Genomic DNA, 63,567 nt, shown 5'->3' with positions numbered 1-63,567 from the left:
TGAATATATCTGTGAAGTCCATTCAGTCCATGTGTCTTTCAAAGCCATTGTTTCCTTATGGATTTTCAGCTTAGATTGTCTTTCCATTGTTGTAAGTGGAGTGTTAATGCTCTCTATTATTACTATTATCAATGAGTTTCTTTATGTTTCTTATTAATTGAGTTATATATTTCAGTGCTTACATTTTTGGGGTATAAATTTTTAAAGCTTCAGATCTTCTTGTTGAATAGACCCCTTTATGATGATATACTGCCTTCCTGATCTCTTGTAACAAACTTTGGTTTGAAAACTAATTAGTGTGATATGATTGTGGTACTACAACTTTCTTTTGACGTCCATTAGTATGATAAATTGTTCACCCTCCACTCACTTCCGATCTACAGGTGTTTTAGGTTGAAAATGAGTCAATCGTGTGCAGTGTATAGAAGGATCTTGTATTTGTTTTTATCCATTCTGGTATCCTATATCTTTTGATTGGAGTATTTTGCCCATTTACATTCACAGTAATTATTGATAGATATAAACTTAGTGCCATAGTGTTACCTCCAAAGTCATTGTTTCTGGAGATTTTCTCTGTTTATTTCTAGTCTTTGTTACTTTTAGTCTTCCTTTCCCACTCAAAGGGTCCCCTTTAATTTCTCGCAGAGCTGATTTAGAGGCCATGAACTCCTTTGGTTTTTGTTTATCTGGGAAATTCTATCACTCCTTGTATCTGAATGACTGCCTTACTGGAGAAAATATTCTTAGCTGCATAATTTTCAATTGCGCATGCTGAGGATACGATGCCACTCCCTCCTTGCATGAAGGTTTCTGTAGAGACATCTGCCATAGTTTTTTTTTTTAATCTTCCCTTGTTAGTTAGCAACTTCTTTTGTGTTGATGCTTTTATGGTTTTTCTTTATCTGGATGTTTTGCCATTTTCCTATGATATGTCTCAGTGTTGGCCTGCTTTTTATTTTAGTTTTTATTTTAATGGGTGTTCTCTTTGCCTCCTAGATGTGGATGTCTGTTTCCTTCCCCAGCTTGTGGAAATTTTCACTATAATTCACTCAGCTAAAATGTATCCGCCTTTTTCTCCCTCTTATTCTTTTGGGACTCCTTTCAAAAGAATGTTATTACAGTTTATGGAGTTGCTGATTTCCCTAAGTGTATGATTGTGATGCAATATTTTAATTTCCCTCTTCTTTCCAACTTCATTTACCCCATACTTTTATATTCTATCCCTTCCTCATTCATCTGCTTCTTTCAGCCTTGAGGTCATTATATCCAATCAGTTTCACATGTCGATTACAACATTTAAAATTTCATCCTGACTAGTTTTTAGGTCTTTTCTGTTTGCAATAAGGGTATCCCTCATGTCTCATATATTTTCGTCAAGCACAGCTAGTATCCTTATGATACTTTTTGAAAATCCAGTTTCATTATGAGAGTTTTTAGAAATTCTGTTGGAGGCACATTAGTTTATGTGTTTTAATTACATCCCTCACAATGACCTTTTGTCATTTTTTCTTTTAGGATGAATTCCTCCATCATGTTGTTGTCTATGTCTCTCCCTTCTTAAATGTTTTAGAAAATCCTGTTATCTTTTCTGCTTCTAGGGTAGTATCTTTATTGAGGAGTGTTCACATACTGTCCAGGGCCTGACACCTCATGAAGCATTTGTTTTATGTTCGGTGGCACTGTGCTGTCGTGTTTTGGCTGCTCTGTCCCTCAGGAGAGTCCTCTGCAGATTTTCTCCTTGCCTCCAGTGGGGAGTGTTGGACCCTGTGCCCAGTGTTGTGAGTTTTCACCAGGTGAGTTTGGTCTGCTTGTTAAAAGAGGCTAATTCCTATCTCCCCTAGAGGTGAGGATATGCCTCACTATATGATCAGCTGACTTGGTGCGTGTGGGGGTTTACGGTGGTCTTTGGAGGAAGGGGTTCAGTGGTGGTCTGGTTGCCAGGCACTCTTTCCTAGTAGCAAGCACTTGATGGGGGCTGGAGTAGGTGGAGCTTGGTTTTAGTGGCTCAGCTTCCACTGGGGATGCTGTGCTGCCGAGTGAAATCTGTCCATCCTGATTGGTGGGAGGAAATACTGGCATCAGCTCCCTCTCCAGTCCCTGGAGTAGGAGTTCCCAGCCTCCCCTGTTCAGGAGGCCCTCACACAGAGAGAACACTTGTGGGTCCCAGGCTTCCGTCAGAATTGCTTTCACCCTGTGTGCGTCCAAGCCATTGGCCCATCTGGTGGCACAGGGCTCTTATGTTTTATCTCAGGAGCTCTAGCTGGGTTTGAAAACTCCAAATTGTGTGAACTCAATTCCCTGTGTGACAGGGACCCCACTGATCCTCTTGGAGAGGGTCTTGATGTGCTGTGCCTGGAGCTGGTTTACCCCGGATGGGCAGTTGCATGAACACTAGGGGCTTGGAGTACATGATGAAGAACAACCAGAAGGCAGCGTCCAATAGCTGCTCTCAGAAGAGGCTCCTGTGCTAATGATCAGGGAATTTTAATGGTGCCTGTCAGCTCTCCTGTCCTATGAGAGCCAATGCCCCGTCTCCTAAATGCACTCCACGAAGGGAATTGTCTCTCCCCATGTGACCCAGGGGATACTCAGACCACAGTTCCCCTTATGGGCCTCTGCCCTCCTCCACAGGAGCACTGCTGTGCCCACCAGACTCCACCCTAATGATGGGATCGACTTTTAAATCTTCAGTCTTTGAGCTCCACGTTTACAGGAGATTTACTTGTCATGATTAACTTCATGGGTTATCTTGACTGCGTCATGTGTTCCCAGATTCACTACCGTTTCTGTGGATGTCTGTGATGTGTTCCAGAAGAGACTGTCATTTCCATCCATGGTCTCTTTCTACCTGGGCACTACCCATTCCATTAAGGTTGTGAATAGAATCTGATGCAGATGGAGGACAAATTCCCTCATTTTTACTTCCCATGTGCTTGTTTGAACTGGAATATTGGTCTCCTCTGGCCCTTGTTCTGAGAGTTACATCATCAGCTCTCCACATTCTGAGACTAGACACTAGTTCAGAATCAGACAAGAATTACATCACTGGTTTTCCTGGATCTTCAGCTTGTAACAGTAGATCATGGGACTTCTCAAAATATTTAGTTATGGAAACCAATGACCTTTGGGTGTGTTCCTCAGGGGAATCTTGACTAATACATGGAGATTGTTTGTCTCTCCTTTGGAGTAATTGAATAAAGCTGTAGCTCATTTAAAGTCCTGAGTAGCAAAGGGCTATGAAGAAAGTGTCACGTTGGTTGACTGGGACAAGGGCTGGGTGAGGATAAGGAGGAGCTGTGGGATCCTGTGGTCCTGGCTGCACAGGGAGCGCATCTGGGAATCCTGTAAAGGTGCAGCTGTTGTGCCTCAGGAAATCTGTAATTCACTCATGTTGAGGGACTGGAGTAAGCAAGTGCAAACAACTGTGTCTTTGTGCATGTTAGTCTAGTTTCCCTATGACAACCCAGTTGCTAATTCAGAGACTTCATAGGTAAACACAGAATCATATAACCAGGGAGGCTCCCTGGGGAAACTGCTGTGTGGACAGGAAGCCCCAGACCCTGACAGGAAACCTGCCTGTAACCTCCATCTGCACCTGCTCCTGGCAACACAAAGGAGAATTGTGCATATTGTGCGCCCCCTGGTGGTGCTGATCCCCTCCAGCAGGGAGGTTTGTGTCTGGGCTCCCAGTGAGGTCCCCTCACTGTGTCTTTCGCACAGTAATATGTGGCCGTGTCCTCGGTCTTGAGGTTGTTCATCTGCAGATACAGCGTGTTCTTGGCGTTGTCTCTGGAGATGGTGAATCGGCCCTTCACGGAGTCTGCATAGTTTATGCTACCTCCACTACTAATTGCTGAGACCCACTGCAGCCCCTTTCCTGGAGCCTGGCGAACCCAGCTCATGCTTGCACTACTGAAGGTGAATCCAGAGGCCACACAGGTGAGTCTCAGGGACCCCCCAGGCTGCACCAGGTCTCCCCCAGACTCCACCAGCTGCACGTCACACTGGACACCTGCAGACACAAGACATGTTGGTCAGGAAACTGTCACACATTCACTGTTTCACTCATATCCATTCACAGACTCAGTGTCCCTAGTTCACCATGAATTACCTTTTAAAAGAGCAACCAGGAAAACCCAGCCAAGCACAAACTCCATGGTGAAGAGTGTGTATTCTGTGCTGATCACAGAATGGGAGCACCTGGGTCTCCTGAGGCTGGGTCTCGTCTCCCAGCTGCAGGGTCGGGGCTGGGCTGGTTTTATCAGCACAGAGAGGGCTTCATTTGCATGTCCTCTGACATATATATCAAGCTCCAGACTTAGATTTGATTGTGTAAAAGTGAATGACAGGGTTAGGTACGCACTTCTACATTAGTTTGTGTGGATGGCGGTGTGACAATATGAAGAATTCTTTTTTTTTCAGTTTTGGATTTTTACCTTTATTAATGGAGGCTTCGGCATAATCTTTAAGAAATATTTACCTCAACAGCATGATCACGCATTATTTTCTCTTATAATATTTTAATTTTTTAATTTTTAATTAGTATTTATTTTTAGTTGTAAAAATTAACATCCAAATTAGTTAGCATATAGTGCAACAATGATTTCAGGAGTAGATTCCTTAGTGCCCCTTACCAGTTTAGCCCATCCCCCCTCCCACAACCTCTCCAGTAGCCCTCTGTTTGTTCTCCATATTTATGAGTCTCTTATGCTCTGTCCCCTCCATGTTTTCATATTATTTTGGTTTCCCTTCCCTTATGTTCATCTGTTTTGTCTCTTAAAGTCCTCATGTGAGTGAAGTCATATGATTTTTGTCTTTCTCTGACTGACTCATTTCACTTAGCACAATACCGCCCAGTTCATTCCACATAGTTGCAAATGGCAAGATTTCACTCTTTTTGATTGCCGAGTAATACTCCATTGTATATATTTACCACTTCTTCTTTATCCATTCATCCATCGATGGACATTTGGCTCTTTCCATACTTTGGCTATTGTTGATAGTGCTGCTATAAACATGGGGGTGCATGTGTCCCTTTGAAAAGGAACACCTGTGTCCTGTGGATAAATGCCTAATAGTGCAATTGCTGGGTCGTAGGGGATTTCTATTTTCAGTTTTTTGAGGAATCTCCATACAGTTTTCCAGAGTGGCTGCACCAACTTGCATTGCCCCCCAAAATGCAATAGAGATCCTCTCTCTGCATCCTCGCCAACATCTGTTGTTGCCTGAGTTGTTAATGTTAGCCATTCTGACAGGTGTCAGGTGATATCTCATTAGGGTTTTGATTGGCATTTCCGTGATGATGAGTGATGTGGAGCATTTTTTCATGTGTCGGTTGGCCATCTGGATGTCTTCTTTGGAGAAGTGTCTATTCATGTCTTTTGCCCATTTCATCACTGGATTGTGTTTTGGGTGTTGAGTTCGATAAATTCTTTATAGATTTTGGATACCAGCTCTTTATGTGAGATGTTATTTGCAAATATATTCTCCCATTCTGTCAGTTGAATTTTAGCTTTGCTGATTGTTGCCTTCACTATGCAGAAACTTTTGATTTTGATGAGGTCCCAGTACTTCATTTTTGCTTTTGTTTCCCTTGCCTCTGGGGATGTGTTGAGTAGTAAGTTGGTGCGGCCAAGACCAAAGATGTTTTTGCCTGCTTTCTCCTCGAGGATTTTGATGGCTTCCTGACTTACATTAGGTCTTTCATCCATTTTGAGGTTATTTTTGTGTATGGTGTAAGAAAGTGGTCCTGGTTCATTCTTCTTCATGTCTCTGTCCAGTTTTCCCAGCACCACTTGCTGAAGACACTGTCTTTATTCCATTGGATAGTCTTTTCTGCTTTGTGAAAGATTAGTTGGCCATACATTTGTGGGTCCATTTCTGGAGTTTGTATTCTGTTCCATTGATCTGAGTGTCTGTTCTTGTTTTTTCTTTATTTTTTTGGCATTTATTTATTACTTTTCAGAGACAGAGACAGAGCATGAGCGGGGGAGTGTCAGAGAGAGAGGAAGACACAAAATTCCAAGCAGGCTTCAGGCTCTGAGCTGTCAGCACACAGCCTGATGTGGGACTCTAACTCACGAACTGCCAGATCATGACCTGAGTCAAAGTTGGATGCTTAACAGACTGATCCACTCAGATGCCCCTGAGTGTCTGTTCTTGTGCCAGTACCATACTGTCTTGATGATTACAGCTTTGAAGTACAGCTTGAAGTCTGGGATTGTGATGCCTCCTTCATTGGTTTTCTTTTTCAAGATTTCTTTGGCTATTCGGCGGCTTTTCTGGTTCCATACAAATTTTAGGATTATTTTTTCTAGCTCTGTGAAGAATGCTGGTGTCACTTTGGTCGGGATTGCATTGAATATGTAGATTACTTTGGGTACTATCGGCATTTTAAGAATATTTGTTCTTCCTATTCAGGAGCATGGAATGTTTTTCCATATTTTGTCTTCTTCAATTTCTTTCATAAGCTTTCTATAGTTTTCAGTGTAAAGATTTTTCACCTCTTTGGTTAGATTTATTCCTGGGTATTTTGTGGTTTTTGGTGCTACTGTAAATGGGATAGATTCCTTGATTTCTCTTTCTGTTGCTTCATTGTTGGTGTATAGGATTGCAACCGATTTCTCTGCGTTGATTTTATATCCTGCCACTTTGCTGAATTAATGAATCAATTCTAGCAGTTTTTTGGTGGGGTCTTTTGGGTTTTCCATATAGAGTATCATGTCATCTGTGAAGAGTGAAAGTTTGACCTCCGCCTGGCTGATTTGGATTCCTTTTATTTCTTTGTGTTGTCTGATTGCAGAGGCTAAGACTTCCAATACTATGTTGAATAACAGTGGCAAGAGTGGCGTCTCCTGGCCAATTTGGATGCCTTTTATTTCTTTGTGTTGTCTGAGTGCAGAGGCTAACACTTCCAATACTATGTTGAATAACAGTGGTGAGAGTGGACATCCCTGTCTTGTTCCTGGCCTTAGGGAGAAAGCTCTCAGTTTTTCCCCATTGAGGATGATATTACCATTGGGTTGTTCATAGATGGCTTTTATGATCTCAAGGTATGGTCCTTCTATCCCTACTTTCTTGAGGGTTTTTATCAAGAAAGGATGTTGTATTTTGTCAAATGCTTTCTCTGCATCTATGGAGAGGATCATATGGTTCCTGTCCTTTCTTTTATCGATGTGATGAATCACGTTAATTGTTTTACAGATATTGAGCCATCCCTGCATCCCAGGTATAAATCCCACTTGGTCGTGGTGAAGAATTTTTTAATGTATTATTGTTTCTGGTTGGATAATATCTTGTTGAGGATTTTTGCATCCATGTTCATCAGGGAAATTGGTGTATAGTTCTCTTTTTAAGTGTTGTCTCTGTCTGTTTTTGGAATCAAGGTAATGCTGGCTTCATAGAAAGAGTTTGGTAGTTTTCCTTCCGTTTCTATTTTTTTTTGGAACAGTTTCAAGAGAATAGGTGTTAACTCTTCCTGAAATGTTCGGTAGAATTCCCCTGGAAAACCATCTGGTCCTGGACTGTTTTCTTTTGGCAGATTTTTGGTTACTAATTCGATTTCCTTACTGGTTATGGGTCGGTTCAAAATTTCTATTTATTCCCTGTTTCAGTTTTGGTAGTGTATATGTTTCTAGGAATTTGTCCATTTCTTCCAGATTGCCCATTTTATTGGCATATAATTGTTCATAACATTCTCTTATTACTGTTTTTATTTCTGTTGTGTTGGTTGTGATCTCTCCTCTGTCATTCTTGATTTTATTTAGTTGGGTCCTTTCCTTTTTCTTTTTGATCAAACTGGATAGTGGTTTATCAATTTTGTTAATTCTTTCAAAGCACCAGCTTTTAGTTTCATTGATTTGTTCTGTGTTTTGGTTTCGATAGCACAAATTTCTGCTCTAATCTTTAGTATTTCCTGCCTTCTGCTGGTTTTGGGTTTTATTTGCTGTTCCTTTTCCAGCTCTTTAGTCATAAGGTTAGGTTGTGTGTCTGAGATCTTTCTTCCTTCTTTAGGAAGTCCTGGATTGCTATATACTTTCCTCTTAGGACCGCCTTTGCTGCATCCTAGAGGTTTGCGTTGTGGTGTTATCATTTTCACTGACTTCCATATACTTTTTAGTTTCTTCTTTAACTGCTTCTTTAGCCCATTCATTCTTTAGTAGGTTCTTCAGTCTCTCATTATTTGTTACCTTTCCAAATTTTTCTTCTGGTTGATTTTCAGTTCATGGCATTGTGGTCTGAAAATATGCATGGTATGATCTCGATCTTTTTGTACTTACTTAGGGCTGATTTGTGTCCCAGTATATGGTCTATTCAGGAGAAAGTTCCATGTGCACTGGAGAAGAGTGCATATTCTGTTGCTTTAGGATGAAATGTTCTGAATATATTTGTTAAGTCCTTCTGGTCCAGTGTGTCATTGAAAGCCATTGTTTTCTTGTTGATTTTTTGATCAGGTGATCTGTTCACTGTTGTGAGTGGGGTGTTGAAGTCTCCTACTATTATGGTATTCTTATCGATGAGTTTCTTTATGTTTGTGATTAATTGATTTCTATATTTGGGTGCTCTCACAATTGGCACATACATGTTTACAATCCTTAGGTCTTCTTGGTGGATAGACCCTTTGATTATGAAGGATATAATGCCATTCTGCATCCCTTGATGCAGTCTTAATTTTAAAGTCTAGATTGTCTGATATCAATGTGGCTACTCCAGCTTTCTTTTGTTGAACATTAGCATGATAGATGGTTCTCCATCCCCTTATTTTCAATCTGGTGGCATCTTTAGGTCTAAAGTGGGTCTCTTGTAAAACACGTATAGATGGATCTTGTTTTCTTCTCCATTCTGTTACCCTATGTCTTTTGATTGGGGCATTGAGTCCATTGACGTTTAGAGTGAGTACTGAAAGATATGAGTTTATTGCTATTATGATGCTTGTAGAGTTGGAGTTTATGGTGGTGTTCTTTGGTCTTTCTAATCTTTGTTGATTTTGGTATTTATTTATTTATACAGATATATTTTCATCTTTTCTCCCCTCAAGATTCCCGCTTAAAATTTCTTGCAGGGCTGGTTTAGTGGTCACAAACTCATTCAATTTTTGTTTGTATGGGAATCTTTTTATCTCGCCCTCTATTTTGAATGACATCCTTGCTGGATACAGAATTCTTGGCTGCATATTTCTCTGATTTAGCACACTGAATACATCCCGCCACTCCTTTCTGGCCTGCCAAGTTTCTGTGGATAGGTCTGCTAAACCTGATCTGTCTTCCCTTGTAAGTTATGGACTTTGTTTCCCTGTTGGTTTTATGATTCTCTCCTTCCCTGAGTACTTTGTCAATTTGACTATGATGTGCCTTGTTGATGGTCTGTTTTGGTTGAACTAATGGGAGTCCTCCGTGCTTCCTGGATTTTGATGTCTGTGTCTTTGCCCAGGTGAGGAAAGATTTCTGCTATGATTTGCTCACATAACCCTTCCACCCCTATTTCTCTCTTCCACATCTGGGTCTCCTATGATTCTCATGTTTTTCCTTTTTAATGAGTCACTGAATTCTGTAATTCTTAAATCTTGCTCTTTTGCCTTAATCTGCATCTTTTTTTCTGCTTCATTATTCTCTATAAGGTTGTCCTCTATAACGCTGATTCTCTGTTCTGCCTCATCCATCTGTGCCACCGCTGCATCCATCCGTGATTGAAGCTCAGTTATAGCATTTTAAATTTCATTCTGGCTATTTTTTACTTCTTTTATCTCTGCAGAAGGGGCTTCTAATCTATTTTTGACTGCAGCTAGTATTCTTATTATTGTGATTCTAAATCCGGGTTCAGAAATCTTGCTTGTATCTGTGTTGGTTAAATCCCTGGCTCTCGTTTCTTTGTGGTATTTCTTTGGGGTGAATTCCTTCATTTTGTCATTTTGAAGGGAGAAAAGGAATTAATGAGGTTGCAAAATTGAAATTAAAAGTTAAAATTACAGAAATATTAAAATGAAAAATTAATCACACACGCACACAAATGGAATGGAATATGCTAGATCCTAGGTGTGTTTTGTTCTGGGTGTTGAAAGTGGTTTGACAGATTAGAGAAAAAAATGGGAGGGGGAGAAACAAAAGTAAATCATTTGAGAATTTGAAAAAATGAATACACTGAAGTAGACTAAAATGAGAGGATGGGAATAAAATAGAGTTTGAAAAAATATACAGAAAAGTAAAGAATATAGTAGAAAAATGAAAAATATTTTTAATAAAAATTAAAAATAAATGGGTTTTTTTCTTTTTCTCTATTCTAGAAAAAAGAGAGGAAACAAAAAAGAGAAAAAAGATACAAAAAGGAAAAAAAGGAAATCATTTGAAAATTCAAAAAGTGAATACACCGTAGTACTAAAATAAAATGAAGGAAGTAAAATAGAATTTGAAAAAATTTACATAACAGCAATCAATATAGTAAAAAAAAATAAAGAAAAATATTTTTAATACAAATTGAAAGTAAAATGAAGTTTTTCTCATTCTGCATTCCAGAAAAACTACAGAAACGAAGGAGCGAAAAAAAAAGAAAGAAAAAATAAAAAGGAAATTGGAAATTTGAAAACGGGAATACACTGAGGTAGAGTAAAATAAAATGATGGATGTAAAATAGAATTTGAAAAGAAAATACAGAAATGTAAAAAATATAGTAATAAAAATTAAAGAAAAATATTTTAATAATAATTGATAATAAAAATAATTTTTTCTGTTTCTGCATTGAAGAAAAAGAAAAGAAGTGTAAAAGAGAAAAAGAAAAAAAAGAAAGAAAATTGACCAGATGAACTGGCTAACAGATTGAAGTAGGATTGAAATTACTTCGTTATCCCCTAGATGTCAGTCTATGTAGCTCTTTATAGTCCATAAACTAATGGGCAGTGAGACTTGTGTTCCTGAAGAGCCCTGTTGGCCCAGTTGGGCGGGGCTCAGTGTAATGGCTCCACTCTCCACTAGATGGCGCTTTTAGGCTACTGGGGTGGATTGTTGCGGTGCTTGTAGGTGCGAATGCACATGCGCGGAGAGGTGAAAATGGCACCACCCAGCTACCCAGTCTGTTCTCCTGGATCAACAACTGTGCACCCATCCTCTGTCTTCAGCCCTTGTCTACTCCCTGCTCCTTCACTCTCCGTGACCAGGCCCCAGGCCGCACCTCTCTCCCAAGTTTTGTCACAGACGTGGCTGTTTTCCCCAGTCCCTTACGTCCAAAGGACCATACTTTGACCTGTTCTGCCCCTCTGTGGGAGGGTCTCACCAAGCAATGGCCGAATGAGCAATGGCCGAATATTGGCTGCAGCTAGGAATGCTTGCTGGACCCTGCTTTTGTCGGTGCCCGAGACTGTGGCCAGGTGCCAGCCAGCCCAAGAAAAAGTTCGCGAGAGAGTGTAGCAGCAGCGTTTCATGGATTATGGAAAATCACAATACACGTCTGGCACCAGGCTTCACCCTAAACGACCTTGTTCCAACACCAGCGAATGTGGCCGTTTTCCAGGGTCTCTGGGACCAGATGGCTTTGGCAGTGTCCTCCAAATGTCCTTCCAGCAGTGCAACTGCCTCTCCCCGTGTGGCCTGAGTACATCCTGGACCCTACTCTGTTCCTGGGATTCTCCCTTCCCATCATAGCACCTCCAGATATCGAGCTGTGGAGTTGCAGCCTTTGCACTCCCCTTGTTTACAGTCTTAGTGGAATTTACATACTCTCCTTTCTCCTTTCTCCCTTTTTAGTTTAGTCCCTGTGGCTGTTTCCAATTTTCCACTTTCTCTCCAGCTGCTTTTGGGGAGGGGTGCTTTTCCTTTATTCTCCCCCACTCCCCAGTCTCCGTCGTCTCTCCACCTGCAAAAGCACCTCCCTTCCTGCAGGTTCTTGCTCCCCAAGGTCCCCTCTCCACGCCAGGTACTTGTTGAATTCTGTGGTTCAGGTTGTGCAGATTGTTGTGCTAATCCACAATCAGTTTTCTAGGTGTGTGGGATGGTTTAGTGTTGGTCTGAATGTATTTCATGGACACAAGACACACAAAAATCTTCCACGTGTTCTGCCATCTTGTCTCCTCCCCCATTGACTGCCTAATTTTCAATTGAACATTTGAGGATATTACGCCACTCCCTTCTTTCCTGCAGGTTTCTGTGGACACTTCTGCCATAATCTTTTTTTTATCTTCCCGTATTCGTTAGCAAACTCTTCTGTCTTCATGCTTATAGGGTTTTTTTTAATCTGTGTATTTTGTGAATTTTACTATGTTATGTCTCAGAGTTGGCCTGCTTTTTTTTTTTCTAATTTTAATGGGAGTTCTCTGTGACACATAGATGTGGACGTCTGTTTCCTTCACCATTTAGTGGAGATTTTCCACTCTAATGCACTCAGACAAAACTTCTCCCCTTTTTTCTCCCTCTCTTCTTCTTCTGGGACTCCTTTGAAAAATTTTATTACACTTTATGGAGTTGCTGTGTTCCCTAAGTATACGTTTGTGATGCAATATTTTAATTTTCCTCTTCTTTCCTGCTTCATTTCTCACAAAATTTTATCTTCCATGTCACTTACTCATTCATCCGCTTCTTTCTGCCTTGAGTTCATTATATCCAATCAGCTTCACATCTTGGTTAAAGCATTTTAAAAATTTCAGCCTGACTGGGTTTTAGGTCTTTTCCATCTGTAGTCAGGGTATTTTCATGTCTTCTAGGCTTTCTCAAGCATAGCTAGTATCCTTATGATAGTTTTTAAAGGTTCAGTTTCCTTATGATAGGTATTAAATTCTGTTTGAGGCGTATTATTTATATGTGTTTTAATTATATCCCTGGCAATGTCCTTTTATGGTTTTTTCTTAGGAATGATTTCCTCCATCACTCTGTATGTCCATGTCTCCTCTTTCTTAAGTGTTTTAGGAAAATCCTGTTATGTTTTCTGCTTCTAGAGTAGTGTCTTTTTTTTTTTAGAAATGTTTACATACTGTTGACAACCTGACATTCTGGAAGCATTTCTTGCATGTGCTGTGTGCACTGTGCTGTCATGTATTGGCTGCTCTGTCCCTCAGGTCAGTCCTCTGCAGAGTTCTCGTTGCCTCCAGGGGAGAGTTTTTCAACTTTGTCCATAGTGTTGTGAGTTTTAACTAGGTGAGTTGGTCTCCTTATTAAAAGAGGCTAATTCCTATCTCCCCTAGAGGTGAAGCTATGCCTCACATATGGTCAGTAGACTTGGTGCTTGTGGGTGTATATGGTGGTCTTTGGAGGGAGGGGTGCAATGGTGGTCTGGGTTCTAGGCACTCTTTCCCTAGTAAAGGAGCACCTGAGGAAGGCAAGGGGGGTATGGCTTGGTGTCAGAGGCTCAGTATCTACTGGGGGGTGTTGTGCTGCTCACTGAATTCTGTCCATGATAATTGGTGGGAGGAAATATTGGCATCAACTCCTTCTCTAGTCCCTGCAGTTGGAGTTTCCAGCCACCCCTGTTCAGGAAGCCCTCACATAGAACAATCTGTACTCATGGGTCCCAGGCTTCCTTCAGAACCCGGCTTTCACCCTGCCTTTGTGCAATCCATTGGCACACCCGGCAGCTCAGGGCTCTTATGTTTTATCTCAGGAGCTCTAGCTGGGTGTGAGTACACCAAATTGTATGAACTCAATGCGACAGGGACCCCACTGATCCTCTGGGACAGTGTCTTGCTGTGATGTGGTTGGAGCTGGTTATCCCAGAAGGGCAGTTGCGTGAACACTAGGAGCTTGGAATTAATGGTGAGGAAGAACAAGAAGGGAGCGTTCAGTTAGCTGCTGTCAGCAGAGGCTCCTATGCTAATGACCAGGGCAGTGCAATGGTGCCTGTCAGCTCTCCTGCCCCATGAGGGGCAATGCCCTGTCTCCCAAATGCACTCCAAGAAGGTAACTGTCTCACCCGATATGACCCAGGGGATCCTCAAACCGCAGCAGTCCCTATGGGCCTTGGGGCTCCTTCTCCACAGGAGCACTGCTATGCCCACCAGGGTCCACCCCAGTGATGGCATGGACTTCTAAATCTTCAGTTTTTGAACTCGACATTACAGCAGGTTCACTTGTCATGATTACCTTTATGTGTCATCTTGACTGTGTCATGGGTGTCCAGATTCACGACTGTTTCTGTGTATGTCCGTGATGAGTTTCCAGAAGAGATTGGCATTTCCATCCATGGTTTCTTTCTGCCTGGGCATCACCCATTCCATCACAGTTCTGAGTAGAATCCGATGCAGAGGGAGGAAGAATTCCCTCATTTTTACTTCCCATGTGCTTGTTTAAACTGGAACATTGGTCTCTTCCTGCCCTTGTTCTTAGAGTTACATCATAGGCTCTGCAGGTTCTGAGACTAGACACTAGTTCAGAATCAGGCGAGAATTATACCACTGGTTTTCCTGGCTTCCCAACATGTGACAGTAGATCATGGGACTTCTCAACATATTTTGTCATGGAAACCAATGTGCTTTGGGTTCTGTTGCTCGAGGGAATCCTGACTAATACTTGGAGATGATTTATCTCTTGTTAAGAGGAATTGAATAAAGCTATAGCTCATTTAAAGTCCTGAGTAGCAAAGTGCCATGAAGGAAGTGTCACGTTTGATTGGGACAAGGGCTGGGTGAAGATAATGGGGAGCTGTGGGAGCTTGTGGTCCTGGCTGCACAGGGAGTACATCTGGGACTCATGTAAGTGTTCAGTTATTGTGCCTCAGGAAACCTGTAATTCACTCATGTTGAGGGACAGGAGTAAGCAATGCAAACAACTGTGTCTTTGTGCATGTTAGGGTAGTTTTCTTAGGAAAACAATTATCTAATTCACATAGTTAATAGGTAAACACAGAATCCTGTGTCCAGAGAGGCTCCCTGGAGAAACTGCTGTGTGGAGAGGAAGCCCCAGACCCTGAGAGGAAACCTGCCTGTAACCTCCATCTGCACCTGCTCCTGGCAACACAAAGCAGAATTGTGCATGGTGTTCGTCCCCTGGTGGTGCTGATCCCCTCCTGCAGGGAGGTTTCTGTCTGGGCGCCCAGTGAGGTCCCCTCACCCTGTCTCTTGCACAGTAATATGTGGCCTTGTCCTCGACCCGCAGGTTGTTCATTTGCAGATACAGCGTGTTCTTGGCGTTGTCTGTGGACATGGTGAATTGGCCCTTCACGGAGTCTGTGTAGTATGTGCTACCTCTACTACTAATTGCTGAGACCCACTGTAGCCCCTTTCCTGGAGCCTGGCGGACCCAGCTCATTCCGTATCTACTGAAGGTGAATCCAGAAGCCACACAGGTGAGTCTCAGGGACCCCCCAGGCTGCATCAGGTCTCCTCCATACTCCACCAGCTGCACGTCCCACTGGACACCTGCAGACATAAGACATCTTGGTCAGGAAACTGTCACACATCCACTGGTCTCACTCATATCCACTCACATACTCAGTGTCTCTCATTCACCATGAATTAACTTTTAAAAGAGCAACCAGGAACACCCAGCCAAGCACAAACTCCATGGTGAGGTGTCTGTTCTGTCCTGATCAGAGAATGGGAACACCTGGGACTCCCAGGCCTGGGGCTGCTCTCCCAGCTGCAGAGTCTGGGATGGGCTGGTTTAATCAGCACAGAGAGGACCCCATTTGCATGTGCTCTGACATATATATCAAGCTCCAGTCTTAGATTTGATTCTTTAAAAATAAACGACAGGGTTAGGGACGCACTTGTAGTTTAGTTTGTGTAGATGGTGCTGTGACAATTTGAATAATTGTATTCAGTGAGTACAGGTATATTTGCAGTCCTGTGTGCATTTTTACAGGTCTTTCATCAACATAGATCATTTTCACTCTACAAGTATTTTACATACTTTTTGAAGTTTAACCCAAAATACTTTATTCTGTGCCATTTTCAGTTGTATAATTTTGTTATTTATTTTGCATGTATATTCATGCTGGTGTGTAGAATCACAGGTGGTTAAGTTTAATTATTTTCTTTGTTCATTGTGCATCCTGCTCTTTTCCTCATTAAAAAAAACTGGTTCTAATATTTTTTGTGGTAGCTCTAGGGTTTTGTTATGTTTAAGATCAATGTCACCTGCAAACAAGTAATTTTCCTTCCTCCTTACTGATTTAAATGTCTTTTATTTTTTTTTATTCCCTATTTTTTTCTGGTTACCTCTTCCAGTTGTAGGAGAAGAAAGCTTTTCCCTTATTTTCTTCTGGGATTTAGCCAGTGTAAGGATTCAATTGACATAAGACATATCTACAGGAGAGAATAAATTTCATTTTGCAAGAGCATGGCCTTCCTAATGATATGACACCCAGAGAAAGGACAAAGCAGGTGGCACTTGTGATTTTCAGACAACAAAACATTGGATTTGGCAAGAGTTAAGTTTGGGGTATTATGTTAGTCACCAAGTAAGTAGGTTTGTTTGCATAACCTTCTTGTCCCTGTGTTCCTTATTCTGGTGCTAACGATGGTTCTTCCCTCTTGGTACACGGGAGGGAGATTTATATCCTGCTTTCAAGGGACGATGGAGAGTCTGAGTGTACTTGGACTATTTCTCAAGTGACTTTCACCCAAATAAGCAGTGTGACAAGATGACATAGTTTGAGGTGGCATATGTATTCTTCATGTTACCATGGGGAATGCTTATGTTAGGGGTGACCATCATTGCCTGGCTCCTGATTTGACAGGAAAGCCTTCAGCATTTTACCGTTCAATATGCTGTCAGGTGTGGGCTTTTCATAGTGGCCATGATCATGTGGAGGTAATTTCCTTCAGTTCCTTTTTAATTGGGTTCTTTTTAAATGATGAACATGTGTTGAATTTTGTCTAATGTTTTTTTGAATCAATTAATGATGGCTTTGATGCAATCATTCCCTCAGTTAATGGAGGACATCACATTTATGCATCTGTGTATGTTGAAGGATCCTTGCATCCCTGGATGAATCACACTGGATTATGTTGTATGATCCTCTCAATGTTCTGTTCAATTCAGTATGCTCAGATTTTGTGAAGGAATTTTGCATGTATGTTCGTTTGAGATAGTGACCTGTAGTTTCCCTTCTTGTGGTGTCTTTCTTTGGTTTTGGTGTGAGAGCAATGCTGTCCTCACAAATTTCATTTGGGAGTGCTGTTTTTTTTTTTTATCAGTGGCTTGTAATAGTTTGAGGAATATTGGCATTAATTCCTCTTTAAATACTTAGTAGAAGTTTTAATAAAGCCATGGACTCCTGTGCAGATTTTTTGGAGGGTGTGGTTTTAGATAGAGAAATCTTATTAATTTTTCTTTTGTTCATTTTGTATTTTTTCCATGAAACAGTCTTGGTGGACTACATTATGGCATAAAATGTATAATTTGTTCTTGGTGATCAAATTGTTGGCTTATATATAAATACCAAAGTTTTTCTTTAATGATCCTTTTCATGTCTTTAGTTCAGTTATGTCTCCTCTTTCAATTCTGATTGCATTTGTTTGAGTCTTCACTATTTCCCCAGGCTACCTATTTGTTTCAAATTTTACTTACTTTTCCAAATACAACTTTTTATGTAATTGATTTGTTTCTGTATTTGTGATAGTCTCTATTTTCTGTCTGCTTTATCTTTTTATGGTATTTTTATGTTTATCTTTTTATGTCAATAACAATGCCAATGAGTTTTTTAAGGAACCTGAAAAATATACAATTCATATGAAAGCACACAACACATGGAAGCAACAAAACAATCATGATGTCAAGAGAACCTGGAGACATCACACTTCTCTCTTTCTAAAGATATTGCAGAGGTACATTAACCACAACAGTGTGCTGCTGGCATCAAATGAGACATTTAGACCAGTGGAGCTCATTACGGAGCCCAGAAGTAGACGTTTGCAGATGCAGTCAGCAAATCCTCCACGAGATTTCCAACAATGCACAGTGGGGGGAGGATAGTGTCTCTTAAACATGGTGTTGACTAGGGGCACCTGTGTGGCTCGTTAAGTTAAGCATCCCACTTCCACTCAGGTCATGATCTCACGGTTGTGGCTTCGAGCCTCACATCAGGCTCCTGCTGACAGCTCAGGGCCTGGATTCTTTTGCTGCCTCTATCTCTGTGCCTCCCTACTCATGATCTGTCTCTCTCCCTCAAAAACAAAGTAAAAATTTAAAAATAGTATTGATATATACATGCAAAATAATAACATTTGGCCAAAATCTTGCTTCATACATATACTTCGACACAAAAAAATCTCAAAATGGATAAAGGATTAAGAAGAACACTTGAGCCTAAATGCCTTCCAAGAAAACATGAAAGATAAATATGATGACATTCACTTGAGAATGATTGATTTGATACAAAAGCAAAGTCACAGAGAACAAAGCAGGCGAGGGGGACTACACCATAGTAGAAAAGGGGCAAGCAAATATTTGCAGAGCTAGAAGGCAGTCTATTGGAGGGTAGACATTACAATAAAAAATATTGAAAAGGAGTTAATATCCAAAATGCAGGAGGGACAATAAGGTGTTCTCATTTCCCGGCCATCAGACCACACCTCAAGCTTCCCCCTTTCCCTAATGGAGACCCACCTCCATTCAAAGTGCTCCTCAGAGAATGAGTCTTAAAGATGTGCCCACTAGTGTCTGGGCCTCACATGCACAAGAGGATGGATTGCCCCCAGTGCAGAGCCTGTGCTCAGGGGGCCTGAGAAAGGAACTTCCCCCACCCATCAGTAGCCAGATGCCCTGTCTTGCTGCAGAGGGAGGACCTGGCCCTGTGATAGACTCTGTTACTGCAGGATGTTCTTGCTTTACCTCCTGACCGTGTAACACCCCGATCTTGTGGGTAAAGAAATAACAGAATTTGATTCAGAAGGCAAAGCTACTGATTTGTACAATGTAGGAACCATAAAGTCTTTTGTCATCTATTACCGTCCCTCCCTGTCTTTTGTCCCTAACCGGGCTGCTGCTCATGCCTCAATTCCTGGTGATGAACGTGCATTACTGGAATGAACATCTGCTCAACTTTCTTGTCAATGCCATTGCACTCTGATTCACAAGTTCTCTTTTCATGTATGCTTGGGGAAGGCAACTAAGTTGGGCTCAATATTACTCCAAGTTCTTGAAGCCAACTTACATTCTGTGCCTTCACCCAAGGCTGCACTCTTGTTTAGTATGTCCGTGACTTGTCACTCTATTACCAAAGGAATCAGGGAGCCCTTGCAGACTCCCCCACCCTCCTAAAGGACCAGGCAGACAAGGCCATACACCCTCCTGTCTTCTTAATGTCCACAGGTGGAAACAGCTACTGCCAACAAGGACTATGTCACAGTGCTTCAAAACTCCCCACAAAGTGTCTTGTCAGTTTTTCACATCCCTCTCACCAGTACAAAAATGCAGTTGCATAACCTTTTAAGGAAACCTGGCTACTGCTTCCCAAGGACCCCTAACTTCACTGCCTTTGCTCTGTCTCTGTGAGCCCCTCATCCCTACATGATGCTGCCACAGATTTCTTTTCGTGGCTTTCCGAGTCATTAACCTACTTTAAAGTGTTAATATTAGCTCTGTGCACACCCCAGACTCTCAACTGTCTGAATATCAATAACATGTTTCACCTCTCATTCCATGGAAATGGAGGGGCTACAGGTATCCTGCGACAACCTGTGCCTCTTGGATATGTCCTATAACTTTCTTCCCATGAAAATTAGACCATGGGCTATCAGGCCCCACTGCATGCTTGCACCCCCACAACTGCTGTCTGGATACATTAGGATCCTCACTCACCTCTGTATTCCTCTCTGAAAAGTTTGTAATTTCCAGGCCCACCACCTACCTACCAGCTGGCCACTGACCAACCCTTCCATCATCTTGTGTCATGTTAACAGTTTAAATCAGGCTATCCCACTCCCCTCCCTAAAAAGGGATATCCAGGGCACCTGGTGGCTCAGTTGGCGGGAATCCTACATCAGCTCAGGTCATGATTTCGTGGTTTGTGAGTTTGAGCCCTGCATCGGGCTCTGTGCTGTCAGCTCAGAGCCTGGAGCCTGCTTCAGATTCTGTGTCCCCCTCTCTCTCTGCTCCTCCCAACTCACACTCTTTCTTTCAAAAATAAATAAACATTAAAAACATTTAAAAGGGGAGACCCTACTTCATTCCTCACGATTGCCCTCAGCTACAGGAATGGTTTCTGGGATATCTGGTGGTCAACCCTGAGTTCTATTTAAAAAAATTTTTTTCTTTAACATTTATTTCTTATTGAGAGACAGAGAGACACAGAGCGTGAGCAGGGGAGGGGTAGAGAGAGAGGGGGAGACATAGCATCTGACGTAGGCTCCAGGCTCTGAGCTGCCAGTCCAGAGCCCGATGTGGGGCTTGAACTCACAAACTGCGAGATCATGACCTGAGCTGAGGTCCATAGCTTAATCAACTGAGCCACTCAGGTGCCCCGCCCTGACTTCTATTTTGTGACAGCTTCTGTATGTGGGGAAACATAGGAACCACTCAGACCAGTGTCCCTACTAGAAGTACTCCAGGCGTCCTCTCTGCCTGCTGTAAAATCAGTCTAAGCCACTGTGCTCCGAGGTTTTCCCAAGCTTGCACATCTGCAAAGGGAATGACTGCCACTATTCACAGCCATTCCAGACCTGCCCTGGAGTCTTCAGGGCTGTTGGCACCCTCTGGAAATCCCACAGGTCCTAACCGCCATGAGTACCAGAGGACAGAGGACATTTTGCCAGCAGGCCTATAATTGCTGCCCCATTATACGCAACTGATCTTTCTGCTAAAATTGCTAACACTCTCCAGCCCAAACCGTGAGGAGACTGTCACTATCTCTCCAGCGACTGACAGAGCTCACAAGGCTGTCAAATACACAGCCAAGATCAGAGGCCCCTGTCCTTTCCTTCACTTTAGAACCCTGCCTTTTTCCCTGACTTGGACTATTGTTTATCATGTAAGTTACTCACAATGGGAAAAGACAGGTGAACAGATAATGATTAGATGGGGTGTACATTGGTGTTGAGTGGGCCTGCTGAGGCCCCTTTCTTCTCTCCTTTGGTCTTGCACCAACCCTATCAGATGGGATAATTTAGAAACTGAGAGAGAGTGGGTTCTTCCCAGGCATCCACTAAACCTCTGACTAAATTATTTCCCAGGGCACTACTTGTAAATCTCTCCAAGTTTTGTATAATATCAGCAGGCCCCAGGGAGTCCCTCTAGCCCCTCCCTGCCCACTGGGGCTCTCCAGATGGATTTGACAAATTGGCTTCCTCTTTGGTTAACGGCTGCATGTTTGGTGGATGGACTGATGCTGTCTGACTGGACATGCCAGTGCCACAACTGTGGTAAAGAATGTAGTGCCTGAAATGGTTCCTGGATTTGCCATTCCATTATGGATTTAGCCAGACCAAGGAACTCACTTCAGCACATAGACAAACTACGTACTTGCAAAGACTCGGGGGTGATAATTAGAATTTCACACCCCACATCATCCTTAATCATCACAGAAGAGGACGATGAGGATATGTGGATTAGGGGAACAGATATGGAACATGAAAACCTAGACACAAAATTCCTCAGGAAAAATCCGCCTGGAAACAGGCCTGGAACATCCAGAATCATTGTCCTTGGCCCTTAATGAGATTTGGAATGCTCCAAATAGCAGGCAGGGACTGACCTGCTTTGCAACAGTATTTTAGAAAGGAATACATAACCCTTTCTTTACTGATTGAGTGAACTTTATGATAACTTATATGACCAAGTTGATGCCATGCATAGCCATGTCCAGGAAGTAACTGGTACACTTGGGTCATATCATCCACAGACAATAAGAACATGGCCTCTGCCGTTGACTAGCCTTGCCACTCTTTCTGCAGAATATGGGATGCTTATCAGGTCTTCAGAGAGCACCGAGTGCCACCTCGCTGACAAGCACCTTATGACGAACTCCTAACCGACTACACTGCCATCAGAATTAGGGAAAGATTCTTCTGTATTCACGCAAGCTGCACAAAATAGTTCCAGATCGCCATTGTCAAGACTGTGGATGACCATCCCCATGATGACCATTGGTAAGGATTCCCAGAGCCAATTCCCAGGTTCTGGAAGCACATGGCATCACATAGTAGGTTGCGGATCAAAAAACTGTATTTCCACCTAGTTTCATTTTCCGGCTCTTTCCTGTCAGGAGGAAAAAAAAAAACTTTTTAAAATGGTGCCTACCCTTCCCCCCACTATTAAAGACTGACTACTTTTCTTGCTCTCCCTCTGAAACTCTATGATTGTCTGTCTTCAGACTGCATCTGCCCCATTCACCTGTGTAGTGATCTCAGCAGGTCAGACACAGACCCTTACACCAGTTTTCCAAGTCTCGTCAACAGTACATAATCAGTCTGATTGTCAATTGTTTTGACATCAGGATAGCAAGTAAGCCCCCAAAGTAGTGTTATTTCCTGCCAATGCCAGCAGGTGAATGCACCATGTGGATGGACAAATGGAAGGCTGTGGTATTCACAAACAGCACGACAATGTCACTTTGCCTTTCCTTCCACTGCATTGACTGGGACCACAACGTTGATGGAAGCTTCAGGATGGTCCTTTGCTCAGGTGAAGTATTGAGAGAGAATATTTCCCTTTGTATGAAGACAGTCATGGTGCTGGGTTCTCTCTCTCGGTGACATAGCAAGGCAATCTGGTGCCAGATGGTCACTAGGTGCTCCAGGGTAACCCCCATGGCACAAACACTTTCCAGATCACAAAATGTTTCATTGGCACTCAGACTACCTGTGCATCAAGTGGCATAGCTCAGCCACTTCCAGGTAAAGCTGCCTAAATGCACAAGTCATATGAGAGTAGACCGAAAATCTGGAGTAGCTCAGTCAGGTGACAAAACCCACCTTATAGCTGCTGAAGGGATGCAGGCCTCCCATGTCTCACAAACGTTCAGGAATGCATGATAATTGACCAGTGACAGTGACCCTCAATTGCCCAGACCAGTGGGAACTCATGACAGGCTCTACATGAGCTGGTCAGGCTAACATCTTGCACTGTTTGGACTGTTAGGAATTCCCAAGGCAGAAGGGTAGAGATGTACAGGTTGAGAGCAGACTGTGGCTGGGACTCCTTGGTCATCGATGCTGAATGGGACATACTGGCTAGCTCAGTCATGACAGAGTCTCCCCTGTGGCCCTTTAGATACTTTCAACTGCCTAGACAGTCTTGGGAACGTGAGCCATCTTATGCACAGCTGGGAATTTACATTTCAGCAGTCAACTGTAAAGCGCCACCTGTTAGGAGGGGATTTAATGCCCATGGTGGGCAGAATGAAAGGAGAAATGGTGTGTTTAATGTCCCCCCTCCTTCAGTAAATCTTGAAGTATGGGGTGCAATTACTCAGTCCTCTATTGCACACAATATTGATGTGCATATACTGTCTTAATTGGATGTAGGGGGGTGCAACTTGCAGTCCCACAGACTCCTGATATGTAGCTCCCCCCAGGAAAGCCAGGCACAGGGTTTGTTCCTACTGGCCTTGATGGCATGTGAGGGCATCCACATCATTTACCAAACAATGCAGGGTCAAAGGGGCCACTGTTGGTAAAAGAGATTCAGTAAAGATTCTTCCAATAGTGACATCAAAGGGATGTTGAGACCCTTCTACTATCCCTCCCTTTATACCTGGTAAACTAAAGGGCACCACACTTATACTTGGAGAGGTTCCTGGGAAGCACTGTACCTTGGCTTCAGGGTCAATGAGAGGAATAAAGTGTTGTCTGTGTCTGTGTCCTACAGGATAATTACAGAAGTATACAGGAAGTTGTCCCAGGAGGAAGGACATACTCCACAAACCTCCGGGTCCCTAGGCAGGGGCCTTGGCATCTCCCCACTCACTGGGATCCCAGCTCCCCACTACCAGGGCTGTCATGTCCAGAGAAGTGATGGCACCCACCCGAAGGGTAGGAACAGCATTCTCTCGAAGATCCCAAAGAGTCTGATCAAAGTTTCTGACTTGTGTTCAGGCTGTCCTGAGATCAAGTCACTAGGGACCCCTCTTCTCAGAGCTGTGCATAAAGAGTAGTGTGGGCATCATCTCTAGAGCAAGAGATCTGGGTTTAAGTTCCACCCCTTGAATGGGGGCACTTCTGGGACCCTCCTGTGGGCTCCTATGTATGGAGGTGGTGATCCCATCAGCATTTGCAGCAAAGAAGTCTTGGGCTTCTTGAAAATTGTCCTTTTCACATCTGACTATGGCATGCATGCTAATGCCTGCTACACTAAAGCTGGTATTTCCATGAATTGTATTGGCACAAGGCTTAAGATCAGAGTGGTCCTTCAAGAAGAACTCCTTAGATTCTGTTGTCAAATGCCTCTCCTCCAGGTGGAAATGGACAAGGGCTCATGGGCGCATGACATAAGGCAAAAACAAAACAAAAAACAAAACAAAACAAAAGACCCCCACCCATTGAATTGTCCCCATTCTATCTTAGAGTTGGATTGCATCACGTGGGCTTGACCTCTCCCAGTGGGCCTGTGCTGTCATGCCATAAAAATCTAAGTCCGGAGAATCAGAGCTTCTTTCTTCCTACCTCTGTGGGCTCTGGGGCCCTAGGGAGCCTCTTCCTCAGAGCCTTCCCCTTTTTCCTTGGTGTGTGTCTCTTGCCATGTGCCTTGGGGTGATTGTCATAGCTTTTGATACAGTGAAAAGACTGGAAGCTCCGTAGGTTGTCTCTAAGTAAACAGTCCGTTGATACCTTGAGCTTTTCAGTGATTTATGAATCTGGGGGACTTGGACCAATCCAGACAGCTGTAGTATGTCAAGCGCTTAAAGCAACAGCTTGGAGCCAATTGTGAAGACCCACTAGAACGAATCACTGTCCTAGTCTCCCTCCCTTTGGACAAATGATTCCAGGAAACCTTGCATTTTCATGATGGTGTAGTGCCTGTCACCATTTCTCTCTTTCACACTGGTCCGTGGATATGTTGGTGTAGTGGTTTTGACAGGGAGGACCTGGGATAGAAGTTAGCTCTTCCCAGACACGTGTGCTGAGGCCTCCCACACTGAGGTGTCCCCAACAACACCTGTTAAATAGGGAGCCATTGTCAGCAGCAGTGAGGAATGCAGCCAGTAGGGGGAGGTTGCCTTGGTCATGTCCTCCGCCCAGGGAGACATGATGCTCCTGGTAGAGTTGCCTCTGTCACTAGGTAGGCATGGCTAAGCAAACACAACACCAGGGTACTGGTTGCAACACAGTGGACCCAGCAGCTGGCGTCTTCTTCGACACTAATCTAGGGATATGGTCTTCGGTGTCCAGCAATATCTCACTTGGAGATGAGTAGGAAATACACACCTCTGGAACCCCAGGACGGTGCCTGATTGTTGGTCTCTGCAGGGAGTCTGACCTTTTATGGCACTGGTAACTTAGGATGGGGGTTTCTGGCAACACCTGCCTCAGCCCAAAGCAAAGCTACAGACCACCAGCAAGCTCCAGCTCCTTCCCAGAGCAGCTGAGATGTGGGGGTGAGGAACGAGTCAGCCATTCTTAGTGCTAACACATTATTGGAGGGCACCACCTAGGCCCCCAATCCCATCCCTGGGGACAAATATGTTGGGGACCCCAGCTGTTGTACAAAATTAAGAACATGTAGACTGTATCCTGCTGAAGGAATAGGCAAGAGCCATTGCTCAGGGCGTGGACAGGCGGCTCCCTAGGCATCTGAGTTCTGGCTTTGGATACGTGAAATGCATAGGGCCCTCCTGACTCAAGGTGGCATTTCAGTGCACCCCCAACAAAGGAAATGGAGGCACAGGATTTATGACTCACAGGGCCCAGAAGCAAGGGTACACAAGGACCTTGGAAAGGGCAGGCCTCCTTTCCACAGTCCCAGTGATCAGGACATAGAAAACAGGGTAGCAAGTACCTGATTACTTGAGAATGGATGGGGCTGAAGTCCCTAACTTTTCACAGGCTCACCTCTGTGTGGTTATTCCAGAAGGCTCTCAGAAAACCAAAGTGGGAATCCTAGGCAGATCCTTATCTACGGTTAAACTCACTGAAAGGTAGGCAAGAGAAAGAGAGCAGGGATTCACATTCATCGGGCTCCAACTGGATGCCAGAGTCATCCACAGGCTCTTGTGCCTGCCTTTCTGATTCATTTCATTGGGTGCTCCATTCAGTCTCATGGTCTCAGTCTCCCACATTTGGAAATTTTGTCTCCAGAGAGGCACAGCTTGTGCTAGGTGGAACCTAATGCCAATCCCCTTCCCTCACAGCCCACAGACACCCCAGTGTGGAACGGGCAGTGTGGGTGGGTGGTAGCCCTCCATTATCCTGAACCCACATTGGGACTGGGGGAAGACAGATTACCTGGTGAATGAGAAAATGTTCAGTGTGCAACCACACAGTTTTGGAGACAACTCATGAATTTGTCCCTGAAAGAGCTGGTGTGAACGTCTCTTAATTCTGGAAGCATATACCTCAGTTCAAGACCCAGATGCTGACTCAGGTCCTCTGCACATAATCTCGGGCTCAGTTTGGGCTCTTGGAAGCTTAGATATATACGTAGAGGCCACAAGCATGCAGTATTTAAGTTTTATTTCAGCGTTCTGGTCAGTGAGCCATGAGAGATGTGTGTCAGAGCCTGATGTGCCTGTGGACCCCTGTGTCTCCTGCAGACCCCCGAAACGTGGATGTCAGCTCTGCAGCCTCATTACTGTATTTTCACACATGTGCCAGTTGGATTCTCTATAGTTGTTCAGCAGTCAGGAGGCTAATTATGGAATGTCGTCAGCAACAATCAGTCCCTTAACTTTCTCGGGGTTGATAATTTGACATTTGTGGCGACACCACAAGGAATGCAGCTATTATGGCTTAAATGGGACCAAAAACCGCTCTGAGATATAACAGGGATTCATGAGTTTGCCTGACTGGCCCCATTCTTCTTGGAGGGGTTCACTGTCCTCCTACCAGTGCCTCATCCAGTGCACCATGGAGGATCCCAGCTTATGTGGCAATGGCAGTTCCTGTTATTGTTGCACGACCCTCTGTGACTGCATTTCTCTGGGATACAGTCATAATTCAGCTGAGCCACACTTCCAGTGCAGTAGGTGTCCTGACAGAGCTTTCCAGAAGCATAAGGGGTACCAGTTCTCACATGACCAATCTCGGTTGTTCCTGTGATACTATGTAAATTCAGCCGCAAACACCAGAACCCTGAGATCTCAGATGGATGGAATCCAACATGCTCTTGCAGCTGAGGGAGATGTGTGACATTACTACACTGCAGCCTTCCACACAGCACGTCTGTGTGGGAATACGGTTCAGCGTTGAATTCCCCAGGATATTCTGCAGTGTCCATATCCCCTGCTTTTTTGATTTATGGTATAGCAGACATCTTCACCTTTCCAGAATTTTTGCAAAGATTTCTTGGCAGTGCATAGTGCGGTCAGTGAATTTCCCATGATAGCAGCAGCCCTCTTCAGCGCACGCGGTTCCATCTTGCATATGGAAGTCATCAGGGCATGACAAGGACACCCCACGGCAGGACTCTGGAAGATCACATATATTTTGGATTGGCCTGCCAAGCGTCCCAGCATCAAAATAGGTCCAGTTTGTATAGCATCTGCCTGTATTACATTTGTCCCCAGGGGTTAAAATACAATCACTCATACAGCATAGATTGCTATAGCACTGCTCTAAGGAACTGCAGTCACAATGCTTGCCTGGGTCAGCTAAGTAGTTTCCAAAATGATTGTGGGTCAGGCTTTTATTTCAATGCACCACTTAGATGTTGAAGAGGCACTTGCCTAATCTGCCACTCATTTTGTGCTGCATATGAATGAAAGAACACTTCCTGAAAGCTTCAGGTATACAAGAGAATTGGCTCCTAATGCAGTTGGACGTTTTCTGGCAAGCATATTCATCAGTGTCAACCCACAAACCAATATATTTTGCAATCTGATGTGTTGCTATGACAGACAAGAGTAAATAATATCTGCTTAAATAACCCATCATGATGGGGTTTGTGGATGGCATATACTAGATACAACTGGACTGAAATTAACTTCATGGGATCCATCTGAAATCGCAACTAAGGATGAATGTGGTTTAAGAATTCGAAAACCCTTGGACTCGTAGTATCAAAAAAAAAAAAAGGACTCTGATGCAACACATATTTGCCCATGTTAGCTAGATCTCTCTCATAAATTATCATGAAACCAATATAGTAACTTACACGAATCTCATGAAACAATGAGTCAATTAAGCTAACTAGCCTTATTAAGAATTGGGCACATTTTGACACGTGGTTGACACGTGGTTGAACACACTGTATATTGTTTAGGGTCTGAGAGCAAAATTCCGTGATGGGATGACTACAACTTACTAGAGATCCTGAGCACTGCACTGGTATTTGCTTGAGGAACAGGGGTCCCTATCCTCCTTATATCCCAGGTTATAAGTAGGTCCCGTTGCATTGGTGTCTGCCACTCTCTGAGAAACAATGTGTTCAAATGTTGGGAATCGCTGAGGTGTCTGATTTCATAGGCAAGGTCATCCAACTTCATGATACCTTCAAGGCCCTGATAGCACATGTCCATGGAGGCCATGGAAAGAGGAATCTCCTCCAGGTAGCTGAGGTAGTAACAGTCTGGAGGCATGGAGGGGTAGTCCATCTGAAAGGCACCTGATCATCTTGAGTCATCATCAGCAGATGTATGGGCCAAAAGGGTGTCTTGTGCCGCATGTGGATAATGTGTCTCTTGTCCCAAAACACAGGCTACAGGACAACCAGCCAGTCATCTGAATGCCTTTGCTGTTGTGCAGCTCCTTCTTTGTAATTACCACCTGAAGGAGATGTAGAGCCATGAGGGACGACCTTGAGAACCCTGGACAGGAGCAGCACTGCCCAGAGTGCAAACTACGAGAGGGACGCCCTCAAGGTGACCTGGCCCTCTGCCAGCCTCATGCCCCTGCTCAGGGACATCTGCCAGTGAGAATGGATAAATGGAGGATCCTCAGCAAAGTGAGGTCTAGGCCATCTGACAGAACGGAGGGCTGTACCGGGTGGCCAGCACCCTGCACCTGGGATCCACTTGTGGGGTTAGGTAACAGTCCCAGGGTGTGGCATTGTGTGACCCTGCACAACAGTTCATCTGGGGTGGATGTGGGAGAAGCAGGTGAGCCAGTTCAAGCGTGCTCACATGGACATAGTAAGGACTTGGACCCAGAGAAATGGCTCAATTCAACACACTCCATCTTTCCTCCAGCTAGTGAATACGGGATATGAAATTTTAACACCCTGAACTTCTCTACCAATTCTATGTCGTATGGTACTGCTGGGTCACTTTCTATGGACGACTGCTTTTCCTCATTATGGAGACCAATGCTTCCTACTTCCTTGGGATGTGGAGGTGGACATTGTCAATTTAACTTTATAGGTGACTAAAAAAATAGCTTTGTCGTTTTTCATGTCTCATTCTGGTTAGACATTAGTTTTGAAGTCATTAGATCCTTTTGGTTTTTGGTTTGAAGCTTCCTCTGAGTTTACTGAGGAAACATTTCCCAGTATTCTATGTCATGATTGGTGAAGTACAAGGTTGTATTTATTATTTTTTTATGCCAGCTGGGGAGAACAGAAATACTGCTGACCATGTGTGAGCCCCAGGGGTTTTCCACTCTAATCCCTTATTGGGGTTCTTTCCTGGCCTCTGGAAGTCTCCTGCCATGCATGTGTGGTTCCCTCCTCAGCTGGAGATGCCAGGGAGTTGAGGTAACTTTGGCAGCTTGCACCGTGGAGTCTGCACATGATCAAAACACGTTATCAACCATGGAACTCCCTTGTTTGATTAAATATGCTCTACTCCTTTAAAACCCACTGCGTCAAGGAGAAACCTGAGAGTTGGCTTTTGGACAGGAGTCTGCATTCTCACCAGTGGCTGGCCTTGTGCATAAAGCTCAAATTCCTTTCCTACCAAAACGAAAACTTTGAACGTTGACCTTTCCAGCAACAGGCAGCTGAATTTGGGTTTTGATAACAATAAAACAGAGTGGAGTGGCAGTTGCCAGGGGCTGGCAGCGAGGGGCAATGAGGGTTAGATATCAAGGGGTGTGATTTTCTGCTTTGGAAGACGACTAAGTTCTAGAGGTCTTCTCCACAACATTACATGTGTAGTTAACAATATTGTACTGTACGGTTAAAATTTAGTGAAGAGGGTGGATCTCAGTTTCAGTGAGATCTTACCACAATACACGAGTTTTGCTTCTCACACAAAGTATGCATGGACACACACTATGTACTGATAAGTGAAAATAATTTTAAAAAATTTACATACTTTGGATCCTAACCCTGACTATATGCCATTTATAAATATCTTCTTCCATTCCATAGGTTGCCTTTTAGTTTTGTTTATTTTTTCCTTCACTGTGCAGAAGCTTGCTATTTTGAGGTACTCCCAAGAGGTCATATATGTATGTATTTAATTTTCTTGCAATATTTTTAATTTAAATACAAGTGTGTTAACCTACAGTGCAGTATTGATTTCAGGTGTAGAATTTTGTGATTCATCACGTACATATAACACACAGTTCTCCTTTCAACAAGTGCCCTTCTTAATGCCCACCTCCCTTTTAGCCCATCTTACCCCCCTCCCCTTGGTTTGTTCTCTGTATTTAAGAGTCTCTTCCACTTTCCTATTCTTTGTTTTTATCTTATTTTATTTTGCCTTCCCCTATGTTGTGTTTCTTATGTTCCACATATGAATGAAATCATATGATATTTGACTTTTTCTTACTGACTTATTTCACTTAGGTTAATACGTTGTTGTTCCACCCACATTGTTGTAAATGACAAGATTTCGTTCTTTTTGATGGCTGAGTAATATTCCATTGTATATATTTACCACCTCTTCTTTATGCATTCATCTCCTGATGGATATTTGGGCTCTCCCACAATTTGCTTATTGTTGATAGGGCTGCTGTAAACATTGGGGTCCATGTGCCCCTTCGAATCAGCATTTTGGTATCCTTTGGATAAATACCTAGTAAAACAATTGCTCGATCACAGGATAGTTCTATTTTTAAATTTTTTCAGGAATCTCCACACTATTTTCCAGAATGGCTGCACCAGCTTGCATTCCCACCATGTTAAGTTTAGCCATCCTGACAGGTGTGAGGTGTTATCTCATTGTGGTTTTGATATATGTTCCCTGATGAGGAGTGACAATGAGCCTCATTACACGTGTCTTTTTGCCATCTGGAAGTCTTCTTTGAAAAATGTCTATTCATGTCTTCTGATCATTTCTTCACCAGATTGTTTTTTTCAGTGTCGAGTTTGAGAAGTTCTTTATAGATTTTGGATACTAAACCTTTATCTGATATGCCATTTGCAAATATCTTCTCCTATTTTGTCAGTTACCTTTTAGTTTTGTTGATTGTTTCTTTGCTGTACAGAAGCTTTTTCTCTTGAGGTCCCAATAGTTCATTTTTGCTTTTGTTTCCCTTGCATCTGGGACATGTCCAGTAAGAAGTTGTTCTGACCGTGGTCAAAGAGTTTGGTGCCTGTGTTTTCCTCTAGGATTTTGATTGTTTCCTGTCTCACATTTAGGTCTTTCATCCAATTTTGAATTTGATTTTGTGTATATTGTAAGAAAGTGGTCCGGTTCCATTAGAGTTTCCTGTTGCTGTCCAGTTTTCCCAACACCATTTGTTGAAGGGACTGTCATTTTTCCATTTGATACTGTTTCCTGTTTTGTCGAAGATTAGTTGACCATTTATGGGTTTTCTACTCTGTTCCATTAATCTATGTGTCTCTTTTTGTGCCAGGAGCATACTGTCTTGATGACTACAGCATTGTAATATAGCTTGAAATCCAGAATTGTGATGCCTCCATTTTTTTTCTTTTTTAGGATCGCTTTGGGTGTTCAAGGTCTTTTGTGGTTCCATGATAATTTTATAATTATTTCTTTTAGATCTGTAAGGAATGCTTGTATTATTTGACAAGGATATTTGCATTGAATTATTTGCATTGAATGTCTAGATTGCTTTGGGTAGTATCAACATTTTAACAATGTTTTTTGTTTTAATCCATGTGCATGGAATATTTTTCCATTTCTTTGTGTTTTCTTCAATTTCTTCCATAAATGTCCCAGGTTTTTCAGAGTAAAGCTCTTGTAACTCTTTAGTGAGGGTTATTTCTACGTATCTTATGGTTTTTGGTGTAATTGTAAATGGGATAAATTCCTTGATTTCTCTTTCTCCAGCTTCATTATTGTTGTATCGAAATGCATAAATTTCTGTATGTGGATTTTGTATGCTGCAGCTTTACTGGTTTATTGTATCAGTTCTAGTAGGGTTTTTTTGTTGGAGTTTCAGGTTTTCTGTATATAGTATAAAATTCAACTCCAAAACTGAATAATCCTATTAAAAAATGAGCAGAAGGCATGAATAGACTTTCCAAAATGCAACATACCAATGGCCAATATACACATGAAAAGATGCTCAACATCACTCATCATCAGGGAATTATAAATCAAAACTACAACGAAATATCAACTCACTCCTGTCAGAATGACTAAACTCAACTACACAAGGAACAACAGGTGTTTGTGAGGATACAGAGAAAGAGGAACACTTTTGCACTGCTTGTGGGAATGGAAACAGGTGCAGGTTGTCTGGAAAACAGCATGGGCATTCCTCAAAATGCTAAAAATATAACTACCTTATGATTGATCGATTGAACTACTAGGTATTTACCCAAAGGATACAAAAATACTAATTTAAAGGGGATTGCAACTGTACGTTTATAGCAGCCCTATCAAAAACAGCCCAGCTCTGGAAACAGTCCAAGTAAGCATTGACTCATAAATGGATAAAGTATATGTGGTATATCTACACACACACACACACACACACACACACACACACACACTCATACTCATACACTGGAATGTTTCTCAGCCCTGAAAGGAATGACATTTGCTATTTATAATGATATGGATGGAGTTAGAGAGTATTATTCTAACTGAAACAAGTGAGAGAAAGACAAATATATGATTTCATTCATATGTAGAATTTAAGAAACTTCAAAAGGGAAATGGGACAAAGAAGAGAGAAGAGCTACACCAAGAAATAAACTTTTTTCAATGTTTTTAAATTTATGTTGAGATAGAATGGGGGGAGGGGCAGAGGAAGCGGGAAGGAGAATCCCAAGCAGTCTCTTTGCTGTCAGTGCAGAAACCAAAATGGGGCTTGATCTCAGGATCCATGAAATCAAGACATGAGCCCAAATCAAGAGTCTTAGGCTTAACCCATGGAACATATAAACCCAACAAAACAGACTCTTACCTATACAAAACAAACTTATGGTTACCAGAGGGAAGGTGGGAGGAGGTTTGGGGAAGTAGGTGATGGGGTTGCAGGGCCGCAGTCATAATGAGCACTGGGTGTTGTATGGAAATGTTGAATCACTATATTTTACACCTGAAAGTAATACTACATTGAATGTTTACAATGTGGAATATGAATAAAATCTCAAATGATGTATTTACAGTGTCTGCGAATGGCCTTGTTGGCATACAGCCCAGGAAGAAATATTTATTCCAGAAAATATACTGACAGACGGAAAAGCTAGAATTTTGAGGTAAGGTATGTGCCTTTCCTTCCCCACCCCAGCTCAGCAAATGGAAACTCCAGTGCAAGGAGCTGGGACTATAGGCATGTGCCACTGAGCCTGGCTGCAACCTCCCCTCCAGACTGTTGCAACCAATACCAGGGTTCCTGGTGACCAGCTCCTGTTCAGAGGACTCTTTCCCAGAGGGACAGGATGTCAGTGACCCTAAGCTGTTTGTTGTTGAGGCCAAGCGCCAGCAGGTGCCACTGAGATGTGGGAATCATTCATTGTTTGCAGCCCCACTCACAGGATGGAAACTCTGCCCTGGGCACAGTCCACTTGGGATGCTGGGAGCCTGGTCGCCCCAGACCTGACTTGTACGGCAGGGGTCTCATGCCACCAGGACAAGCAAGCCTCAAAGAAGAGCAGCTGCCACTCACCCCTAAACTGAGCCCTTATTTTGTCCCCACCTGTAGCTGCAGAGTTTTGCCCAGGGCAGGGGGGAGCTGGAGCAATCCACTAAACCAAGGTGCAAATCGGTTCTGGTACAACTGACTTCATTTACACATGAGGGTGAGGAAGTTCTGGGCCTCATGTTGTGGGAGAGTCAGGTGCAGGAGACAGATGGTTTCAGTGGAGGATGCCTAACCTACTCCTCCTCACCTGCAGGAGAGAGCCAGAGCCAGGGACAGTTGAGGGAACGGCTCCTGTCAGAACACATGTGAGATTATGGCCTCAACAACTCTCCATTCAGAGGGTCCGAGTTTGTAGGGTTTAGTCTGTGGAGAGTTGAAACATCTTGGTTACAACATTTAAAATTTCAACATGACTAGGTTTTAGGTCATTTCTATCTGCAGTAAGGGTTTCCTTCATGTCTCCTATGCTTTCCTCAAGCACAGCAAGTATCCTTCTGATAGTTGTTAAAAATTCTATTTCCTTGTGAGAGTTTTTAGAAATTCTGTTTGAGGCATATTAGTTATATGTGCTTTAATAATATCCCTGGCAATGACCTTTTATCGTTTTTTCTTTCGGGATGAATTCCTCCAACATGGTGTATGTCTATGTCTCTGCTTTCTTAAGTGTTTTAGAAAATCCTGTTTTGTTTTCTCCTTCTAGAGTAGTGTCTTTATTGAGAAGTGTTCAATTGCTGTTGAGGGCTTGACGCTTTAGGAAGCATTTGTTGCATATTCTGTGTGCACTGTGCAGTCGTGTATTGGTTGCTCTGTCTCTCAGCTAAGTCCTCTGCAGAGTTTCTCCTTTTCTCCATTGATGAGTCTTTAGACATTGTCCACAATGTTGTGAGTTTTAACCAGGTGAGTTTGTTCTGCCTGTTAAAAGAGGCTCATTCCTGTTTCCCCTAGAGGTGAAGCTATGCCTCACTATGTGGTCAGTAGACTTGGTGCCTTTGGGGGTATATGTCATCTTTTGAGGGAGGGGCGCAGTGCTGATCTGGTTTCCAGGCCCTCTTTCTCTACTAAGGAAGCACCTGAGGAAGGCAAGGGGGGGTATAGCTTGGTGTCAGTGGCTCACCTTCTACTGGGAGGTTCTGTGCTGCTCACTGAATTCTGTCCATGCTGATTGGTGGGAGGAAATATTGGCATCAGCTCCCTATCTAGTCCCTTGAGTTGGAGTTTCCAGCCTCCCCTGTTCAGGAAGCCCTCCCACAGAGAGAACAATCTGTACCTGTGGGTCCCAGACTTCCATCAGAACCCTGCCTTCACCCTGTGTCCAAACAATTGGCCCACCTGGTACACAGGGGTCTTATGTTTTATCTCAGGAGCTCTAGCTGGGTTTGAAAACTCCAAATTATATGAACTCAATATGACCAGGACCCCACTGATCCTCTGTGAGAGGGTCTCGCTGTGCTGTGCCTGGAGTTAGTTATCCCAGGAGGGCAGTTGCATGAACACTAGGAGCTTGGAGTTCATGGTGAGGAAGAACATGAAGGCAGCATTCAGTTAGCTGCTCTCAACAGAGGCTCCTATGCTAATGACCAGGGCAGTGCAATGGTGCCTGTCAGCTCTCCTGCCCCACGAGAGGCAATACACCTTTACCAAATGCACCCTGAGAAGGGAACTGTCTCTCTCCAAGTCGCCCAGGGGATTCTCAGACCACAATGCCCCCTATGCTACTCTGCCCTCCTTCTCCACAGAAGCACAGCTATGCCCACCAGGCTCCATGCCAGTGATGGCATGGACTTCTAAATCTTCAGTCTTTGAACTGCACATTTACAGGAGGTTGACTTGTCATGATTACCTTTATGTGTCATCTTGACTGCATCATGGTGCCCAGAAGCCCCACTGTTTCTGTGGATGTCTGTGATGTGTTCCAGAAGAGACTGGCATTTCTATCCGTGGTTTCTGTCTGCCTGGGCATCACCCATTCCATTTAGGGTCTGAATAGAAACTGATGCAGAGGGAGGAGGTATTCCCTCAGTTTTACTTCCCATTTGCCTGTTTGAATTGGAACATTGGTCTCCTCTGGCCCTTGTTCTGCGAGTTACATCATCATCTCTTCACGTTTGAGACTAGAAACTAGTTCAGAATCAGATGAGAAATACACCACTGGTTTTCCAGGGTCTCCAGCATGTGAGAGTGGAATGTGGGGGCTTATCAATGTATTTAGTCATGGAAAGCAATGTGCTTTGGTTTCTGTTCCTCGGGAGAATCCTGACTAATACATGGAGATGAATTATCTCTTCTTTAGAGGAATTGGATAAAGCTGTAGCTCATTTAAAGTCCTGAGTAGCAGTGCCAGGAGGGAAGTGTCACATTGTTGGGACAAGTGCTGGGTGAAGATAATGGGGGTCTGGGGGCTCCTGTAGTCCTGGCTGCACAGTGAGTGCATCTGGGACTCCTGTTGGGGCGCCTGGGTGGCTCAGTTGGTTAAGCAGCCGACTTTGGCTCAGGTCATGATCTCGCGGTCCATGAGTTCGAGCCCCGCATCGAGCTCTGTGCTGAGAGCTCAGAGCCTGGAGCCTGTTTCAGATTCTGTGTCTCCCTCTATCTGACCCTCCCCCGTTCATGCTCTGTTTCTCTCTGTCTCAAAAATAAATAAACGTTAAAAAAAACTTTATAAAAAAAAGGTTCAGCTGTTGTGCGTCAGGAAATCTGCAATTCACTCATACTGAGTGACAGGAGTAAGCAATGCAAACAACTGTGTCTTTGTGCATGTTAGGGTAGTTTTCCTATGACAACACAGCTGTTAATTCAGAGAGTTAATAGATAAACACAGAATCCTGTGACCAGAGAGGCCCCCTGGAGAAACTGCTGTATGGAGAAGAAGCCCCAGACCCTGACAGGAAACCTGCCTGCAACCTCCATCTTCACCTGCTCCTGGCAACACAAAGGAGAATTGTGCATAGTGTGCGCCCCCTGGTGGTGCTGATCCTCTCCTGCAGGGAGGTTTGTGTGTGGGCTCCCAGTGAGGTCCCCTCACTGTGTCTCTTGCACAGTAATATGTGGCTGTGTCCTCGGTCTTGAGGCTGTTCAACTGCAGATACAGCGTGTTCTTGGAGTTGTCTCTGGAGATGGTGAATCGGCCCTTCACGGAGTCTGCGTAGTATGTGCTACTTCCATCATCATAAATGGATGCGACCCACTGCAGCCCCTTCCCTGGAGCCTGGCGCACCCAGCTCATCCAATAGCTACTGAAGGTGAATCCAGAGGCCACACAGGTGAGTCTCAGGGACCCCCCAGGCTTCACCAGGTTTCCCCCAGACTCCACCAGCTGCACGTCACACTGGACACCTGTAGACATAAAACATCTTGGTCAGGAAACTGTCACACATCCACTCTTTCTCAGTCATGTCCACTCACATACTCAGTGTCCCTCATTCACCATGAATTACCTTTTAAAAGAGCAACAAGGAAAACCCAGCCAAGCACAAACTCCATGGTGAGGTTTGTATGTTCTGTGCTGATCACAGAATAGGAACACCTGGGACTCCTGGGGCTGGGGCTCCTCTCCCACCTGCAGGGTTGGAGCTGGACTGGTTTAATCAATAAGGGGAGGGCCCTATTTGCATATCCTCTGACTCTATATCAGGCTCCAGACTTAGATTTGTTTCAAATTTAAAACGAGTGTTTGAGAGGCACTTCTAAATCACTTCTTGCAGAAGGGACTGTGACAGTGTAAATAATTCTAATCTGTGAACACAGTTATCTTTTCATCTGTGTTTGCCATTTTACATGTCTTTCTCCCAGCAGGTCATGTTTGGTATGCCATTTTTCTTTTTGGTGAAATTTAATCCTAAACACTTTATTTTGTGCCATATAATTTTAATATGTGTTTATTTTTGTGTGACTGAGAGAAGGAGAGAGAGATCAGAGAGAGAGAAGGGGACAGAGAATCCCAAGCAGGCTCTGCACAATCATTGCAGACCCTGCCTCAGAATTAAACTCAGGAACCATGAGATCAAGGCCCTAGCCAAAATCAACAGTTGGCACTTAACGGATTGAGCCACACAGGTGCTCCATTTTGTGCCGTTTTCAATTGTGTGGTTTTGTTAGTTTATTCATATTCCATGTTTTTGGTGTGTGGAAATACAGCATATTTTTGTATGTTGATTTGTATTCTGAACTTTTCCTGAGTTTATTAGTTCTGATACTTTTTGTGGAGTTTCTAAGGTCTCACTGTATGTAAGTTCGTGTGACTCTCAAACAAATAATTTTCTTCTTACTGATTTACATGTCTTTATTTCATTTTCTTACCTAATTTTTATGGGTACATCTGCAACTTGTAGGAGCAGCAAGCTTTTTCCTTCTTTGCTTCTGTGTTCTTTGTCTGGTCTAAGGATTCAGTTGACATAAGACAGATCTACAGAAGAGAATAAATTTCATTTTGCACGTGCACAAGCTTCCTAATAATATGACACCCAGAGAATGAAGAAAGCAGGTGGCACTTGTGCCTTTTAGAATAAAAAACAATGGATTTGCGAAGAGTTAACAAGACAGAGATTTGGGTTTGGGCAAGTCAATTAGTGAGGAACTAACCAGGCTTGTTTGCACAGCCTTCTTGGTGCTAAGTTCCCATTTCTGGTGCTAAGGATGGCTCTTCCATTCTGGTAGAGGGGAAGACGTTTCCCAGGAGAGATTGATTTCCTGCTCTCAGGGGGACAAAGAAGGGTCACAGTTTCCTTAGACTAGCTGTTACTCAAGTGACTTTCCTCCAAATAAGCAATGTGACAAGATGACATACATTGGGTGACATATCTTACTGGTCTTCATGTTACCATGTGGAATACCTATGTAGGGAATGAGCATCCTTGCCCAGCTCCTAACGTGACAGGAAAAGCTTCAGTTTTTCACTGTTAAATATGCTGTCAGGTGTGGGCTTTTCATCTATGGCCACGATTTTGTGGAGGTTATTTCTTTCTTTCCCTCAGTTGCTGAGATTTTTTAATAATGACAATTTGTTGAATTTTGTCTACTTTTATATGTATCAATAGATGGTGATATGGATGATCAACAGATGTGACTGCATTGTCACATATGACCCTTTCATTGTGCTGTTGCATTCACTATGCTAGGAGTTTTGCATGTATGTCCATCTGAGATATTGGCCTTTAGTTTCTCTTCTTACGGTGTCTTTCGATTTTGCAGAATATTAAGGTTGGTCTTGTAGATTAATTGGGGCATATTCCTTCTTTTCAGTTTTTGGTAAGAGTCTGAGAGGTATTGTCATTAAGTCTCTTTTATATTTTGATATAATTCATAGATAAAGCCCTGTGTTACTAAGCTGACTTTTTTCTGTTGGGGCGGTGTGTGATTAGAGTATAGATTGAATTTTATTTGTTTTCATTATGTTAATTTTCTATTTCTTCAAGTACAGTCTTGCAGATTGTTTGTCTCTGGAAATTGCCTAGTTGCCCTTTGTTATCTAATAATGGGTCTATAATTATCTAGGCATTTTCTGTTATTGTTTTTCACTTCTTTGGTATCAGTTATGTCCCCTCCTTAATTCTGATTGTGTCTGTTTGAGTGTTACTTATTTTCCTAGTAGAGATGCTTTTTTCAATTGCATTTACCGTTCCAGATATACATTTCAATTTGTTAATTTTTTGTATTATTACACTTTTTATTCCTTTTATCTATTCTAATAATTTCTAATATTCGTTGAGTTAATAAAAATGCCAATGAATGTATGTGGGAAATTCTTATTTATATGGTACCACAAGGCACACAGAAGTGAGAAAACAATCCTGCGAAAGAAGAACAAACCTGGAGACAGCACACATCCTCCTTTCTAAGTATATTGCAGAGGTACATTGTCTATAACACTGTGCTGCTGGCACAGAGTCAGACACACAGACCAGTGGAGCAGATTACAGAGACCAGAGTGAAATGTGTCTGGATGCCGTCAGCAAATCCTCCATGAGATTTCATAGAATTAAAATTAGGGAAAAAATGGCCTCTTTCACAAATGGTTTTGAATTCCAGTGAGTAAAATAATAACATTTGGTCCTTATCTTATACCATACAGATATGTAGACCCACATTCAGCCCCTTTTCTGGAGTCTGGCAGACCCACCTCATCAATTAGCTACTGAAGGTGAATCTAGAGACTGCACAGGAGAGTCTCAGGGACCCCCTCCCTTGCCAGGCTTCTCAGGTCTCCCCCAGTCTCCACCAGCTGTACGTCACACAAGACATCTACAGATACAAGTCAGGAAACTGTCACACATCCACTGTTTCTCTCACTCATATCCACTAACATAGTCAGTGTTTCTTGTTCACCATGAATTACTGTTTAAAAGAGAACCAAGGAAAACCAAAGTGAACCCAAACTCCATGGTGAGATGTCTGTGTTCTGTTCTGATCACTGAATGTGAACACTTAGGGGCTGGGGCTCTTCACCCAGCTACAGTTTCAGGGATGGGAGGGTTTAATAGAGATGTTCTTTGTTAATATAGCAAATTTTGCAATAGAATCCTCAAGAAGCCAGAGACCCTTGGCAGGTGTAAGGGATGGGGCAGTGTTTGGTGTCACAATATCTTTCAGGACATTGTGATTTATTAATTTGTGATTTTGCTGCAGTGATTATAAGTACCCATGATAATCCTTATTTTCACATATGCACCCAAACACTTGAGGTAAGAATCAGTATACCACCATTGTACAGGTTAACAGATAGACTGCAGCAGAGACAGAGTATGTGAGTGTCCAACATCACATATGAGGTGAGAGTAGTCCCAGTATCTGAACCTGTGCTCCCCATCAGGGGACCCACCGGGCTCCTGAACCACATGCAGGACAAGGCTGGACTTCCCAGTGAGGTTTGCAGGTTCCTGACCTTCTAGAAGTCCCAGGAGAGTGATGGATGGAAGCCAGGTCTATTCTGTCACAAATTGGAGAGAGTGAGAAGCCTCGACAGAGACTCACAGAGCTGATGGAGATGCCAGAGGTTTTCTACAAACACAAGGGGTCATTTACACATGAACTCTATGTGGACATCAAAGGAAACTCTCCATATGGAGCCTCTGGGTGGCTCAGTTGGTTAAGTGTCCGATTTTGTCTCAGGTCATGGTCTCACAGTTTATGAGTCTCAGCTTTGTGTCGTGCTCTATGCTGACAGCTCAGAGCCTGGAGACTGCTTCATATTCTGATACTGTGTCTCCTCTCTCTCTCTTCCCCTTGCCTGCTCGTAGTCTGTCTCTCTCTCTCATAAAAATAAATAAACATTAAAAAAGAAAGCTTCAATAACGTTCAAATGGTTGAATTTTATTAAAATATGTTGAAGGCAAAACACCTGAGATCAGGAAGGATGATGTTAATTAAAAATATTTCTTCATCTATGAAGTGGAGATCATTATTCTTCTCAACTCTTGTTAATGTGAGAATGATCAAAGATGTATTTATCCCAGTGTCTGACCCTGGGAAAATTTGTGTATTCCCATTATCATGGTTTATTTAAACAGGGAGGACACTTGTGTGTTTCCACAGCTTTTCCAAACTCTTTGCTGTGTTCGTGTCAGAAAAGTGTGCAGAGCCTGGATCTGAAAGCCCTTGAGAGGAGACCAGCCCTCAACCAATCTCTTGTCCTGGATCATGAGCTCCCTGGTCTCTGAGTTCCCACTGGTGGTTGTGATTGCCCCCCGTGGTCCCCGTGCTCCTGTTGTTCACAGACCCCTGCAGAGATACAGTGACTCCTTTATTCCCCTCCCCATTTATGCAACATGCAAGGGTGAGACCCTTCCATCATGAGCACTGCAGACCCTTCTGTTCACAGGATGTCTCCTCCTACATATTTTCCATATTTGAACCCTTCACTCTGCTTCTTGCCTATAAATATACAGTTATATTTCCTTTAATCATTGGTGAGCAACAATCTTGAATAGTTATCCTTATCAGCTGGCAAGAGTCAGAAGAACTTTTCATTTGATAATCGAGAGACCAAAAGATGATTTTTGGGCTCATAAATTCTACTTTCATGAAAGTGGGATAAATGTGCTCAGCTTCAGACATGTACCACCTTTAAGAAAAAAGGAAGTGTCAATCCCAGAGACAAGTTGGAGCCTGAGATTCAGAGCATTCTGTCTTTGAACCTAATGGGTTTCCCCAGATTGATAATCAAATTGTTTCCTGTTGGTGATGCACTTCGAAATTACACTGTATTTATTCTGGCATAGGAATGTCAGTACCTGTTATGTTATGGTTACCATGCAGAAGCATTCAGAAGAACATGAATGGATTTCTAGAAATGCAGGTCGGCTGATGGAGAGAGTTTCACCCCGGAATGGAAGGTACCACGGTCTCACCCTACCCAAGCTACGTGGTTAGATTTGGGGTTTTAGAGGTAGTGAAATTTAGGAACGTTTTGGACTTGACTTAATATTTAATGATTTGACATGTTGAAGGATTTGGGGGTGTGGTAACGTGAGGGTCACGTGGGATGGAGGTGAACTTTCCCTGACATCAGTGTGGACTGTGGTCATCTATGTCATTCTTGAACCTGTGTAGAATAACTTATGTGGCCAAAGGGACTTGTCACATGAGATTAATTTTGAGACATTGATATTACTGCCATGTGTATGAGTCTGGGGATGGAGTTCAGGACACAGATGGGCAGTCACCAAATGTCCATCTCGGAACTGAAGATGAGTGGGTCCTGAAGACAGCACATCTGTGGGAGGGAATACCTTGAGAATTGTGGGATGAAACCCCTCATCACCAGGCACAGACACTTTCTTGCATGAAGTCCATGTCTCCCTCTGGATCTGAGTGTCTAACCGAACCCAGGTGAATATGCATGGATGTCCCCCAAATGCTCTGAGGTGAAGAGAAACAGTAAGGAAAGAAACGTGAAGACAGATAACAGCAAGGAAAGACACATGAAGGAGTCATTGCCATTGAGAGAGGACTTCTAGAGCTGACATGCATCCTGTTTTCTGCAGCCTTGACCATACGATGTTGGACACTAGCCAGTGGGGGTCGATGGCAGCGCTACAAACTGGGCTCTGGGATATAAGACCAGAACCACAGCCACCCTCAAACCTGACTGTGTTGTAGAGAAGTGACATGACTCGGGAGATCCCTCACCTGAGGGTAAAGAGAAGTTCCGGCCACCCCTGTGGCCCCTCCACCCTCTGAGGTCACTCCCTCCAGATGTTATACATTCACAGCCTCTATTGTATGTGAAATGTACCCTCTCTCAGTAAGGCGATGGTCCACTGCTGGTTCTGGGAGGATCCGTCCTTGTGACCTTGTCTTTGGTATAAACCTCTTCTTTGTCTTCTAAGAATGAAAGCAAAGTTCCCCTTAACATGCAGCTAAAATCCAATATTGTGCCCTCACTTGGATCCAATTATTTTTTGGTGTAAATCACTAGTGAAATTGTCATCTGTTTGGAAATTCCCTTCAGAAGCAAGTACTGGAATACATAGGTGGTGTCAGGTGGTGTAGACCAGTGGAACAGCACATGGTAACCATGCATCCTTAAGGCTGAACTTGTTCCCTAGTGAGGAATGGGAAGTACAAGGAATGCCAGCTGACACTAGTCTGGGCTTTCTGAGTACCCAACAGACCTGGGTGAACGGGCCTGGTCCAGGAGCAAGGACGTCTACACACAGGCAATACATAGATGCCAGCTGTCTAGACAGACTGCCCATGAGATGTGGTCACAGAGGAGCTGGGAAGGGCAGCTGGGGTTTGAATTCCAACTCACGTGGCACCAACATTGAGAATCATGAGTACGTTTGTTAATTAATGTCCACTACCAGTTAGGGATAAAATGGGTAAATGCAAGTAGTTAGACTCACTGCCCTAGATCCCATTGGTTATGACCATTTGTAACATAATTTGTCCCCTTCCTTGTTTTCCCCTGTTTTTTAATGTCTGAAGATTTTATTTATTTACATCTTTGTTAGTTAACATGTAGTGTAGTTTTAGTTTTGCGAATACAATTTAGTGATTCATCACATACATTAACACCCAGTGCACATCACAACAAGTGACCTACATAATCTCCATCACCCGTTTAGCTATTTGAATCAGAATTTTTGTGTCCTTTGTGTAAATACCTTGTAGAGAAATTGGTGGGACATAAGTAATTCTATTTTAAGTTTTTAAACTCTTCTCCAGTGTGGTCACACCACTTGCATTCCCACCAAGAGTATAGGAAGGTTCCTCTGTCTCCACATCCTTGCCAATATCTGTTGTTTCCTGAATTGTTCATTTTAGCCATTCTGACAGGTGTGAGGTGGTATCTTATCATGATTTTGAATTGTTTTTCCCCAATGATGAGTGATGTTGAGCATCTTTTCATGTGTCTCTTAGCCATCCAGATGTTTTCTTTGGAAAAGTGTCTGCTCATGTCTTTTGACCATTCACTGGATATTTGTTCTTCTGTGTTTGTTAAGTTCTTATAGATTTTGGATACTAACTCTTACCACGTATGTCATTTTCAAATATCTTCACTCCTCTGTCAGTTGCCACTTAGTGTTGTTGATTGTTTCCTTCACTGTGCAGAAGCTTTTTATCTGGATGAGGTCCCAATAGTTCATGTTTTGCTTTTGTTTTCTTTGCCTCTAGAGGCATGTCTATTAAGTAGTTGCCGAGGTCGAGGTCAAAGAGGTTTGTGCCTGTTTTCTCTTATAGATGTTGATGTTTTTTGGTCTTACATTTAGGTTTTTCATCCATTTGGAATATATTTTTGTGTTTGCTGTAGCAAAGTGTTCCAGATTCAATCTTCCTCATGTTACTATCCAGTTTTCCCAGCACCATTTGCTGAACAGACTGTTCAGCAAATCTGGTTCTCTATTCTGTCCCATTCATGTATGTGTCTATTTTTGTGTCAGTATCATGCTTTCTTGATGATTACAGCTTCGTAATAGAGCTTGAAGTCTAGAATTGTGATGGCTCCAGCTTTGGATTTCTTTTTCTTTTTTTCAACGTTTATTTATTTTGGGACAGAGAGAGACAGAGCATGAACGGGGGAGGGGCAGAGAGAGAGGGAGACACAGAATTGGAAACAGGCTCCAGGCTCCGAGCCATCAGCCCAGAGCCTGACGCAGGGCTCGAACTCCCGGACCGCGAGATCGTGACCTGGCTGAAGTCGGACGCTTAACCGACTGCGCCACCCAGGCGCCTGGATTTCTTTTTCAACATTGCTCTGCCTATTCGGTATTTTATGGTTTTATACAAATTTTAAAATTCTTTGTTCATTTTCTGTGAAGAATGTTGGTGTTATTTTGGTAAGGATAACATTGAATGTGTAGATTGCTTTGGGTAGTATTGATATTTTAACAATATTTGTTTCCCAATCCATGACCATGGAATGCTCTTCCTTTGTGTCTTGTGTAATTTGCTTCATATGCTTTCTATAGTTTTTAGCATACAGATCTCTAACATCTTTGGTTAGGTTTATTCCTAGGTATGTTATGATTTTTGGTGCAATTGTAAATGGGTCTGATTCCTTAATGTCTCTCTTTTCTGCTTCATTTTTGGTGTGTGTATATAGTGCCAATAACTTGATGTTGTCTTTGTATCCTACAACTTTTCTGAGTTTCGTCTCATTCCTAGAAGTCTTTTGGTGGAAACTTTTGGATTTTCCACATAGAGTATCTTGTAATCAGCAAAGAGTGAAAGTTTGACTTACTCCTTTCAAATGTCTATGCCTTTTATTTCTTTTCATTGTTTGATTGCAGAGGCTAAGCCTTCTAGTACTACGTTGAACAAAATTAGTGACAGTGGATATCCCTGTCATGTTCCTGACCATATGTGGAGAGCACTCAGTGTTTCCCCATTGAGGATGATGTTAACAGTGAGTGTTTTGTATATGGCCTTTATGTTGTTGAATAATTTTCCATCTATCTTTACTTGCTTGATGGTTTTTATCAAGAAAAGATAGTGTAGTTTATCAAATAATTCTCTGCATTTATTGAAAGGATCATTTGGGTCTTATCCTATTATTGATATGGTGTATAACTTTGATTGATTGTTAATATTGATCCATCCTTGCACCCCAGGAATAAATCCGACTTCATCCTGGTAAATGATTCTTTTAATGTACTGTTGGAGTCAATTTGTAAGTATGTTGTTGATAATTTTTGCATCCATGTTCACTTGGGCAATTGGTCTGTAATTCTCCTTTTCTAATTCTTCCTGTTGAAATTTTGGTAGTTTACATGTTTCTAGGAATTTATTCATTTCTTCCAGATGGCCTAATTGGTTGGTATATAGTTTTTCATAATATTCTCTTATAATTGATTGTATTTCTGGTGTTGGTTGTGATCTGTCCCATGAAATCCATAATTTTTCTCTTTGGGTCCTTTTTCTTTTCTGTTTGAATAATCTGGTCCAGGACTTCAATTTTATTCATTCTTTCAGAAAGCAACCTAAAAGTTTTGTTGATCTGTTCTACTGTTTTTGTTTCTTTCTGTGCCATTTATAGGTACTCTATGATTGTTTACCCTCCTCGTCTGACTTTAGACTTCATTTGCTCTTCCCCTTCTAGCTTCTTTAGGTGTAAAGTGGTTGTGTGTTTAAAATTTTATTTTTATTGTGTTAGGCCTGTACTGCTATATACTTCCATCTTAAATCTGCTTTTGCTGCATCCCACAGGATTTGGACTGTCAACGCTAACATTTTCATTTACTTCCATGTATTTTTATTTCTTCTTTAGTTTCCTGGTTAACCGCTTTATTCTTCAACACGATGGTCTTTTACTCCACCTACTAGTGGTGTTTCCAAATTTTTCCTTGTGGTCAACTCCAAGTTTCATAGTGTTCTGATCTGAAAAAATGCATGCCATAGTCTCAATCTTTGTACTTGTAGGGGCTGATTTATGACCCAGTGTGTGATCTATTCTGAAGAGTGTTCCATGTGCACTCGACAAGAATGTATTCTGCTGCTTTAAGATGGAATGTTTTGAATATATCTGTTAAGTCCATCTGCACCTGTGTCATTCAAAGCCATTGTTTCCTTCTTGATTTTCTCTTACATGATCTATTCATTGTTGTAAGTGGGGTGTGAAAGTCCCCTACTACTAGTGTATTATTATCAATGAGTTTTTTTTATGTCATTAATTGCTTTACATATTTCAGTGCCCCAATTTGTGGTCATAAATATTTACAGTTGTTAGTGCTTCTTGTTGGATAGTCCACTTTAGGATATAATGCCCTTCTTCATCTCTTTTTGCAGTCTTTGTATTTTAAATCTAGGTTGCCTGATATGAATATGGTACTACAGCTTTCTTTTCATGTCCAGTAGCATGATAAATTGTTCTGCAACCCCTCACTTTCAATCAACAGGTATCTCTAGGTCTCAAAGGAGTCTTTTACAGGCAGAATATACATGGATCTTGTTTTTTTAATCCATTCTGATACCCTGTGTCTTTTGACTGGACTTTTTAGTTCATTTACATTCACAGTGATTACTGAAAGATATGATATTAGTGTAATTGTGTTATCATAATGTTTCTGTAAAGTAATTTTTTTTCTGGAGATTTTCTCTGTTCCTTTCTAGTGTTTGTTGCTTTTGGTCTTTCTTTCGCACTCAAAGAGTCCCCTTTAGTATTTCTTGCAGGGTTGGATTAGGGGTCACAGACTCCTTTAGATTTTGTTTGTCTGGGAAGCTCTTTGTCTCTCCTTCTTCTCAATGACAAACTTCCTGGATAAAGTATTCTTGCCTGCCTATTATTTTCCCATTCTCTTGCTGCTTTTAGGATTTTTCCCTTATTTCTATATTATGTCAATTTTCTATGATTTATCTTGGTAATGGCCTGCTTTTGTTGATTTTGATAGGAGTTCTCTGTGCCTTCTGGATTTGGATGTTCATTTCCTTCCTTGGGTTAGGGCAACTTTCAGCTACAATTTGCACAAATAAACCTTCTGTCCCTTTTCCCCTGTCTTCTTTTGGGACTCCTATGAAAGGAATGTTACTACACTGTACAGAGTGGCTGAGTTCTCTAAGTCTACCTCCATAACCCAAGAAGTTAGTTTACCCTCTCTTTTCAGATTCCTTATTTTTCATAATTTTATCTTCTATATCACTTAGTCATTCCTCTGCTGCTTCCACCCATTATTATGTGCAGTAAGCATCATGTCTCTTTCATAGCACTTTTAAATTTCACCGTTGACCAGCTTTTATGTCTTTTATCTCTGTGGTATGCATATCCTTGATGTCTGCTATGCTATGCTCCAGCTAGTATTCTTATTATCGTGATTCTAAATTCTGGTTCAGACATCTTGCTTGTACCTGTGTTGGTTAAATCACTGGCTGTCGTTTCTTCATGGTCTTTCTTTTGGGGTGAATTCCTCCGTTTTGTCATTTTGAAGAGAGAAAAGGAATTAATGAAGTAGAAATATTGAAATAAAACAATAAAATTACAAAAATATTAAAATTAAAAATTAAACATACACACACACAAATCTAATAGTTAATGCTACATCCTAGGTGTCTTTTTTTAGGGTGTTGAAAGTGGTTTGACAGATTAGGGGAAAAAAAGGGGGCAAAGTAAATCATTTGAGAATTTGAAAAAATGAATACACTGAAGTAGAGTAAAATGGGTAGATGGGAGTAAAATAGAATTTGAAAATAATATACACAAAAGTAAATAATATAGTAGAAAAGTTTAAAGAAAAATATTTTTAATAAAAATTAAAAATAAATATGAGTTTTTTGTTCTGTATTTAAGAAAAAAGTAAAGAAATGAAAAAGAGAATAAAGATAAAGAAAAGAAAAAAAGAAATCATTTGATACTTTGAAAAAGTGAATATACTGTAGTAGACTAAAGTAAAATGATGGAAATAAAATGGAATTTGAAAAAATTTACATAAAACTAAAAAAAACATAGTAATGACAATTAAGTAAGATTATTTTGTAAATATGAAATTTATTGTCAAATAGGTTTCTATACAATACCCAATGCTCATCCCAACAGGTGCCCTCCTCAATACCCATCACCCACCCTACTCTCCCTCCCACCCCCCCATCAACCCTCAGTTTATTCAGTTTTTAAGAGTCTGTTATGGTTTGACTCCCTCCCTCTCTAACTTTTTTTTCCTTCCCCTTCCCCATGGTCTTCTGTCAAGTTTCTCAGGATCCAAATAAGAGTGAAAACATACAGTATCTGTCTTTCTCCATATGACTAATTTCACTCAGCACAACACTCTGCAGATCCATCCACGTTGCTACAAAAGGCCACATTTCATTCTTTCTCAATGCCAGGTAGTATTCCATTTTGAATAGATACCACACTTTCTTTATCCATTCATTAGTTGATGGACATTTAGACCCTTTACATAATTTGGCTATTGTTCAAAGTGCTGCTATAAACATTGGGGTACAAGTGCCCCTATGCATCAGCACTCCTGTATCCTTTGGGTAAATTCCTAGCAGTGCTATTGCTGGGTCATAGGGTAGACCTATTTTTAGTTTTTTAGGAACATCCACACTATTGTCCAGAATGGCTGCACCAGTTTGCATTCCCACCAACAGTGCAAGAGGGCTCCCGTTTCTCCACATCCTCTCCAGCATCTATAGTCTCCTGATTTGTTCATTTTAGCCACTCTGACTGGCATGAGGTGGTATCTCAGTGGGTTTTCATTTGTATCTCCCTGATGAGGTGCGACATTGAGCATCTTCTCACGTGCCTGTTGGCCAATTGGATGTCTTCTTTAGAGAAGTGTCTATTCATGACTTCTGCCCATTTTGTCACTGGATTATTTGTTTATCAGGTGTGGAGTTTGATGAGTTCTTTATAGATTTTGGATACTAGCCCTTTGTCTGATATGTCATTTGCAAATATCTTTTCCCATTCCGTTGGCTGCCTTTTAATTTGGCTGATTGTTTCCTTTGCAGGGCAGCTTTTTATCTTCATGAAGTCACAATAGTTCATTTTTGTTCTTAATTCCCTTGCCTCCGGAGATGTGTCAAGTAAGAATTTGCTGTGGCTGAGGTCAGAGAGGTTTTTTCCTGCTCTCTCCTCTAGGGTTTTGATGGTTTCCTGTCTCACATTCAGGTCCTTTATCCGTTTTGAGTTTATTTTTGTGAATGGTGTAAGAAAGTGGTCTAGATTAATTCTTCTGCATGTTGCTGTCCAGTTCCTCCAGCACCATTTGTTAAAGAGACTGTCTTTTTTCCATTGGATATTCTTTCCTGCTTTGTCAAAGATTAGTTGGCCATACATTTGTGGGTCCAATTCTGGAGTCTCTATTCTATTCCATTGGTCTATGTGTCTGTTTTTGTGCCAATACCATGCTGTCTTGATGATGACAGCTTTGTAGTAGAGGCTAAAGTCTGGGATTGTGATGCCTCCCACTTTGGTCTTCTTCTTCAATATTTGGCTATTCTGGGTCTTTTGTGGTTCCATACAAGTTTTAGGATTGCTTGCTCTAGCTTCGAGAAGAATGCTGGTGCAATTTCGATTGGGATTGCAATTTTCATTGTAGATTCATTTGGGTAGTATTGACATTTTAACAATGTTTATTCTTCCAATCCATGAGCATGGAATGTTTGTCCATTTCTTTGCATCTTCTTCAGTTTCCTTCATAAGCTTTCTATAGTTTTCAGCATACAGATCTTTTACATCTTTGGTTAGGTTTATTCTTAGGTATTTTATGAATCTTGGTGCAATTGTGAATGGGATCAGTTTCTTTATTGGCCTTTCTGTTGCTTCATTGTTAGTGTATAAGAATGCAACTGATTTCTGTACATTGCTTTTGTATCTTGCGACTTTTCTGATTTCATGTATCAGTTCTAGCAGACTTTTGGTGGAGTCTATTGGGTTTTCCATGTGTAGTATCATGTCATCTGCAAAAAGTGAAAGCCTGACTTCATCTTTGCCAATTTTGATACCTTTGATTTCCTTTTGTTGTCTGATTGCTGATGCTAGCACTTGCAACACTATGTGAAACAACAGCAGTGAAATATCTCAATTTTTCCCCATTGAGGATGATATTAGCTGTGGGCTTTTCATAAATGGCTTTTATGATGTTCAAGTGTGTTCCTTCTATCCCGACTGTCTTGATGGTTTTTACTGAGAAAGGATGCTGAATTTTGTCAAATGCTTTCTCTGCATCCATTGACAAGATCATATGGTTCTTATCTTTTCTTTTATTAATGTGATGTATCACACTGATTGATTTGCGAATGCTGAACCAGGCCTGCAGCCTAGGAATGAATCCCGTTGATCATGGTGAAGAATTCTTTTTATATTCTGTTGAATTTGATATGCTAGTATCTTATATAGAATATTTGCATCCATATTCATCAGGGATATTGGGCTGTAGTTGTGTTTGTTGCTGGGTCTCTGTCTGGTTTAGGAATTGAAGTAATGCTGGCTTCATAGAATGAGTCTGGAAGTTTTCCTTCCCTTTCTATTTTTTTGGAGCAGCTTGAGAACTAGAGGTATTATCTCCGCTTTAAATGTCTGGTAGAATTCCCCAGGGAAGCCATCTGGTCCTGGACTCTTGTTTGTTGGGAGATTTTTAATGACTGATTCAATTTCTTCACTGGTTATGGGTCTGATCAAATTTTCTATTTCTTCCTGTTTGAGTTTTGGAAGTGCATGGGTGCTTAGGAATTTGTCCATTTCTTCCAAGTTCTCCAGTTTGTTGGCATATAATTTTTCATAGTATTCTCTGATAATTGCTTGTATTTCTGAGGGTTTGGTTGTAACAATTCCATTTTCATTCATGATTTTATCATTTGTGTCATCTCCCTTTTCTTTTTGAGAAGGCTGGCTAGAGGTTTATCAATTTTGTTTATTTTTTCAAAAAACCAACTCTTGGTTTCATTGATCTGCTCTTCAGTTTGTTAGATTCTATATTGTTTATTTCCACTCTGATCTTTATTATTTCTCTTCTTCTGCTGGGTTTAGGGTGTCTTTGCTGTTCTGCTTCTATTTCCTTTATGTGTGCTGTTAGATTTTGTATTTGCGATTTTTTTCTTGTTTCTTGAGATAGGCTTGGATGACAATGTATTTTCCTCTCAGGACTGCCTTTGCTGCATCCTAAAGCATTTCGAATGTTGTATTTTCTTTTTGTTAATGTTTATTTATTTTTTAAAGAGACAGAGACAGAATGAGAGTGGGTTAAAGGCAGAGAGAGAGGGAGGCACAGAATCTAAAGCAGGCTTCAGACTCTGAGCTGTCAGCACAGACCCAGACATGGGGCTCGGACTCACAAGCTGGGAAATTGTGACCTGAGCCGAAGTTGGAATCTCAACCGACTGAGCCACCTAGGCCCCCCTGGAGTGTTGTATTTTCATTTTCATTTGTTTCCACATATTTTTAAATTTCTTCTCTAGTTGCCTGGGTGACCCATTCATTCTTTAGTAGGGTGTTCTTTAACCTCCATGCTTTTGGAAGTGTTCCAGACTTTTTCCTGTGGTTGATTTCAAGTTTCATAGCATTTTGGTCTGAAACTGTGCATGGTATGATCTGAGTTCTTTTGTACTTATGAAGGGCTGTTTTCTGACCCAGTATGTGATCTATCTTGGAGAATGTTCCATGTGCACTCGAGAAGAAAGTATATTCTGTTGCTTTGGGATGCAGAGTTCTAAATATATCTGTTAAGTCCATCTGATCCAATGTATCATTCAGGGCCCTTGTTTCTTTATTGATCCTGTGTCTAGATGATCTATCCATTGTTGTATGTGGGGAGTTAAAGTCCCCTGCAATGATCACATTCTTATCAATAAGGTTGCTTATGTTTGTAATTATTTTATTTATTTGGGTGCTACCATGTTCGGTGCATCGACATTTATAATTGTTAGCTTTTCCTGATGGATAGACCCTGTAATTATTATATAATGCCCTTCTTCACCTCTTGTTACAGCCTTTAATTTAACGTCTAGTTTGTCTGATATACGTATGGCTACTCCAGCTTTACTTTGACTTCCAGTAGCATGATAGCTTTCCATCCCCTCACTTTCAATCTGAAGGTGTCCTCAGGTCTCAAATGAGTCTCTTGTAGACAGCAAATAGATGGGTCTTGTTTTTTTATCCATTCTGATACCCTATGTCTTTTGGTTGGAGCATTTAGTCCATTTACATTCAGTCTTATTTTTTTTTTCAACGTTTATTTATTTTTGGGACAGAGAGAGACAGAGCATGAACGGGGGAGGGGCAGAGAGAGAGGGAGACACAGCATCGGAAACAGGCTCCAGGCTCTGAGCCATCAGCCCAGAGCCCGACGCGGGGCTCGAACTCACGGACCGCGAGATCGTGACCTGGCTGAAGTCGGACGCTTAACCGACTGCGCCACCCAGGCGCCTACATTCAGTCTTATTATGGAAAGTTATGGGTTTGGAGTCATTGGGATATCTGTAGGTTTCATGCTTGTAGTGATGTCTCTGGTGCTTTGTGGTCCTTGCAACATTTCACTTACAGAATCCCCCTTAGCATCTCTTGTAGGGCTGGTTTGGTGGTGATGAATTCCTTCCATTTTTGTTTGTTTGGGAAGACCTTTATCTTTCCTATTCTGAATGACAGACTTGCTGGATAAAGGATTCTTGGATGCATTTTTCTGTTCATCACATTGAAGATTTTCTGCCATTCCTCTCTGGCCTGCCAAGTTTCAGTAGATAGGTCTGCCACTACTCTTATGGATCTCACTTTGTAAGTTAGAGCATGTTTATCTCTAGCTGCTTTCAGAATTTTCTCTTTATCCTTGTATTTTGCCAGTGTCATTATGATATACCGTGCAGAAGATCGATTCAAGTTACATCTGAAAGGAGTTCTCTGTGCCTCTTGGATTTCAATGCCTTTTTCCTTCCCCAGATCAGGGAAGTTCTCAGCTATGATTTGTTCAAGTACATCTTCAGCCCCTTTCTCTCTCTCTTCCTCTTCTGGAATTCCTATGATACAGATATTGTTCCATTTGATTGCATCACTTAGTTCTCTAATTCTCCCCTCATACTCCTGGATTTTTTTACCTCTCTTTTTCGCAGCTTCCTCTTTTTCCATAATTTTATCCTCTAATTCACCTATTCTCTCCCTTGCCTCTTCATTCCATGCTACGGCCACCTCCATTTTATTTTGCATCATTTATAGTATTTTTTAGCTCCTCATAACTATTTCTTAGTCCCTTGATCTCTGTAGTGATAGATTCTCTGCTTTCTTCTGTGCTTTTTTCAAGCCCAGTGATTACTTTTATGACTATTATTCTAAATTCTTGTTGTGTTATAGTGCTTCAATAGTTTTTGATCAATTCGTTAGGTGTCGCTACTTCCTGGGGTTTCTTTTGAGGCTAGTTCTTCCGTTTCATGATTTTGGTAGTCCTTGTGGTGGCTCCAAACTGCAGGGCACTTCCCCTGTGCTGTCTGGTGTAACTTGTGCTTGTCCTTCCAGGGTGGATCCACAGGTGCACAGTGGCGGGAGGGGTAGGCTTAGCTCGCTTTGCCATCAGCGGTCCCCTGTGGTAGGGGCCCTGAAGCACCAGGAGGGAGGCAGACCCGTCGGAAGGATGGATCCACAGAAGCACAGTGTTGGGTGTTTGTGTGATGCAACCAAGTTTGGTGACAGGAACTGGTTCACTTTGGGATTTCGGCCGTGGGATGGGAGAGGGAGATGGCGCTGGCCACTGCCTTTGTTCCTGCCGAGCTGAGCTCTGTCTTCCAGGACTCATCAACTCTGCCTCCAGGTGTCCTCTTACTCTCCCCGCTCTCTGAGAGCAGAGCTGTTGAATGTTAGCATCCCAGATATTAAGCCCCGCTGGCTGTCAGAACTCAGAGTCCGGCCCCTCTGCTTTTGCAAGCCAGACTTTGGGGGCTGTGCCTTCCCAGGCTGTCTCCCCCTGCACCACCCTCCCTCCCGTCCGTATAGCATGCACCACCTCTCTGCCCTTCCAACAGTTTTCCTTAGGCTTCTTGTGTGTGCTTGGCTCTGGAGAGTCCGTTCTGCTAGACTTCTGGAAGTTTTCTGGGTTATTTAGGCAGTGGCTGGAATCTAAGCGATCAGCATGATAAGATGTTCTCTTACGCCGCCATCTTCCCCTCTCTCCCCAAATAGGAATATTTTTAATAGAAATTGAAAGTAAAAATGAAGTTTTGTCTCTTGCCCCCCAAAGGCAGGCTATCGGACAGCCATCGAGGCATCTGAACGCCCTTGCTGTGGTTCAGATCCTTCTTGGGAAATACCACCTCAGAGGAGATGTAGCACCATGAGGGACGACCTTGAGAACCTTGGACAGGAGCCAGCACTGCGCAGAATGCAAACAGCAAGAGGGACGCACTTAGGGTGACCTGGCCCTCTGCCAGCCTCATGCCTCTGCTCAGGGACATCTTCCAGTGAGAATGGATCAATGGAGGATCCTCAGCAAAGCCAGATCTAGACCATCTGACAGAACAGAGGGCTGTGCTGGGCAGGCAGCACCTTACACCTGGGGGCCACCTGTGGGGTTAGGTAACAGTCACAGGGTGTGGCATTGGGTGACCCTGCACATCAGTTTATCTGGGGCACATGTGGCAGAGGCAGGCGGGCCCTGTCCAAGCATACTCACATGGATATAGTAGGGACTTGGACCCAGAGACATGGCTGTATTCAACACATTCCATCTTTCCTTTAGCTACTTGAATACAGAATATACAATTTTAACACCCTGAACTTCTCTACCACTTCTGTGTCCTGTGGTACTGCCGGTTCACTTTCTATGGATGACTACTTTTCCTCATTATGGAGACCACTGCTTCCTACCTCTTTGGGATGTGGAGGTAGACGTCAATTTTGCCTTTGTACGTGTTGAAAAACATTGCTTTGTAATTTTACATGTCTTATTCTGGTTGGCTATTAGTTTGCAAGCCATTTGATCCTTTTGGTTGTTACTTTGAAGCTTCCTCTGAGTTTACTGAGGAAACATTTCCCAGTATTCTGTGTCATGATTGGTGAAGTACAAGGTTGTATTTTAGTATTTTCTTATGCCAGCTGGTGAGAACAGAAAGTACTGGTGACCATGTGTGAGCTCCAGGATTTTTTCCCTCTAATCCTTTATTGTGATTCTTTCCTAGCTTCTGGCAGTCTCCTCCTATGCATGTGGGTTTCTCTCCCCAGCTGGAGACACAAAGGGGCTGTCTGCTGGTGCCCAACTTGAGAGGAAGAGTGAATGTCCCCACTAGTTTTAAAATGCCCGCCTTCCTTTTACACAAAAACCAGATAGGGATACCATAACACACCTAAAAACTACATGGGCAAAAATCTCCTTGACCTTGGCCTTGGAAATGATGTTTCGGATATGACTCCAAATGCACAATGAAGACAAAAATCAGTGAGTGAGAACACATCAAACTAAAAATCTTCTGCTTAGGAAAAGAAATATTCACCAAAGGAAAAGACATTTTACAGGGATGGAAAAATATTGTAAAACTTGTGATATGAGGTTCATATCCAAAATTTTAAAAAAAGCTTATTTTGCTGAATATTATAACAAGCAACCCAGTTTAAAAAAAATGGGGGAGTAGAGGACTTGAAAGGGCATGTTTCCAAAGTCCATGCACAAACGTCCAGCAAGTGCATTAAAAGGTGCTCAACATCACTCATCACCAGAGACATGCAAATCAAAGCCACAATCCCATAACACTTCACACCTGTTATTATGGCTGTTACCATCAGACAAGAGATAACAAATGCTTGTGAGCACGTCGAAATAAGCAAACCTGGTACACTGTCCCTAGGAATGTAAACTGTTGAGGTTACTACTGAAAGCAGTATGGAGAGTTCTCAAAAAATTAGAAACAAAAGTATGGTTGTGCCCAGCGATCCCATTTCTGAGTGATATATACAGGGGATGAAGTCACTACATCAGAGATATGTGCACCCCATGTTCATTGCAGTAATATTCTCCATAGCTGAGACACTGAAAAGACCTAACTGCTCATCAAGGGATTGATAGATAAAGAAGATATGAGATTAGATAGATAGATGGATGGATACAGAGAATGATAGATACATAGATAGATAGATAGAGAGATAGATGATAGATTTCATCCATATGAAAGTTAATCGTGCCATTTGTGACTACATGGATGAAGCTTGAAGACATTATGCTAAGTTAAACTAGTCAGACAGAGAAAGACACATTCTGTATGATCACACATGTGGAGTCTAGAAACATCAAATTCACAGAAACAGAGTGTGCAATGGTGGGTTCCAGGGACTGAGGGGCAGGGAAAATGGGGGGGGGCATTGCTCAGTGTGTCCAAACTTCCAGTTAGAAGATAGACAAAAAGCTTCCATGGGTCTAATGTATAGTAAGATGACAATAATTAATATACATATTGTATATTGAAAGTTGCTTTATGTTCTTAACATAATTAGCTGAAGAATGTATTGACTAACTTCAACTTGGTAAACATTTCGCATTTTATACATGTATCAAGGCATCACATTGTACACCTTAACCTTACAAAATGTTATATGTCAATTATATCTCAATAAATCTGGGGCCAAAAAACAAAAAAGGTATTCCTAGAAGACATTCCTATACACATTTGGCTGGTAATAATTTAACTATGCATGGACATGACTGCAAATCATACAATATGTGATATTAACCCTAAAGATGTTTATGCACAGAGAAGATTTCATACAAGTGTGCATGTGTCTGTGTTGGTGGGAATAATTTCATGTGATTCTGTACACCATAGAAACAACAGCCATAACAACAGGTGTTAGGACACTGGTGCTAAGTAGAGATCGTGGCATTTTTGAAGAAAATTAAAGGCATTATGGCCAGGGGATAGATCATGAGCAATTTGGGATGTAAAACAAAACAAAACAAAACAAAACAAAACAAAACAAAACAAGACAAAACAAAACAAAACAAAACAAAACAAAACAAGAGCGGTGAGCACTTTTCCTTATTGTGATTGGAACATAACATAAGATCTGTGTTTTCTTTCTACATCTCATAGCTTTTGTACTCCATTTCCCATATGAGTGGCTTCCTTTGTGCTTAGTTGATATTTTGCAGTGACACATTTTCATTTTCTTCTTTGTTCCTTTTGTGCACATTCTTTAGATAGATCCTTTGGGTTTACCATGCCCTTACACAAAACACTCTAAAGCCGTAACAGTCTACTGTCAACTGATAACTACTTAAATTCAATCCCATGGACAAGTACACTTTAACAGCTCCACACCACTCCCCACTCTACTGATGTCACAGGTCACATCTGTATGTATTGTGTACCCATGAACATTGATTTCTAGTCACACTTGATGCTTTTGTCTTTTGAATCTCACAAAAGAATTGGAAGTGTAGTAGAGGGGTAATGTCAGCCTCCTAGCAGCCTAAGATGTCCCTGTGTTGTCTCTCACACCCATCCAAAACTTGGCATCCATCCACAAACAAATGTGCATTTTTGGGCCCTGTGGGATCCAGCTCCATATGCCAATGGACCCCTGAAGAGTCTTCCCTACACATGCATAGGTGAACATACCTGAGTGTGGCTATGGACTCTACAGTGACCCCTGAACCTGCTCCACCTTTCTTGTCTGTGGTCTCCGAGGTTCTGGGAAACAGTCTTAGATGATCACACATGGACTGGAGTCATTGTGGAAGTCCAACTTTCCAAAGAAAGTGAAAACTCTAACTTTAAATGATATCTTCATTCCCCCCATCCTTGTGCATTGTAGCATTATTTACAAGAACCAAAACACCCTATGTGTCCACAGACAGAAGAATGGGTAAAAAGAAGTGTGGCCTGTATGTACAGTGGAATTCGATGATTCGTCCATAAGAAAGAATGAAATTTGCCCTTTGCGACAACATGGGTGGATCCTGAGGGCATCAGGATAAGTGAAGTAAGTCAGACATGTGGGAAATCAAGTAGGTATGTCCTGGTTTAGGACATTACAGGGAACACATTGCAAAGCAGAACACTGCTTTCTGGCTTTGCTGAAAACAGCAGGCAAAGCTTTGCTTGTGTGGTTAATGTGTATCTAGGAGTTACTAACTTCCCTTATCTCGTTAACGTATATCGAGGGAGCACTCATCACCCTTATCTAGTTAATATAGACCTAGGGGGCACTCGCTTTGCTTATCGATTTAATGTAAATCTAGGGGACACTCAGTTCCCTTATGTAGTTAACGTAAGTCTAGTGGGAACACTAAAGTTCACTTATTTAGTTAATATTGATCTAGTGCAACTAGTTAATATATCTACGGGCACTGCGCTGATTTAGTTGAAATAAATTTAGGGAAACTCACTGTGATTATCTAGTTAATGTAAATCTAGGGGGCACTCAGTTCCCTTATGTAGTTAATGTAAATCTAGGGATCATTCACTTACCCAGTAAATTTTTATGTAGTGGGCACTCATTTAACTCACCTAGTTAATGTGAATTTATGGGGCACTCGTTTCACCTCTCTAGTAAATGTACATCTAGGGGGCACTCATTTCCTTGTCTTGTTAGTGAAAATCTATGGGACACATTAGGTAAGCACACATTGCTTATCTAATTAATGTATATGTAGGGCACATTCAATTTGCTTATCTAGTTAATGTCAGCATAGGGGGAACTCACTTTAATTATCCGGTTAATGTATGTTTAGGGGGCACTCACTTTGCTTATCTAGTAAATGCAAATCTCGGGGGCAAGCTGCACTTCCCATATCTAGTTAATGTCAATCTAGGGGACACACTCACTTTGCTTATGTAGTGAATGTAAATCTAGGGGCAAGCTACACTTCGCCTAGATAGTTAATGTAAATCTAGGGAAACCTCACTTTCCTTATCCAGTATATGTATATCTATGGGGCACTCTCTTCCTTATCTAGTTAATATAATTCTAGGGTCACTCACCTCACTTACCTCCTTCATGTATATATAGGGGGCACTCACTTCCCTTATGGAGTTAATGTATATGTAGGTGGCACTCACTTCACTCTTGTAGTTAATATAAATCTAGGGGGCAGGTTAAACTTTGCTTATCTAGTTATGTAAATCTAGGGGTCACTAACTTCACTTATCTATTCATCTAGGGGGCACTCACTTTGCTTCTCTTGTTAACATAAATCTAGAGGGCAGTCACTTTGCTAGTCTAGTTAATGGGTATCTAGGGGGTACTCCACTTTGCTTATTTGGTTAATGTATATCTAGGAGGCACTCACTTAGTTTATGGAGTTAATGTATATGTAGGGGGCAAGCTACACTTCACTTACCGAAGTAATGTAAATCTAAGGGGCACTCACCTTGCTTATACAGTTAATGTAAATTTAGGGGACACTCACTTAGCTTATCTAGTTAATGTAAATCTAGGGGGCACGCTACACTTTACTTATTTAGTCAATATAAATCTAATGGGCACCTGCTTAGCTTATCTGATTTGTGTATATCTGAGGGGGCACTCACTTTATCTAGTTAGTAAATCTAGGGGGCACACTACAGTTCACCTATCTAGTTAATATTACTCTAGGGGGCACTCACTTTGCTTAGCTCATTAATGTAAGTTTAGGGGGCCCTCACTTCTCTGATCTAGTTAATGTGTATCTAGGGGGACCTCTGTGCACACACAATGAACTTTGGTTTCTTTCCCCTGTTAATCCAGGTCCTATGAACTTAGTTCTTGGTCCACAAGAACATTTGGTGGAGAATTTCTTCCTCCCCTTCACCTTTCTAGGCTCTAGGTTCAGCCACATTCTGCTTGTCAGCTCAGACCCAGCACTATACTTGAAGCCCACATCACTGGGTGCTGGTGTGTAGACTCCCATCCATTAGTGGGTGTGGCCTGTGGGTGCTAGATCCTCCACAGGACCCATTCTTACTTTATCCTGAAGGTAAACTCACGTTTGCAGCACATGTATGGTGTTAACTGAATAGGTCTGCATCTGTAACACGTGTGTCCAAACAGACAGAAGGGCTGATGTTACTCCACAGCTCACTTAGCATCCTTCTGTAGTTTACTGAGCAGGTGGTCGGGGCACCTGTTTGGCCCTCCTTCCCAGACATTCCTGCACGCATTCTTGCTGGGAACATGCAGTGTGGCTGCATGGGAATTTCAGGAGGTGCTGGGAAAATATGATTACCTGTTTGCCCTGGAACGTGGAGAATATGTGTACACATGGCAGTCTAATACTTTGTGTAACCATGTGTCTTTGAGACAAAGTGCATGCATGGGGACACCTTGGTACAACTTAAAAGACTATGTGCATGGAAAATCCGATAGACTCCACCAAAAGTCTGCTAGAACTGATACATGAATTCAGCAAAGTTGCAGGATACAAAATCAATGTACAGAAATCAGTTGCATTCTTATACACTAACAATGAAGCAACAGAAAGACAAATAAAGAAACTGATCCCATTCACAATTGCACCAAGAAGCATAAAATACCTAGGAATAAATCTAACCAAAGATGTAAAGGATCTGTATGCTGAAAACTATAGAAAGCTTATGAAGGTAATTGAAGAAGATTTAAAGAAATGGAAAGACATTCCCTGCTCATGGATTGGAAAAATCAATATTGTCAAAATGTCAATACTACCCAAAGCTATCTACACATTCAATGCAATCCCAATCAAAATTGCACCAGCATTCTTCTCGAAACTAGAACAAGCAATCCTAAAATTCATATGGAACCACAAAAGGCCCCGAATAGCCAAAGGAATTTTGAAGAAGAAGACCAAAGCAGGAGGCATCACAATCCCAGACTTTAGCCTCTACTACAAAGCTGTCATCATCAAGACAGCATGGTATTGGCACAAAAACAGACACACAGACCAATGGAATAGAATAGAAACCCCAGAACTAGACCCACATATGGCCAACTCATCTTTGACAAAGCAGGAAAGAACATCCAATGGAAAAAAGACAGTCTCTTTAACAAATGGTGCTGGGAGAACTGGACAGCAACATGCAGAAGGTTGAAACTAGACCACTTTCTCACACCATTTACAAAAATAAACTCAAAATGGATAAAGGACCTAAATGTGAGACAGGAAACCATCAGAACCTTAGAGGAGAAAGCAGGAAAAGACCTCTCTGACCTCAGCCGTAGCAATCTCTTACTCGACACATCCCCAAAGGCAAGGGAATTAAAAGCAAAAGTGAATTACTGGGACCTTATGAAGATAAAAAGCTTCTGCACAGCAAAGGAAACAACCAACAAAACTAAAAGGCAACCAACGGAATGGGAAAAGATATTTGCAAATGACATATCGGACAAAGGGCTAGTATCTAAAATCTATAAAGAGCTCACCAAACTCCACACCCGAAAAACAAATAACCCAGTGAAGAAATGGGCAGAAAACATGAATAGACACTTCTCTAAAGAAGACATCCAGATGGCCAACAGGCACTTGAAAAGATGTTCAGCGTCGCTCCTTATCAGGGAAATACAAATCAAAACCACACTCAGGTATCACCTCACGCCAGTCAGAGTGGCCAAAATGAACAAATCAGGAGACTATAGATGCTGGAGAGGATGTGGAGAAACGGGAACCCTCTTGCACTGTTGGTGGGAATGCAAATTGGTGCAGCCGCTCTGGAAAGCAGTGTGGAGGTTCCTCAGAAAATTAAAAATAGACCTACCCTATGACCCAGCAATAGCACTGCTAGGAATCTACCCAAGGGATACAGGAGTGCTGATGCATAGGGGCACTTGTACCCCAATGTTCATAGCAGCACTGTCAACAATAGCCAAATTATGGAAAGAGCCTAAATGTCCATCAACTGATGAATGGATAAGGAAGTTGTGGTTTATATACACAATGGAATACTACGTGGCAATGAGAAAAAATGAAATATGGCCTTTTGTAGCAACGTGGATGGAACTGGAGAGTGTGATGCTAAGTGAAATAAGCCATACAGAGAAAGACAGATACCATATGGTTTCACTCTTATGTGGATCCTGAGAAACTTAACAGGAACCCATGGGGGAGGGGAAGGAAAAAAAAAAAAAAAGGACGTTAGAGTGGGAGAGAGCCAAAGCATAAGAGACTGTTAAAAACTGAGAACAAACTGAGGGTTGATGGGGGGTGGGAGGGAGGGGCGGGTGGGTGATGGGTATTGAGGAGGGCACCTTTTAGGATGAGCACTGGGTGTTGTACGGAAACCAATTTGTCAATAAACTTCATATAAAAAAAAAAGACTATGTGCACCAACAAAAGGATTCTAGGTATGAACTGAAGTGAAAATCCTGTTATGTGCTTCATGTGTTTTACATCTATTGGTGAATTATGGGATAAATTCTTATTCCAAAGTAATTTCTGAAACAGTTACTATTTAGTTCTGAAAATTTCCTAATCAATTACTATTAAAAAGTCATATATTTTCAATTCAGAAGAAAATAAACAGACTTTAATATCACTATTATGATTTAAAATATATTCTAGACAAGTGTAAAAATAGTAAAAAAATATTTAGAAAAAGGGTCCCTAACTTTCCACAGGCTCAACTCTGCAAGATTTCTAGAAGGTTCTTGGGAGAACCAAAGTGGAAATCCTAGGCAGACCCTCATCTAAGGATGAACTCACTGAAAAATATAGAAAAGAAGGAGAAAAGGGGTTCATACTCATCGGGCTCCCTCGGAATGCCAGAGGTATCCATAGGCACTTGTGCCTACCTTTTGATTGATTTCACTGGGGGCTACT

At 42.1% G+C, this 63,567-nt stretch overlaps 1 gene segment (V, D, J or C); it reads right to left on the bottom strand.

The window, feature by feature from the left end:
- Nucleotides 1-3,470: 3,470 nt before the first annotated feature.
- Nucleotides 3,471-37,493, bottom strand: LOC124512384 (immunoglobulin heavy variable 3-23-like). The segment is given in 2 exon segments: nucleotides 3,471-4,012; nucleotides 37,387-37,493. Coding segments are annotated over 2 exon segments (588 nt in total).
- Between the last annotated feature and the right edge of the window lie 26,074 nt (nucleotides 37,494-63,567).

Source organism: Lynx rufus, unplaced genomic scaffold, assembly GCF_022079265.1.
Source record: "Lynx rufus isolate CCGP_SWC_20201006 ecotype Redwood Valley unplaced genomic scaffold, mLynRuf1.p SCAF_17, whole genome shotgun sequence".
NCBI classification, from domain to species: Eukaryota; Metazoa; Chordata; class Mammalia; order Carnivora; family Felidae; genus Lynx; species Lynx rufus.
This window is presented reverse-complemented; position numbering and strand designations above follow the sequence as displayed.